The sequence below is a fragment of the Abramis brama genome (genome assembly GCF_963993115.1).
Source record: "Abramis brama genome assembly, chromosome: 20".
NCBI lineage: Eukaryota > Metazoa > Chordata > Actinopteri > Cypriniformes > Leuciscidae > Abramis > Abramis brama.
In genome coordinates, this window is record NC_139982.1 from 12,655,737 (window position 1) to 12,727,825 (window position 72,089).

Consider the following 72,089-nt stretch of genomic DNA (forward strand, 5'->3'; position numbering starts at 1 on the left):
GGCAAAAGAGTCCTCGATCTTGAACCTTTTAAACATACTCATAGACTCTTTCTGGTGTTTCATCAGCCATGCAGTAGTTCTGATTTGACATAATGAACATATTTCCGAAGAGTCCTCGATCTTGAACTTTCTATTCATACTTATAGACTCTTTCAGATAGTACATCGGCCAGACAATTGTAGATATTGACTATTGAAGTAAAAGAGTTCTCGATTTTGAACTTTCTATACATTCTCAGTGATGCCTTATTTTGTTTCTTTAGCCATACAGAAGTCCAGATTTGACATGTTGAACATATTTCTGACTTGAAAATTTTGTACATGCTAATTGACTCCTTTTAGTGTTTCATCAGCCAGACAGTAGTCAATAATGGACCTACTGAAAATATTTCTGGTAAAAGAGTCCTCAATATTGAACTTTCTATACATTCTCAGTGACGCCTTATTTTGTTTCTTTAGCCATAAAGTAGTTCAGATTTAACATGTTGAACATATTTCTGACTGAAGAGTCCTTGATCTTGAACTTTCTATTCACACTTATAGACTCCATCAGATAGTACAATGCTCATTGACTCCTTTTAGTGCTTCATCAGCCAGAGAGTACTCCATAATTTACCTACTGAAAATATTTCTGGTAAAAGAGTCCTCGATTTTGAACTTTCTTTACAAGCTCATTGACTCCTGATGTTTCATCAGCCAGACAATTGTTCATAACTGACCTACTGAACATATTTCTAGTAAAAGAGTCCTCGATCTTGAACATTCTATACATACTCATTGACTCCTTATGCTGTTTCTTTCTATACATACTCGTTTACTCCATGTGATGTTACATCAGCCATAAAGAAGTCCATAATTGACCCAAGGGACATATTTGTGGCCAATCTTGAACTTTCTATACATACTCATAGTCTCCTTCTGATTCTTCATAAGCCATATTTATGTCCATATTTATGACCTATTATTATTTCTGGTCAAAGGTTCCTCAAAAGTTTTTAAACTATGTAAAATTATAGACTCCATCTGATGAAAATTAGACCAAAAGAGGTCAAATTTTGACTCTTGAGTCAATATGTATAGAGAGTTAATGTTCAATTTTACAAAGCAATATAGTATTTCAAAATTTGATCAATTGAACATATTTCTGGCCAAATTTATTCTTATTCTTTCTATACATACTCCTTCTGATGTTTCATCAGCCAGATAATTTTCCACAATTGACCTACTGAACATTTTTCTGCCCGAATAGTCTATGAACTTGAACTTTCTATACATAATCATTTACTTCTGATGTTTCTTCAGCCATACAGAAGTCCAGATTTGACATGTTGAACATATTTCTGACCAAAGAGTCTTTGATCTTGAACTTTCTATTCATAATTATAGACTCTTTCAGAAAGTACATCGGCCAGACAATTGTCCATATTAATTACTAAACATATTTCTGGCCAACAAGTCCATGAACTTGAACATTCTGTACATGCTAATTGACTCCTTTTAGTGTTTCATCAGCCAGACATTAGTCCATAATTGACCTACTGAACATATTGCTGCCCGAAGAGTCTTGAACTTGAACTTTCTATATAGGCTCATTGACTCCTTCTGATGTTTCACAAGAACATATTTGAACACAAGACCCTCTGAACATATTTATAGTAAAAGAGTCCTCTGTCTTGAACTTTCTATAGATTCTCAGTGACTCCATATAGATAATTGACCCACTGAACATATTTCTACTTGAAGAGTCTTTGAACTTGAACTTTCTATTCATAATCTTCTTCCTCAATCTTCATTGACTTCTGATTCATCAGCCAGACAGCAGTCCATATTTGACCCACTAAACATATTTCTGGCAAAAGAGTCCTCGATCTTGAACCTTTTAAACATACTCATAGACTCTTTCTGGTGTTTCATCAGCCATGCAGTAGTTCTGATTTGACATAATGAACATATTTCCGAAGAGTCCTCGATCTTGAACTTTCTATTCATACTTATAGACTCTTTCAGATAGTACATCGGCCAGACAATTGTAGATATTGACTATTGAAGTAAAAGAGTTCTCGATTTTGAACTTTCTATACATTCTCAGTGATGCCTTATTTTGTTTCTTTAGCCATACAGAAGTCCAGATTTGACATGTTGAACATATTTCTGACTTGAAAATTTTGTACATGCTAATTGACTCCTTTTAGTGTTTCATCAGCCAGACAGTAGTCAATAATGGACCTACTGAAAATATTTCTGGTAAAAGAGTCCTCAATATTGAACTTTCTATACATTCTCAGTGACGCCTTATTTTGTTTCTTTAGCCATAAAGTAGTTCAGATTTAACATGTTGAACATATTTCTGACTGAAGAGTCCTTGATCTTGAACTTTCTATTCACACTTATAGACTCCATCAGATAGTACAATGCTCATTGACTCCTTTTAGTGCTTCATCAGCCAGAGAGTACTCCATAATTTACCTACTGAAAATATTTCTGGTAAAAGAGTCCTCGATTTTGAACTTTCTTTACAAGCTCATTGACTCCTGATGTTTCATCAGCCAGACAATTGTTCATAACTGACCTACTGAACATATTTCTAGTAAAAGAGTCCTCGATCTTGAACATTCTATACATACTCATTGACTCCTTATGCTGTTTCTTTCTATACATACTCGTTTACTCCATGTGATGTTACATCAGCCATAAAGAAGTCCATAATTGACCCAAGGGACATATTTGTGGCCAATCTTGAACTTTCTATACATACTCATAGTCTCCTTCTGATTCTTCATAAGCCATATTTATGTCCATATTTATGACCTATTATTATTTCTGGTCAAAGGTTCCTCAAAAGTTTTTAAACTATGTAAAATTATAGACTCCATCTGATGAAAATTAGACCAAAAGAGGTCAAATTTTGACTCTTGAGTCAATATGTATAGAGAGTTAATGTTCAATGATTCTTTGGCCAAAAATATATTCAGAGGGTCACATACCTGTTAAAGTGATGTATCATCAGAAGAAGTCTATGAGTATTTAGTAAGTTAACTTGTGAGGACATTTCTGCCAAAAATATTTTCAATTCGCCAGATATGGACATCTATATAGCTAATGAAGAATCAGAAAGAGTCAATGAGTATATATAGAATGGTCAAGTTTAGACTTTTTGACCAGAAAAAATTTCAGTATGTCAAATATGGACTTTTGTCATGATGATATAACATCCGAAGACATCAATCTGACTGTATAGTGTTAATCTTTAAGGACTCGTTGGCCAGTAATATGTTCGGTAGGTCAAATATGGACTTCTGTATGACTGATTTAACATCAGAAGGAGTCTATAGATTATGATAGACAAAATCCTTTTCAGAACTCTTTGGTCAAATTTTTTTTCAATCAGTCAAATATGGACTACTGTCTGCCTGATTTTACATTTACATTTACATTTGTCTGCCTGATCTTACACGGTCTGACTGACCGAGAAGTCAGTCTATATGTATAGTGAGTTGATGTTCACGGACTCTGGCCAGAAATATGTTCAGTAGGTCAAAAATAGACTACTGGCTGGTTAATATAACATCACAAGAAGTCAGTCTGTAGTATAGCAAGATAATGTTCAAGAACTCTTTGGCCAGAAATATGTACAGAAGGTCAAAAGGTGACCTTTGTATAGCTGATTTATTATCAGTTTTCAAACAAGTCTATATATAGTTTGAAAAATAAGCATCAGAAGGAGTCTATGAGTATGTATAGAAAGCCCAAGATCGAGGACTCTTTGGCCAGATATATGTTCAGGAGGTCATAGGGGACCTCTGTATAGCTGATTTATTATCAGTTTTCAAACAAGTCTATATATAGTTTGAAAAATAAGCATCAGAAGGAGTCTATGAGAATGTATAGAATACACAAGATCAAGGACTCTTTGGCCAGAAATAAGTTCAAAAGGTCAGATATGGACATCTATATGGCTTATGAAGCATCAGAAGGAATCTATGAGTATGTATAGAAAGCCCAATATTGAGGACTCTTTGGCCAGAAACATGTTCAGGAGGTCAAAAGGGGACCTCTGTATAGCTGACTTATCATCAAAATGAGTCTATAACTTTATATAGTTTGAAAAAGTTTGAGGACACTTTGACCACAAATAAGTTCAAAAGGTCAGATATGGAAATCTATATGGCTTATGAAGCATCAGAAGGAGTCTATGAGAATGTATAGAATACACAAGATCAAGGACTCTTTGGCCAGAAATATGTTCCTTGGGTCAAATATGGATTTTTGTATGGCTGACGTAACATCAGAAAGAGTTAACGAGTATATATGGAAAGGTCAAGTTTCAAGTACTCCTTGGCCAGAAAAAAATTCAGTATGTCAAATATGGACTTTTGTCAGGAGGATATAACATCCGAAGATATCAATCTGAATGTATAGGGTTAATCTTTTAGGACTCTTTGGCCAGAATTATGTTAATTAGGTCAAAAGGGGACCTCTGAATAGCTGATTTTTTATTAGAAAGAGTCTATAACTTTATATACTTTAAAAACTTTTGAGGAAATTTTGACCAGAAATAAGTTCAAAAGGTCAGATATGGACATCTACATGGCTTAAGCAGCATTAGAAGGAGTCTATGAGTATGTATAGAAAGTCCGAGATCGAGGACTCTTTGTCCAGAAATATTTTCCTTGGGTCAAATGTGGACTTCTGTAAGGCTGATTTGACATCAAAAGTAGTCGATGACTTATATAGTTTTAAAAATTTTGAGGACACTTTGACCAGAAATAAGTTCAAAAGGTCAGATATGGACAACTATATGGCTTATGAAGCATCAGAAGGAGTCTATGAGTATGTTTAGAAAGCCTAAGATTGAGGACTGTTTGACCAGAAATATGTTCCTTAGGTCAAAAGGGGACCTGTATATAGCTGATTTATCATTAGAAAGAGTCTATAACTTTATATCGTTTAAAAACTTTTGAGGACCCATTGACCAGAAATAAGTTCAAAAGGTCAGATATGGACATCTATATGGCTTATGAAGCATTAGAAGGAGTCTATGAGTATGTTTAGAAAGCCTAAGATCGAGGACTCTTTGACCAGAAATATGTTCTGGAGGTCAAAAGGGGACCTCTGTATAGCTGATTTATCATTAGAAAGAGTCTATAACTTTATATCGTTTAAAAACTTTTGAGGACCCTTTGACCACAAATACGTTCAAAGGGTCAGATATAGATATCTATATGGCTTATGTAGTATTAGAAGGAGTCTATGAGTATGTATAGAAAGCCCAAGATCGAGGACTCTTTGGCCAGAAATATGTTCCTTGGGTCAAATGTGGACTTCTGTAAGGCTGATTTGACATCAGAAGGAGTCGATGACTTTATATTGTTTGAAATCTTTTGATGTTTGATCTTTATATGGTTTGGAATCTTTTTGTTGACCAGAAATAAGTTCAAAAGGTCAGATATAGATATATCTATGGCTTATGTAGCATTAGAAGGAGTCTATGGGTATGTATAGAAAGCCCAAGATCGAGGACTCTTTGGCCAGAAATATGTTCCTTGGGTCAAATGTGGACTTCTGTAAGGCTGATTTGACATCAAAAGGAGTCGATGACTTTATATAGTTTGAAAAATTTTGAGGACACTTTGACCAGAAATGGACATCTATATGGCTTATGAAGCATTAGAAGGAGTCTATGAGTATTCTGTCTATGAGTATGTTTAGAAAGCCTAAGATCGAGGACTCTTTGTCCAGAAATATGTTCCTTGGGTCAAATGTGGACTTCTGTAAGGCTGATTTGACATCAAAAGGAGTCGATGACTTTATATAGATTGAAAAATGTTGAGGACACTTTGACCAGAAATAAGTTCAAAAGGTCAGATATGGACATCTATATGGCTTATGAAGCATCAGAAGGAGTCTATGAGTATGTATAGAAAGCCCAAGATCATCAGAAAGAGTCAAGAAGTATTATATGGAATGGTCAAGTTTCGAGTACTCACTCCTTGGCCAGAAAAAAAATCGGTAGGTCAAATATGGACTTTTGTCAGGATGATATAACATCCGAAGATATCAGTCTGAATGTATAGTGAATCATTTAGTACTCTTTGGCCAGAAATATGTTCAGTAGGTCGAAAGCGTACCTATGTATACGCTTTTCTTATAACATTATGTGCTTTGCACAAACGATCTAACGTTGAGCATCATTAAAGAAACAGGTTATGCACTTCGTGCAGTGCATTGCATTGCACAAAAAAACTAACTCAATGCCATGTTCATTAAAGAGATAACATGTGTGTTGTTGCATTGCATTGCATTGCACACACGATCTAACGTTGTGCATTGAAGAATAACATAGGCTATGCACTTTCTGCATTGCATTGCATTGCACAAACGATCTAACGTTGTGCACTGAAGAATAACTTATAGGTTATGCATATTTCGCATTGCATTGCATTGCACACCAGAACTAAATCATTCCCATGTTCATTATAGAGATGATATTTGTGTTGTTGCATTGCATTGCATTGCATTGCATTACATTGCACGAACGATCTAACGTTGTTCACTGAAGAATAACATATAGGTTATGCACTTTTCGCAGTGCATTGCACACCAGAAACTACCTCATTCCCATGTTGATCCCACTCGTTATGTCTTGCACACCAAGACATAACGAGTGTTTTTGCATTGCATTATATTGCATTATATTGATTTGCATTGCTTTGCACTGCATTGCATTGCATTGCATTGCATTGCACTAACGATCTAACGTTGTGCACCTAAGAATAACATATAGGTTATGCACTTTTCGCATTGCATTGCATTGCACACCAGAAATAAATCATTCCCATGTTCATTATAGAGATGATATTTGTGTTGTTGCATTGCATTGCATTGCATTTAATTGCATTGCACTAACGATCTAACGTTGTGCACTGAAGAATAACATATAGGTTATGCACTTTTCGCATTGCATTGCATTGCACACCAGAACAAAATCATTCCCATGTTCATTATAGAGATGATATGTGTGTTGTTGCATTGCATTGCTTTGCTTTGCCTTTGCCTTTGCATTGCATTGCATTGCATTGCATTGCATTGCATTACATTGCATTGCACTAACGATCTAACGTTGTGCACTGAAGAATAACATATAGGTTATGCACTTTTCGCATTGCTTTGCACACCAGAAACTACCTCATTCCCATGTTGATCCCACTCGTTATGTCTTGCACACCAAGACATAACGAGTGTTTTTGCATTGCATTATATTGCATTATATTGATTTGCATTGCTTTGCATTGCTTTGCACTGCATTGCATTGCATTGCATTGCACTAACGATCTAACGTTGTGCACCTAAGAATAACATATAGGTTATGCACTTATCGCATTGCATTGCATTGCACACCAGAACTAAATCATTCCCATGTTCATTAAAGACATAACGTGTGTTATTGCATTGCATTATTGTATTGCATTTCATTGATTTGCATTGATTTGCTTTGCTTTGCATTGCTTTGCACTGCATTGCATTGCATTGTAAGAACGATCTAACGTTGTGCACTGAAGAATAACATATAGGTTATGCACTTTTCGCATTGCATTGCATTGCACACCAGAACTAAATCATTCCCATGTTAATTAAAGACATAACGTGTGTTGTTGCATTGCATTGTATTGCAATGCATTGCATTGCATTACATTGATTTGCATTGCTTTGCACTGATTTGCATTGCATTGCACTAACGATCTAACTTTGTGCACTGAAGAATAACATATTAGGTTATGCACTTTTTGCATTTCATTGCATTGCACACCAGAACTAAATCATTCCCATGTTCATTAAAGAGATAACGTTTGTTGGTGCATTGCATTGCATTGCACAAACGATCTAACGTTGTGCACTGAAGAATAACATATAGGTTATGCTCTTTTCGCATTGCATTGCACAACAGAAAAAAATCATTCCCAAGTTCATTAAAGACATAACGTGTGTTGTTGCATTGCATTGCATTGCATTGAATTGCATTGGACTAACGATCTAACGTTGTGCACTGAAGAATAACATATAGGTTATGCACATTTTGCATTGCATTTCACACCAGAACTAAATCATTCCCATGTTCATTAAAGACATAACGTGTGTTTGTTGCATTGCATTGCATTGCATTGCTTTGCTTTGCACTGCATTGCATTGCATTGCACTAACGATCTAACGTTGTGCACTGAAGAATAACATATAGGTTATGCACATTTTGCATTGCATTTCACACCAGAACTAAATCATTCCCATGTTCATTAAAGACATAACGTGTGTTTGTTGCATTGATTTGCATTGCTTTGCTTTGCTTTGCTTTGCACTGCATTGCATTGCATTGCACTAACGCTCTAACGTTGTGCACTGAAGAATAACATATATGCACTTTTCGCATTGCATTGCACACCAGAAACTACCTCATTCCCATGTTGATCCCACTTGTTATGTCTTGCACACCAAGACATAACGAGTGTTTTTGCATTGCATTGTATTGCATCATATTGATTTGCATTGCTTTGCACTGCATTGCATTGCATTGCATTGCACTAACGATCTAACGTTTTGCACTGCAGAATAACATATAGGTTATGCACTTGTCGCATTGCATTGCATTGCACACCAGAACTAAATCATTCCCATGTTCATTAAAGACATAAAACGTGTTGTTGCATTGCATTGTATTGCATTGCATTGCATTGCGTTGCATTGCGTTGCATTGCTTTGCATCATTGCTTTGCATTGCTTTGCATTGCTTTGCATTGCTTTGCATTGCTTTGCATTGCTTTGCATTGCTTTGCATTGCTTTGCTTTGCATTGCTTTGCATTGCTTTGCATTGCTTTGCATCATTGCTTTGCATCATTGCTTTGCATTGCTTTGCATTGCTTTGCATTGCTTTGCATTGCTTTGCATTGCTTTGCATTGCTTTGCATTGCTTTGCATTGCTTTGCATCATTGCTTTGCATCATTGCTTTGCATCATTGCTTTGCACTGCATTGCATTGCACTGCATTGCATTGCACTGCATTGCATTGCACTGCACTAACGATCCAACGTTGTGCACTGAAGAATAACATATAGGTTATGCACTTATCGCATTGCATTGCATTGCACACCAGAACTAAATCATTCCCATGTTCATTAAAGACATAACGTGTGTTGTTGCATTGCATTATTGTATTGCATTTCATTGATTTGCATTGATTTGCTTTGCTTTGCATTGCTTTGCACTGCATTGCATTGTAAGAACGATCTAACGTTTGCACTGAAGAATAACATATAGGTTATGCACTTTTCGCATTGCATTGCATTGCACACCAGAACTAAATCATTCCCATGTTAATTAAAGACATAACGTGTGTTGTTGCATTGCATTGTATTGCAATGCATTGCATTGCATTACATTGATTTGCATTGCTTTGCACTGATTTGCCTTGCATTGCACTAACGATCTAACTTTGTGCACTGAAGAATAACATATAGGTTATGCACTTTTTGCATTTCATTGCATTGCACACCAGAACTAAATCATTCCCATGTTCATTAAAGACATAACGTGTGTTGTTGCATTGCATTGCATTGCATTGAATTGCATTGGACTAACGATCTAACGTTGTGCACTGAAGAATAACATATAGGTTATGCACATTTTGCATTGCATTTCACACCAGAACTAAATCATTCCCATGTTCATTAAAGACATAACGTGTGTTTGTTGCATTGCATTGCAATGCAAAAAGTGCATAACCTATATGTTATTCTTCAGTGCACAACGTTAGATCGTTAGTGCAATACAATGCAATGCAGTGCAAAGCAATGCAAATCAATATAATGCAATACAATGCAATGCAAAAACACTCGTTATGTGTTTAATGAACATGGGAATGAAGGTAGTTCTTTTGTGCAATGCAAAGCGAAACGTGCATAACCTATATGTTATTCTTCAGTGCACAAAGTTAGATCGTTAGTGCAATGTAATTCAATGCAATGCAATGCAACAACACACATATCATGTCTATAATGAACTTGGGAATGATTTTTTTCTGGTGTGCAATGCAATGCGAAAAGTGCATAACCTATATGTTATTCTTCAGTGCACAACGTTAGATCGTTAGTGCAGTGCAATGCAATGCAGTGCAAAGCAATGATGCAAAGCAATGATGCAAAGCAATGATGCAAAGCAATGCAAAGCAATGCAAAGCAATGCAAAGCAATGCAAAGCAATGCAAAGCAATGATGCAAAGCAATGATGCAAAGCAATGCAAAGCAATGCAATGCAAAGCAATGCAAAGCAATGCAAAGCAATGATGCAAAGCAATGATGCAAAGCAATGCAAAGCAATGCAAAGCAATGCAATGCAATGCAATGCAATGCAATGCAATGCAATGCAATGCAATACAATGCAATGCAACAACACGTTTTATGTCTTTAATGAACATGGGAATGATTTAGTTCTGGTGTGCAATGCAATGCAATGCGACAAGTGCATAACCTATATGTTATTCTGCAGTGCACAACGTTAGATCGTTAGTGCAATGCAATGCAATGCAATGCAGTGCAAAGCAATGCAAATCAATATGATGCAATACAATGCAATGCAAAAACACTCGTTATGTCTTGGTGTGCAAGACATAACAAGTGGGATCAACATGGGAATGAGGTAGTTTCTGGTGTGCAATGCAATGCGAAAAGTGCATATATGTTATTCTTCAGTGCACAAAGTTAGAGCGTTAGTGCAATGCAATGCAATGCAGTGCAAAGCAAAGCAAAGCAAAGCAATGCAAATCAATGCAACAAACACACGTTATGTCTTTAATGAACATGGGAATGATTTAGTTCTGGTGTGAAATGCAATGCAAAATGTGCATAACCTATATGTTATTCTTCAGTGCACAACGTTAGATCGTTAGTGCAATGCAGTGCAAAGCAAAGCAATGCAATGCAATGCAACAAACACACGTTATGTCTTTAATGAACATGGGAATGATTTAGTTCTGGTGTGAAATGCAATGCAAAATGTGCATAACCTATATGTTATTCTTCAGTGCACAACGTTAGATCGTTAGTCCAATGCAATTCAATGCAATGCAATGCAATGCAACAACACACGTTATGTCTTTAATGAACTTGGGAATGATTTTTTTCTGTTGTGCAATGCGAAAAGAGCATAACCTATATGTTATTCTTCAGTGCACAACGTTAGATCGTTTGTGCAATGCAATGCAATGCACCAACAAACGTTATCTCTTTAATGAACATGGGAATGATTTAGTTCTGGTGTGCAATGCAATGAAATGCAAAAAGTGCATAACCTAAAATGTTATTCTTCAGTGCACAAAGTTAGATCGTTAGTGCAATGCAATGCAAATCAGTGCAAAGCAATGCAAATCAATGTAATGCAATGCAATGCATTGCAATACAATGCAATGCAACAACACACGTTATGTCTTTAATTAACATGGGAATGATTTAGTTCTGGTGTGCAATGCAATGCAATGCGAAAAGTGCATAACCTATATGTTATTCTTCAGTGCACAACGTTAGATCGTTCTTACAATGCAATGCAATGCAATGCAATGCAATGCAGTGCAGTGCAAAGCAATGCAAATCAATATAATGCAATATAATTCAATGCAAAAACACTCGTTATGTCTTGGTGTGAAAGACATAACGAGTGGGATCAACATGGGAATGAGGTAGTTTCTGGTGTGCAATGCAATGCGAAAAGTGCATAACCTATATGTTATTCTTCAGTGCACAACGTTAGATCGTTAGTGCAATGCAATGTAATGCAAAGCAATGCAATGGCAAAGGCAAAGGCAAAGGCAAAGCAAAGCAATGCAATGCAACAACACACATATCATCTCTATAATGAACATGGGAATGATTTTGTTCTGGTGTGCAATGCAATGCAATGCGAAAAGTGCATAACCTATATGTTATTCTTCAGTGCACAACGTTAGATCGTTAGTGCAATGCAATTAAATGCAATGCAATGCAATGCAACAACACAAATATCATCTCTATAATGAACATGGGAATGATTTATTTCTTGTGTGCAATGCAATGCAATGCGAAAAGTGCATAACCTATATGTTATTCTTAGGTGCACAACGTTAGATCGTTAGTGCAATACAATGCAATGCAGTTGCAATGCAATGCAAATCATGTTGATCCCACTCGTTATGTCTTGCACACCAAGACATAACGAGTGTTTTTGCATTGCATTATATTGCATTATATTGATTTGCATTGCTTTGCACTGCATTGCATTGCATTGCACTAACGATCTAACGTTGTGCACCTAAGAATAACATATAGGTTATGCACTTATCGCATTGCATTGCATTGCACACCAGAACTAAATCATTCCCATGTTCATTAAAGACATAACGTGTGTTGTTGCATTGCATTATTGTATTGCATTTCATTGATTTGCATTGATTTGCTTTGCTTTGCATTGCTTTGCACTGCATTGCATTGCATTGTAAGAACGATCTAACGTTGTGCACTGAAGAATAACATATAGGTTATGCACTTTTCGCATTGCATTGCATTGCACACCAGAACTAAATCATTCCCATGTTAATTAAAGACATAACGTGTGTTGTTGCATTGCATTGTATTGCAATGCATTGCATTGCATTACATTGATTTGCATTGCTTTGCACTGATTTGCCTTGCATTGCACTAACGATCTAACTTTGTGCACTGAAGAATAACATATTAGGTTATGCACTTTTTGCATTTCATTGCATTGCACACCAGAACTAAATCATTCCCATGTTCATTAAAGAGATAACGTTTGTTGGTGCATTGCATTGCATTGCACAAACGATCTAACGTTGTGCACTGAAGAATAACATATAGGTTATGCTCTTTTCGCATTGCATTGCACAACAGAAAAAAATCATTCCCAAGTTCATTAAAGACATAACGTGTGTTGTTTCATTGCATTGCATTGCATTGAATTGCATTGGACTAACGATCTAACGTTGTGCACTGAAGAATAACATATAGGTTATGCACATTTTGCATTGCATTTCACACCAGAACTAAATCATTCCCATGTTCATTAAAGACATAACGTGTGTTTGTTGCATTGCATTGCATTGCTTTGCTTTGCACTGCATTGCATTGCATTGCACTAACGATCTAACGTTGTGCACTGAAGAATAACATATAGGTTATGCACATTTTGCATTGCATTTCACACCAGAACTAAATCATTCCCATGTTCATTAAAGACATAACGTGTGTTTGTTGCATTGATTTGCATTGCTTTGCTTTGCTTTGCACTGCATTGCATTGCATTGCACTAACGCTCTAACGTTGTGCACTGAAGAATAACATATATGCACTTTTCGCATTGCATTGGACACCAGAAACTACCTCATTCCCATGTTGATCCCACTTGTTATGTCTTGCACACCAAGACATAACGAGTGTTTTTGCATTGCATTGTATTGCATTATATTGATTTGCATTGCTTTGCACTGCATTGCATTGCATTGCATTGCATTGCACTATAACGATCTAACGTTGTGCACTGCAGAATAACATATAGGTTATGCACTTGTCGCATTGCATTGCATTGCACACCAGAACTAAATCATTCCCATGTTCATTAAAGACATAAAACGTGTTGTTGCATTGCATTGTATTGCATTGCATTGCATTGCATTGCATTGCATTGCATTGCATTGCTTTGCATTGCTTTGCATTGCTTTGCATCATTGCTTTGCATCATTGCTTTGCATCATTGCTTTGCATTGCTTTGCATTGCTTTGCATTGCTTTGCATTGCTTTGCATTGCTTTGCATTGCTTTGCATTACTTTGCATCATTGCTTTGCATCATTGCTTTGCATTACATTGCCTTGCTTTGCATTGCTTTGCATTGCTTTGCATTGCTTTGCATCATTGCTTTGCATCATTGCTTTGCATCATTGCTTTGCATCATTGCTTTGCACTGCATTGCATTGCACTGCACTAACGATCTAACGTTGTGCACTGAAGAATAACATATAGGTTATGCACTTTTCGCATTGCATTGCACACCAGAAAAAAATCATTCCCAAGTTCATTATAGACATGATATGTGTGTTGTTGCATTGCATTGCATTGAATTACATTGCACTAACGATCTAACTTTGTGCACAGAAGAATAACATATAGGTTATGCACGTTTCGCTTTGCATTGCACAAAAGAACTACCTTCATTCCCATGTTCATTAAACACATAACGAGTGTTTTTGCATTGCATTGTATTGCATTATATTGATTTGCATTGCTTTGCACTGCATTGCATTGTATTGCACTAACGATCTAACGTTGTGCACTGAAGAATAACATATAGGTTATGCACTTTTTGCATTGCATTGCATTGCATTGCACACCAGAACTAAATCATTCCCATGTTCATTAAAGACATAACGTTTGTTGTTGCATTGGATTGTATTGCATTGCATTGCACTAGCGATGTAACGTTGTGCACTGAAGAATAACATATAGGTTATGCAGTTTTTGCATTGCATTGCATTGCACACTAGAACTTAACCATTCCCATGTTCATTAAAGAGATGGTATGTGTGTTGTTGCATTGCATTGCACTAACGATCTAACGTTGTGCCCTGAAGAATAACATATAGGTTATGCACTTTTCGCATTGCATTGCATTGCATTGCACACCAGAACTAACTCAATCCCATGGTCATTAAAGAGATAACGTGTGCTGTTGCATTGCATTGCATTGCATTGCATAAACGATCTAACGTTGTGCTCTGAAGAATAACATATAGGTTATGCACTTTTCGCATTGCCTTGCATTGCACACCAGAACTAAATCATTCCCATGTTCATTAAAGAGATGTGTGTTGTTGCATTGCATTGCACAAACGATCTAACGTTGTGCACTGAAGAAAAACATATAGGTTATGCACTTTTCGCATTGCATTGCATTGCATTGCACACCAGAACTAACTCAATCCCATGGTCATTAAAGAGATAACGTGTGCTGTTGCATTGCATTGCACTAACGATCTAACGTTGTGCATTGAAGAATAACATATAGGCTATGCACTTCTTGCATTGCATTACACACCAGAAGTAATTCATTCCCAAACTCCATTGTGTTTTGCTTTGAGGAAATACAATATGTGCTATTGCATTGCATTTCACACAAGATCAAACTTTGTGCATTGAAGAATAACATATAAGCTATGAGTGCATCACAAACATACAATACCTATCTCATTCCGATGTGCATTGAAGAGATACCATTTTTGGAGTTACATTCCACTGCATAAAAGATCTATCTGATATAGTTAGATGTAATATTAATAATACATTATTATTCAACGCTAATTTTTAGATCGTTTGTGCAATGCAACACTCATGTTATGTTTTCATTGCACATGAGGTATGAAGTAGTTTATTCTATACATTGTAACGCAAGAGGTATATGCAATAATTTCCCTTAAAAGAAAAAATGAATAAGTTAGTTATTGTGCAATGCCAATGCACATATGTCATGTGTCAAATCAGGCCTACAGCGGTCCCTCTTTGACCTACAGGACATATTTTCTGTCCAAAGAGATCTTACTGACTTCTTACTGACATCTTGTGATGTTGTATTAGCAAGACAGTAGTCCATGTTTGGTCAGACATATTTCACATATTTCTGACCCAAGAGTAATCGATCTTAAACTTTATATACATTCTCGTAGAATATTTCTGATGTTACATCAGCCATACAGAAGTCCATTTTTGACCTACTGAACACATTTCTGGATAAAGAGTCTTTGAACATTAACTTACTAAACAAACAAGACTGACTTCTTGTGATATTATATAAGCCAGACAGTAGTCCATATTTGACTGATTGAACATATTTTTGGCCAAAGAGTCCTCGATCTTGGGCTTTCTATACATACTCATAGACTCCTTCTGGTGCTTCATAAGCCACATAGATTTCCATATCTGACATTTTGAACTTATTTGTGGTCAAAGTGTCCTAAGAAAAATTCAAACTATATAAAGTTATAGACTCCTTTTGATGATAAGTCAGCTATACAGAGGTCCCCTTTTGACCTCCTGAACATATTTCTGGCCAAAGAGTCCTCGATCTTGGGCTTTCTATACATACTCATAGACTCTTTCTGGTGCTTCATAAGCCATATAGATTTCCATATCTGACATTTTGAATTTATTTGTGGTCAAAGTGTCCTAACATTTTTTCAAACTATATAAAGTTATAGACTCCTTTTAAAGATGAATCAGCTATACAGAGGGCCCCTTTTGAACTACTGAACATATTTCTGGCCAAAGAGTCCTCGATCTTGCCTTTTCTATACATACTCATAGACTCTTTCTGATGCTTCATAAGCCATATAGATGTCCATATCTGACCTTTTGAACTTATTTGTGGTCAAAGTGTCCTAACATTTTTTCAAATTATATAAAGTTATAGACTCCTTTTGATGATAAATCAGCTATACAGAGGTCCCCTTTTGACCTCCTGAACATATTTCTGGCCAAAGAGTCCTCGATCTTGCCTTTTCTATACATACTCATAGACTCCTTCTGATGCTTCATAAGCCATATAGATGTCCATATCTGACCTTTTGAACTTATTTGTGGTCAAAGTGTCCTCAAAAGTTTTCAAACTATATAAAGTTACAGACTCCTTATGATGATAAGTCAGCTATACAGAGGTCCCCTTTTGACCTCCTGAACATATTTCTGGCCAAAGAGTCCTCGATCTTGGGCTTTCTATACATACTCATAGACTCCTTCTGATGCTTCATAAGCCATATAGCTGTCCATATCTGACATTTTGAACTTATTTGTGGTCAAAGTCTTCTAAAAAAATTTCAAACCAAATAAAGTTATAGACTCCTTTTGATGATAAATCAGCTATACAGAGGTCCCCTTTTGACCTCCTGAACATATTTCTGGCTAAAGAGTCCTCGATCTTGGGCTTTCTATACATACTCATAGACTCCTTCTGGTCCTTCATAATCCATATAGATTTCCATATCTGACATTTTAAATTTATTTGTGGTCAAAGTGTCCTAAAAAAAATTCAAACTATATAAAGTTATAGACTCATTTTGATGATAAGTCAGCTATACAGAGGTCCCCTTTTGACCTCCTGAACATATTTCTGGCCAAAGAGTCCTCGATCTTGCCTTTTCTATACATACTCATAGACTCCTTCTGATGCTTCATAAGCCATATAGATGTCCATATCTGACCTTTTGAACTTATTTGTGGTCAAAGTGTCCTCAAAAGTTTTCAAACTATATAAAGTTACAGACTCCTTTTGATGATAAGTCAGCTATACAGAGGTCCCCTTTTGACCTCCTGAACATATTTCTGGCCAAAGAGTCCTCGGTCTTGGGCTTTCTATACATACTCATAGACTACTTCTGATGCTTCATAAGCCATATAGCTGTCCATATCTGACATTTTGAACTTATTTGTGGTCAAAGTCTTCTAAAAAATTTTCAAACCAAATAAAGTTATAGACTCCTTTTGATGATAAATCAGCTATACAGAGGTCCCCTTTTGACCTCCTGAACATATTTCTGGCCAAAGAGTCCTCGATCTTGGGCTTTCTATACATACTCATAGACTCCTTCTGGTCCTTCATAATCCATATAGATTTCCATATCTGACATTTTAAATTTATTTGTGGTCAAAGTGTCCTAAAAAAAATTCAAACTATATAAAGTTATAGACTCCTTTTGATGATAAGTCAGCTATACACAGAGGTCCCCTTTTGACCTCCTGAACATATTTCTGGCCAAAGAGTCCTCGATCTTGGGCTTTTTATACATACTCATAGACTCCTTCTGATGCTTCATAAGCCATATAGATGTCCATATCTGACCTTTTGAACTTATTTGTGGTCAAAGTGTCCGCAAAAGTTTTCAAACTATAGAAAGTTATAGACTCCTTTTGATGATAAATCAGCTATACAGAAGTCCCCTTTTGACCTCCTGAACATATTTCTGGCCAAAGAGTCCTCGATCTTGGGCTTTCTATACATACTCATAGACTCCTTCTGATGCTTCATAAGCCATATAGATGTCCATATCTGACCTTTTGAACTTATTTGTGGTCAAAGTGTCCTAAAATTTTTTCAAACTATAGAAAGTTATAGACTCCTTTTGATGATAAATCAGCTATAAAAAGGTCCCCTTTTGACCTCCTGAACATGTTTCTGGCCAAAGAGTCCTCAATCTTGGGCTTTCCATACATGCTCATAGATTCCTTCTGATGCTTCATAAGCCATATAGATGTCCATATCTGACCCTTTGAACTTATTTGTGGTCAAAGTGTCCTCAAAATGTTTCAAAGTATAGAAAGTTATAGACTCCTTTTAATGATAAATCAGCTATACAGAGGGCCCCTTTTGAACTACTGAACATATTTCTGGCCAAAGCGTCCTCGATCTTGCCTTTTCTATACATACTCATAGACTCTTTCTGATGCTTCATAAGCCATATAGATGTCCATATCTGACCTTTTGAACTTATTTGTGGTCAAAGTGTCCTAACATTTTTTCAAATTATATAAAGTTATAGACTCCTTTTGATGATAAATCAGCTATACAGAGGCCCCTTTTGACCTCCTGAACATATTTCTGGCCAAAGAGTCCTTGATCTTGGGTTTTCTATACATACTCATAGACTCCTTCTGATGCTTCATAAGCCATATAGATGTCCATATCTGACCTTTTGAACTTATTTGTGGTCAAAGTGTCCTAACATTTTTTCAAACTATAGAAAGTTATAGACTCCTTTTGATGATAAATCAGCTATACAGAGGCCCCTTTTGACCTCCTGAACATATTTCTGGCCAAAGAGTCCTCGATCTTGCATTTTCTATACATACTCATAGACTCCTTCTGATGCTTCATAAGCCATATAGATGTCCATATCTGACCTTTTGAACTTATTTGTGGTCAAAGTGTCCTAAAAAAAATTCAAACTATATAAAGTTATAGACTCCTTTTGATGATAAGTCAGCTATACAGAGGTCCCCTTTTGACCTACTGAACATATTTCTGGCCAAAGAGTCCTCGATCTTGCGTTTTCTATACATACTCATAGACTCCTGATGCTTCATAAGCCATATAGATGTCCATATCTGACCTTTTGAACTTATTTGTGGTCAAAGTGTCCTTAAAAAAATTCAAACTATATAAAGTTATAGACTCCTTTTGATAAGTCAGCTATACAGAGGTCCCCTTTTGACCTCCTGAACATATTTCTGGCCAAAGAGTCCTTGATCTTGGGCTTTCTATACATACTCATAGACTCCTTCTGATGCTTCATAAGCCATATAGCTGTCCATATCTGACATTTTGAACTTATTTGTGGTCAAAGTGTCCTCAAAAGTTTTCAAACTATAGAAAGTTATAGACTCCTTTTGATGATAAATCAGCTATACAGAGGTCCCCTTTTGACCTCCTGAACATATTTCTGGCCAAAGAGTCCTCGATCTTGGGCTTTCTATACATACTCATAGACTCCTTCTGGTGCTTCATAAGCCATATAGATTTCCATATCTGACATTTTGAACTTATTTGTGGTCAAAGTGTCCTAAAAAAAATTCAAACTATATAAAGTTATAGACTCCTTTTGATGATAAATCAGCTATACAGAGGTCCCCTTTTGACCTCCTGAACATATTTCTGGCCAAAGAGTCCTCGATCTTGGGCTTTCTATACATACTCATAGACTCCTTCTGGTGCTTCATAAGCCATATAGATTTCCACATCTGACATTTTGAACTTATTTGTGGTCAAAGTGTCCTAAAAAAAATTCAAACTATATAAAGTTATAGACTCCTTTTGATGATAAGTCAGCTATACAGAGGTCCCCTTTTGACCTCCTGAACATATTTCTGGCCAAAGAGTCCTCGATCTTGGGCTTTCTATACATACTCATAGACTCCTTCTGATGCTTCATAAGCCATATAGATGTCCATATCTGATCTTTTGAACTTATTTGTGGTCAAAGTGTCCTCAAAAGTTTTCAAACTATATAAAGTTATAGACTCCTTTTGATGATAAATCAGCTATACAGAGGGCCCCTTTTGACCTACTGAACATATTTCTGGCCAAAGAGTCCTCGATCTTGCGTTTTCTATACATACTCATAGACTCCTGATGCTTCATAAGCCATATAGATGTCCATATCTGACCTTTTGAACTTATTTGTGGTCAAAGTGTCCTCAAAAGTTTTCAAACTATAGAAAGTTATAGACTCCTTTTGATGATAAATCAGCTATACAGAGATCCCCTTTTGACCTCCTGAACATATTTCTGGCCAAAGAGTCCTCGATCTTGGGCTTTCTATACATACTCATAGACTCCTTCTGGTGCTTCATAAGCCATATAAATTGCCATATCTGACATTTTGAACTCATTTGTGGTCAAAGTGTCCTAAAAAAAATTCAAACTATATAAAGTTATAGACTCCTTTTGATGATGAGTCAGCTATACAGAGGTCCCCTTTTGACCTCCTGAACATATTTCTGGCCAAAGAGTCCTCGATCTTGGGCTTTCTATACATACTCATAGACTCCTTCTGGTGCTTCATAAGCCATATAGATGTCCATATCTGACCTTTTGAACTTATTTGTGGTCAAAGTGTCCTCAAAAGTTTTCAAACTATAGAAAGTTATAGACTCCTTTTGATGATAAATCAGCTATACAGAGGTCCCCTTTTGACCTCCTGAACATATTTCTGGCCAAAGAGTCCTCGATCTTGGGCTTTCTATACATACTCATAGACTCCTTCTGATGCTTCATAAGCCATATAGCTGTCCATATCTGACATTTTGAACTTATTTGTGGTCAAAGTGTCCTCAAAAGTTTTCAAACTATAGAAAGTTATAGACTCCTTTTGATGATAAATCAGCTATACAGAGGTCCCCTTTTGACTTCCTGAACATATTTCTGGCCAAAGAGTCCTCGATCTTGGGCTTTCTATACATACTCATAGACTCCTTCTGGTGCTTCATAAGCCATATAGATTTCCATATCTGACATTTTGAACTTATTTGTGGTCAAAGTGTCCTAAAAAAAATTCAAACTATATAAAGTTATAGACTCCTTTTGATGATAAGTCAGCTATACAGAGGTCGCCTTTTGACCTCCTGAACATATTTCTGGCCAAAGAGTCCTCGAGCTTGGGCTTTCTATACATACTCATAGACTCCTTCTGATGCTTCATAAGCCATATAGATTTCCATATCTGACATTTTGAACTTATTTGTGGTCAAAGTGTCCTAAAAAAAATTCAAACTATATAAAGTTATAGACTCCTTTTGATGATAAGTCAGCTATACAGAGGTCGCCTTTTGACCTCCTGAACATATTTCTGGCCAAAGAGTCCTCGAGCTTGGGCTTTCTATACATACTCATAGACTCCTTCTGATGCTTCATAAGCCATATAGATGTCCATATCTGACCTTTTGAACTTATTTGTGGTCAATGTGTCCTAACATTTTTTCAAACTATAGAAAGTTATAGACTCCTTTTGATGATAAATCAGCTATACAGAGGTCCCCTTTTGACCTCCTGAACATATTTCTGGCCAAAGAGTCCTCGATCTTGGGCTTTCTATACATACTCATAGACTCCTTCTGGTGCTTCATAAGCCATATAGATTTCCACATCTGACATTTTGAACTTATTTGTGGTCAAAGTGTCCTAAAAAAAATTCAAACTATATAAAGTTATAGACTCCTTTTGATGATAAGTCAGCTATACAGAGGTCCCCTTTTGACCTCCTGAACATATTTCTGGCCAAAGAGTCCTCGATCTTGGGCTTTCTATACATACTCATAGACTCCTTCTGGTGCTTCATAAGCCATATAAATTGCCATATCTGACATTTTGAACTCATTTGTGGTCAAAGTGTCCTAAAAAAAATTCAAACTATATAAAGTTATAGACTCCTTTTGATGATAAGTCAGCTATACAGAGGTCCCCTTTTGACCTCCTGAACATATTTCTGGCCAAAGAGTCCTCGATCTTGGGCTTTCTATACATACTCATAGACTCCTTCTGATGCTTCATAAGCCATATAGCTGTCCATATCTGACCTTTTGAACTTATTTGTGGTCAAAGTGTCCTAAAAATTTTTCATACCAAATAAAGTTATAGACTCCTTTTAAAGATAAATCAGCTATACAGAGGGCCCCTTTTGACCTACTGAACATATTTCTGGCCAAAGAGTCCTCGATCTTGCGTTTTCTATACATACTCATAGGACTCCTTCTGATGCTTCATAAGCCATATAGATGACCATATCTGACCTTTTGAACTTATTTGTGGTCAAAGTGTCCTAAAAAAAATTCAAACTATATAAAGTTATAGACTCCTTTTGATGATAAGTCAGCTATACAGAGGTCCCCTTTTGACCTCCTGAACATATTTCTGGCCAAAGAGTCCTCGATCTTGGGCTTTCTATACATACTCATAGACTCTTTCTGATGCTTCATAAGCCATATAGCTGTCCATATCTGACCTTTTGAACTTATTTGTGGTCAAAGTGTCCTAAAAATTTTTCATACCAAATAAAGTTATAGACTCCTTTTAAAGATAAATCAGCTATACAGAGGGCCCCTTTTGACCTCCTGAACATATTTCTGGCCAAAGAGTCCTCGATCTTGGGCTTTCTATACATACTCATAGACTCCTTCTGATGCTTCATAAGCCATATAGATGTCCATATCTGACCTTTTGAACTTATTTGTGGTCAAAGTGTCCTCAAAAGTTTTCAAACTATAGAAAGTTATAGACTCCTTTTGATGATAAATCAGCTATACAGAGGTCCCCTTTTGACCTCCTGAACATATTTCTGGCCAAAGAGTCCTCGATCTTGGGCTTTCTATACATACTCATAGACTCCTTCTGGTGCTTCATAAGCCATATAGATGTCCATATCTGACCTTTTGAACTTATTTCTGGTCAAAGTGTCCTCAAAATTTTTCAAACTATATAAAGTCATCGACTCCTTTTGATGTCAAATCAACCTTAAAGAAGTCCACATTTGACCCAAGGAACATATTTCTGGCCAAAGAGTCCTCGATCTTGGGCTTTCTATACATACTCATAGACTCCTTCTAATGCTACATAAGCCATATAGATATTTATATCTGACCCTTTGAACTTATTTCTGGTCAAAGGGTCCTCAAAAGTTTTTAACCAATATAAAGTTATAGGCTCTTTCTAATGATAAATCAGCTATTCACAGGTCCCCATTTGACCTAAGGAACATATTTCTGGTCAAAGAGTCCTCGATCTTAGGCTTTCTAAACATACTCATAGACTCCTTCTGATGCTTCATAAGCCATATAGATGTCCATATCTGACCTTTTGAACTTATTTCTGGTCAAAGTGTCCACAAAATTTTTCAAACTATATAAAGTCATCGACTCCTTTTGGTGTCAAATCAGCCTTACAGAAGTCCACATTTGACCCAAGGAACATATTTCTGGACAAAGAGTCCTCGATCTCGGACTTTCTATACATACTCATAGACTCCTTCTAATGCTGCTTAAGCCATGTAGATGTCCATTTCTGACCTTTTGAACTTATTTCTGGTCAAAATTTCCTCAAAAGTTTTAAAAGTATATAAAGTTATAGACTCTTTCTAATAAAAAATCAGCTATTCAGAGGTCCCCTTTTGACCTATTGAACATAACTCTGGCCAAAGAGTCCTAAAAGATTAACCCTATACATTCAGATTGATATCTTCGGATGTTATATCCTCCTGACAAAAGTCCATTTTTGACATACTGAACTTTTTTCTGGCCAAGGAGTACTTGAAACTTGACCTTTCCATATATACTCGTTGACTTTTTCTGATGTTACGTCAGCCATACAAAGATCCATATTTGACCCAAGGAACATATTTCTGGCCAAAGAGTCCTCGATCTTGTGTATTCTATACATTCTCATAGACTCCTTCTGATGCTACATAAGCCATATAAATATCTATATCTGACCTTTTGAACTTATTTCTGGTCAAAGTGTCCTCAAAATTTTTCAAACTATAAAAAGTCATCGACTCCTTCTGATGTCAAATCAGCCTTACAGAAGTCCATATTTGACCCAAGGAACATATTTCTGGTCAAAGAGTCCTCGGCCTTGGGCTTACTATACATACTCATAGACTCCTTCTAATGCTACATAAGCCATAGAAATATCTATATCTGACCTTTTGAACTTATTTCTGGTCAACCGGTCTTCAAAAGATTTCAAACAATATAAAGTCATCGACTCCTTCTGATAATAAATCAGCTATACAAAGGTCACCTGTTGACCTTCTGAACATATTTCTGGCCAAAGAGTTCTTGAACATTATCTTGCTATACTACAGATTGACTTCTTGTGATGTTATATTAACCAGCCAGTAGTCTATTTTTGACCTACTGAACATATTTCTGGCCAGAGTCCGTGAACATCAACTCACTATACATATAGACTGACTTTTCGTAATGTAAAATCAGGCAGACAGTAGTCCATATTTGACTGATTGAAAAAAAATTTGACCAAAGAGATCTCAAAAGGATTTTGTCTATCATAAATGTATAGACTCCTTCTGACGTTAAATCAGCGATACAGAAGTCCATATTTGACCTTCTGAACATATTTCTGGCCAGAGACCTTGAACATTTACCTTACTATTTATATTTCTCCTACCATAAAGACTTCTCGTGATGTTATGTCAGCCAGACTGTAGCCATATTTGACTGATTTAACATGTTTTTGGCCAAAAAATCCTCAAAATGTTTTTTACTCTTAGAAACTCATAGACTCCTTCTGATGTTAAATCAGCCATACAGAAGTCCATATTTGACCCAAGGAATATATTTATGGCCATAGAGTTCTCGATCTTGACCTTTCTATACATACTCATAGACTCCTTCTAATGTTACATAAGCCATATAGATATGCATATCTGACCTTTTGAACTTATTTCTGGTCATCAAAAGTTTTTAAACTATATAAAGTTATAGACTCTTTCTGATGATAAATCAGCTATTCAGAGGTCCCCTTTTGACCTACTGAACATATTTCTAACCAAAGAGTCCTAAATGATTAACACTATACATTCAGATTGATATCTTCGGATGTTATATCATCCTGACAAAAGTCCATATTTGACATACTGAATTTTTTTCTGGCCAAGGAGTACTCGAAACTTGACCTTTCCATATATACTCGTTGACTTTTTCTGATGTTACGTCATCCATACAGAAGTCCATATTTGACCCAAGGAACATATTTTTGGCCAAAGAGTCCTCGATCTTGGGCTTTCTATACATACTCATAGTCCAACTCCTTCTGATGCTTCATAAGCCATATAGATGTCCATATCTGACCTTTTGAACTTATTTCTGGTCAAAGTGTCCTCAAAATTTGTCAAACTATATAAAGTTATAGTCTCCTTCTGATGATAAATCAGCTATACAGAGGTCCCCTTTTGACCTACTGAACATATTTCTGGCCAAAGAGTCCTAAAAGATTAACACTATACATTCAGACTGATATCCTCGGATGTTATATCATCCTGACAAAAGTCCATATTTGACCTACCAAATTTTTTTCTGGCCAAGGAGTGAGTACTCGAAACTTGACCTTTCCATATTGTTGACTCTTTCTGATGTTACGTCAGACATACAGAATTCCATATTTGACCCAAGGAACATATTTCTTGCCAAAGAGTCCTCGATCTTGGGCTTTCTATACATACTCATAGACTCCTTCTGATGCTTCATAAGCCATATAGATGTCCATATCTGACCTTTTGAACTTATTTCTGGTCAATGTGTCCTCAAAATTTTTCAAACTATATAAAGTTATAGACTCCTTTTGATGATAAATCAGCTATACAGAGGTCCCCTTTTGACCTCCTGAACATATTTCTGGCCAAAGAGTCCTCGATCTTGCGTTTTCTATACATACTCATAGACTCCTTCTGATGCTTCATAAGCCATATATCAGCCAGACTGTAGCCATATTTGGCTGATTTAACATGTTTTTGGCCAAAGAATCCTCAAAATGTTTTTTACTCTTAGAAACTCCTTCTGATGTTAAATCAGCCATACAGAAGTCCATATTTGACCCAAGGAATATATTTATGGCCATAGAGTTCTCGATCTTGACCTTTCTATACATACTCATAGACTCCTTCTAATGTTACATAAGCCATATAGATATGCATATCTGACCTTTTGAACTTATTTCTGGTCATCAAAAGTTTTTAAACTATATAAAGTTATAGACTCTTTCTGATGATAAATCAGCTATTCAGAGGTCCCCTTTTGACCTACTGAACATATTTCTGACCAAAGAGTCCTAAATGATTAACACTATACATTCAGATTGATATCTTCGGATGTTATATCATCCTGACAAAAGTCCATATTTGACATACTGAATTTTTTTCTGGCCAAGGAGTACTCGAAACTTGACCTTTCCATATATACTCGTTGACTTTTTCTGATGTTACGTCATCCATACAGAAGTCCATATTTGACCCAAGGAACATTTTTTTGGCCAAAGAGTCCTCGATCTTGGGCTTTCTATACATACTCATAGTCCAACTCCTTCTGATGCTTCATAAGCCATATAGATGTCCATATCTGACCTTTTGAACTTATTTCTGGTCAAAGTGTCCTCAAAAATTTACAAACTATATAAAGTTATAGACTCCTTCTGATAAAAAAAGAGTCCTCAATCTTGAACTTTGCATTCTCACTCCTAGACTCCTTCTGATGGTTCATAAGCCACATGTAGAATTCCATATTTGACCTATTGAACTTATTTGTGGTCAAATGGTCCTCAAAGGGTTTCTTATTATGTTAATTCAGCCATACAGAGGTTCCTATTTGAACTACTGAACACATTTTTGGCCAAAGAGTCTTTGAACATTAACTTTCTCTGCTTATTGACTTCTCTTAATAACACATTAGCCATACAAAAGTCCATATTTGACCTACTAACATATTTCTGGTCAAAGAGTCAGAAAATAGAAAATAGAAACTTGAACTTTCTAAACATACTTGTATATAGAAAATCTTGACCTTTCTGTACATGCTCATTGACAGCTTCCGATTTTTCATCAGCCTGAAAGATGTCCATACTTGACCCATTGAATATATTTCTGACCATAGAGTCCTCGATCTTGAACTTTCTAAACATACTTGTAGACTTGTTAATTTATGTATCTTCTATCCAATCTGGATCTGCTATCCAATGTATTTGAACAGTAGTTCAAATTTTATATTTTGAACATATTTTGAACATATTTCTAGACATGAGACCTTGAACTTTAAATTTCTAGACTAATTGCTCTTACAATCCTTCTGATGTTTCATCAGCCATACAGTATAGTTCAAATTTGACCTATTGAACATTTCTATAACCAAAGTGTCCTCGATCTTGATCGTTCTATACATAATCATAGGCTTGTTCTGATGTTTCATCATTGAGACAGAAGTTAATTATTGACCTACTGAACATATTTCTGGCAAAAGAATCATCAAAGTTTAACTTACTGTTCCCTCTCCTAGACTATTTTTGATTTTACATCCACCATACAGTAATCCATATTTGACCAAGAGAACATATTTCTGGCCAAAAGAGTCGTCAAAAGGTGTTTATATGCATTCTCATCGACTACTTTTGATGTTAAATCAACCATATTGTTAGTCCAAATTTGACCCATTGAACATATATCTGGCCAAAGAGACCTAGAACTTTAATTATCTATACATAATTACTATCTCCTTCTGATTTTTCATCACCCAGGCTATTATCCATATTTGACAATTGAACATATTTCTGGCTGGAAGAGTCCTTGATCTTTCTATACATACTCATAGACGCTTTCAGATTGTACTTCAGCCAAAAAATGATCCATAATTGACTACTAAACTCATTTCTGAGCGATGGGTTTATAATCTTGATTTCTCTATACATTGACTCCTTCTGATGTTACAATAGCAAAACATTATTGTATTGTATTGTATCAATATGACCTATTAAACCTATTTCTGACCAAAGAGTCTATGAACATTTTTCAATACATACTCAATGACTCCTGATTTTACAACAGCAATATAGTATTTCAAAATTTGATCAATTGAACATATTTCTGGCCAAATTTATTCTTATTCTTTCTATACATACTCCTTCTGATGTTTCATCAGCCAGATAATTGTCCACAATTGACCTACTGAACATTTATCTGCCCGAAGAGTCTATGAACTTGAACTTTCTATACATAATCATTTACTTCTGATGTTTCTCCAGATTTGACATGTTGAACATATTTCTGACCAAAGAGTCTTTGATCTTGAACTTTCTATTAATAATTATAGACTCTTTCAGAAAGTACATCGGACAGACAATTGTCCATATTAATTACTAAACATATTTCTGGCCAACAAGTCCATGAACTTGAACATTCTGTACATGCTAATTGACTCCTTTTAGTGTTTCATCAGCCAGACATTAGTCCATAATTGACCTACTGAACATATTGCTGCCCGAAGAGTCTTGAACTTGAACTTTCTATATAGGCTCATTGACTCCTTCTGATGTTTCACAAGCAGACAATAGTCCATAATTGACCCTCTGAACATATTTATAGTAAAAGAGTCCTCTGTCTTGAACTTTCTATAGATTCTCAGTGACTCCATATAGATAATTGACCCACTGAACATATTTCTACCTGAAGAGTCTTTGAACTTGAACTTTCTATTCATAATCTTCTTCCTCAATCTTCATTGACTTCTGATTCATCAGCCAGACAGCAGTCCATATTTGACCCACTAAACATATTTCTGGCAAAAGAGTCCTCGATCTTGAACCTTTTAAACATACTCATAGACTCTTTCTGGTGTTTCATCAGCCATGCAGTAGTTCTGATTTGACATAATGAACATATTTCTGACCGAAGAGTCCTCGATCTTGAACTTTCTATTCATACTTATAGACTCTTTCAGATAGTACATCGGCCAGACAATTGTAGATATTGACTATTGAAGTAAAAGAGTTCTCGATTTTGAACTTTCTATACATTCTCAGTGATGCCTTATTTTGTTTCTTTAGCCATACAGAAGTCCAGATTTGACATGTTGAACATATTTCTGACTTGAAAATTTTGTACATGCTAATTGACTCCTTTTAGTGTTTCATCAGCCAGACAGTAGTCAATAATGGACCTACTGAAAATATTTCTGGTAAAAGAGTCCTCGATATTGAACTTTCTATACATTCTCAGTGACGCCTTATTTTGTTTCTTTAGCCATAAAGTAGTTCAGATTTAACATGTTGAACATATTTCTGACTGAAGAGTCCTTGATCTTGAACTTTCTATTCACACTTATAGACTCCATCAGATAGTACATCGGCCAGACAACTGTCCATAATTACTTTTTTTTTTTTTTTCTGGCCAACGAGTCTATGTACTTGAACTTTCTATACATGCTCATTGACTCCTTTTAGTGCTTCATCAGCCAGAGAGTACTCCATAATTTACCTACTGAAAATATTTCTGGTAAAAGAGTCCTCGATTTTGAACTTTCTTTACAAGCTCATTGACTCCTTCTGATGTTTCATCAGCCAGACAATTGTTCATAACTGACCTACTGAACATATTTCTAGTAAAAGAGTCCTCGATCTTGAACATTCTATACATACTCATTGACTCCTTATGCTGTTTCTTTCTATACATACTCGTTTACTCCATCTGATGTTACATCAGCCATAAAGAAGTCCATAATTGACCCAAGGGACATATTTGTGGCCAATCTTGAACTTTCTATACATACTCATAGTCTCCTTCTGATTCTTCATAAGCCATATTTATGTCCATATTTATGACCTATTATTATTTCTGGTCAAAGGTTCCTCAAAAGTTTTTAAACTATGTAAAATTATAGACTCCATCTGATGATAAATCAGACCAAAAGAGGTCAAATTTTGACTCTTGAGTCAATATGTATAGAGAGTTAATGTTCAATGATTCTTTGGCCAAAAATATATTCAGAGGGTCACATACCTGTTAAAGTGATGTATCATCAGAAGAAGTCTATGAGTATTTAGTAAGTTAACTTGTGAGGACCTATCTGCCAAAAATATTTTCAATTCGCCAGATATGGACATCTATATAGCTAATGAAGAATCAGAAAGAGTCAATGAGTATATATAGAATGGTCAAGTTTAGACTCTTTGACCAGAAAAAATTTCAGTATGTCAAATATGGACTTTTGTCATGATGATATAACATCCGAAGACATCAATCTGACTCTATAGTGTTAATCTTTAAGGACTCGTTGGCCAGTAATATGTTCGGTAGGTCAAATATGGACTTCTGTATGACTGATTTAACATCAGAAGGAGTCTATAGATTATGATAGACAAAATCCTTTTCAGAACTCTTTGGTCAAATTTTTTTTCAATCAGTCAAATATGGACTACTGTCTGCCTGATTTTACATTACGAGAAGTCAGTCTATATGTATAGTGAGTTGATGTTCACGGACTCTGGCCAGAAATATGTTCAGTAGGTCAAAAATAGACTACTGGCTGGTTAATATAACATCACAAGAAGTCAGTCTGTAGTATAGCAAGATAATGTTCAAGAACTCTTTGGCCAGAAATATGTTCAGAAGGTCAAAAGGTGACCTTTGTATAGCTGATTTATTATCAGTTTTCAAACAAGTCTAGTTAGACTCTTTGACCAGAAATAAGTTCAAAAGGTCAGATATGGACATCTATATGGCTTATGAAGCATCAGAAGGAGTCTATGAGTATGTATAGAAAGCCCAAGATCGAGGACTCTTTGGCCAGAAATATGTTCAGGAGGTCATAGGGGACCTCTGTATAGCTGATTTATCATCAAAAGTAGTCTATAACTTTCTATAGTTTGAAAAAATGTTAGGACACTTTGACCACAAATAAGTTCAAAAGGTCAGATATGGACATCTATATGGCTTATGAAGCATCAGAAGGAGTCTATGAGAATGTATAGAATACACAAGATCGAGGACTCTTTGGCCAGAAATATGTTCCTTGGGTCAAATATGGATTTTTGTATGGCTGACGTAACATCAGAAAGAGTTAACGAGTATATATGAAAAGGTCAAGTTTCAAGTACTCCATGGCCAGAAAAAAATTCAGTATGTCAAATATGGACTTTTGTCAGGAGGCTATAACATCCGAAGATATCAATCTGAATGTATAGGGTTAATCTTTTAGGACTCTTTGGCCAGAATTATGTTAATTAGGTCAAAAGGGGACCTCTGAATAGCTGATTTTTTATTAGAAAGAGTCTATAACTTTATATACTTTAAAAACTTTTGCGGAAATTTTGACCAGAAATAAGTTCAAAAGGTCAGATATGGACATCTACATGGCTTAAGCAGCATTAGAAGGAGTCTATGAGTATGTATAGAAAGTCCGAGATCGAGGACTCTTTGTCCAGAAATATGTTCCTTGGGTCAAATGTGGACTTCTGATTTGACATCAAAAGTAGTCGATGACTTATATAGTTTTAAAAATTTTGAGGACACTTTGACCAGAAAAAAGTTCAAAAGGTCAGATATGGACATCTATATGGCTTATGAAGCATTAGAAGGAGTCTATGAGTATGTTTAGAAAGCCTAAGATCGAGGACTCTTTGACCAGAAATATGTTCTGGAGGTCAAAAGGGGACCTCTTTATAGCTGATTTATCATTAGAAAGAGTCTATAACTTTATATAGTTTAAAAACTTTTGAGGACCCTTTGACCAGAAATAAGTTCAAAAGGTCAGAAATAGATATCTATATGGCTTATGTAGTATTAGAAGGAGTCTATGGGTATGTATAGAAAGCCCAAGATCGAGGACTCTTTTGCCAGAAATATGTTCCTTGGGTCAAATGTGGACTTCTGTAAGGCTGATTTGACATCAGAAGGAGTCGATGACTTTATATTGTTTGAAATCTTTTGATGACCGGTTGACCAGAAATAAGTTCAAAAGGTCAGATATAGATATTTCTATGGCTTATGTAGCATTAGAAGGAGTCTATGAGTATGTATAGTAAGCCCAAGACCGAGGACTCTTTGACCAGAAATATGTTCCTTGGGTCAAATATGGACTTCTGTAAGGCTGATTTGACATCAGAAGGAGTCGATTACTTTATATAGTTTGAAAAATTTTGAGGACACTTTGACCAGAAATAAGTTCAAAAGGTCAGATATGGACATCTATATGGCTTATGAAGCATCAGAAGGAATCTATGAGTATGTATAGAAAGCCCAATATTGAGGACTCTTTGGCCAGAAACATGTTCAGGAGGTCAAAAGGGGACCTCTGTATAGCTGACTTATCATCAAAATGAGGCTATAACTTTATATAGTTTGAAAAATTGTTAGGACACTTTGACCACAAATAAGTTCAAAAGGTCAGATATGGACATCTATATGGCTTATGAAGCATCAGAAAGAGTCTATGAGTATGTATAGAAAGCCCAAGATCGAGGACTCTTTGGCCAGAAATATGTTCAGGAGGTCATAGGGGACCACTGTATAGCTGATTTATCATCAAAAGTAGTCTATAACTTTCTATAGTTTGAAAAAATGTTAGGACATTTTGACCACAAATAAGTTCAAAAGGTCAGATATGGACATCTATATGGCTTATGAAGCATCAGAAGGAGTCTATGAGAATGTATAGAATACACAAGATCGAGGACTCTTTGGCCAGAAATATGTTCCTTGGGTCAAATATGGATTTTTGTATGGCTGACGTAACATCAGAAAGAGTTAACGAGTATATATGGAAAGGTCAAGTTTCAAGTACTCCATGGCCAGAAAAAAATTCAGTATGTCAAATATGGACTTTTGTCAGGAGGCTATAACATCCGAAGATATCAGTCTGAATGTATAGGGTTAATCTTTTAGGACTCTTTGGCCAGAATTATGTTAATTAGGTCAAAAGGGGACCTCTGAATAGCTGATTTTTTATTAGAAAGAGTCTATAACTTTATATACTTTAAAAACTTTTGAGGAAATTTTGACCAGAAATAAGTTCAAAAGGTCAGATATGGACATCTACATGGCTTAAGCAGCATTAGAAGGAGTCTATGAGTATGTATAGAAAGTCCGAGATCGAGGACTCTTTGTCCAGAAATATGTTCCTTGGGTCAAATGTGGACTTCTGATTTGACATCAAAAGTAGTCGATGACTTATATAGTTTTAAAAATTTTGAGGACACTTTGACCAGAAAAAAGTTCAAAAGGTCAGATATGGACATCTATATGGCTTATGAAGCATTAGAAGGAGTCTATGAGTATGTTTAGAAAGCCTAAGATCGAGGACTCTTTGACCAGAAATATGTTCTGGAGGTCAAAAGGGGACCTCTGTATAGCTGATTTATCATTAGAAAGAGTCTATAACTTTATATCGTTTAAAAACTTTTGAGGACCCTTTGACCAGAAATAAGTTCAAAAGGTCAGATATGGACATCTATATGGCTTATGTAGTATTAGAAGGAGTCTATGGGTATGTATAGAAAGCCCAAGATCGAGGACTCTTTGGCCAGAAATATGTTCCTTGGGTCAAATGTGGACTTCTGTAAGGCTGATTTGACATCAGAAGGAGTCGATGACTTTATATTGTTTGAAATCTTTTGATGACCGGTTGACCAGAAATAAGTTCAAAAGGTCAGATATAGATATTTCTATGGCTTATGTAGCATTAGAAGGAGTCTATGAGTATGTATAGTAAGCCCAAGACCGAGGACTCTTTGACCAGAAATATGTTCCTTGGGTCAAATATGGACTTCTGTAAGGCTGATTTGACATCAGAAGGAGTCGATTACTTTATATAGTTTGAAAAATTTTGAGGACACTTTGACCAGAAATAAGTTCAAAAGGTCAGATATGGACATCTCTATATGGCTTATGAAGCATCAGAAGGAATCTATGAGTATGTATAGAAAGCCCAATATTGAGGACTCTTTGGCCAGAAACATGTTCAGGAGGTCAAAAGGGGACCTCTGTATAGCTGACTTATCATCAAAATGAGGCTATAACTTTATATAGTTTGAAAAATTGTTAGGACACTTTGACCACAAATAAGTTCAAAAGGTCAGATATGGACATCTATATGGCTTATGAAGCATCAGAAAGAGTCTATGAGTATGTATAGAAAGCCCAAGATCGAGGACTCTTTGGCCAGAAATATGTTCAGGAGGTCATAGGGGACCTCTGTATAGCTGATTTATCATCAAAAGTAGTCTATAACTTTCTATAGTTTGAAAAAATGTTAGGACACTTTGACCACAAATAAGTTCAAAAGGTCAGATATGGACATCTATATGGCTTATGAAGCATCAGAAGGAGTCTATGAGAATGTATAGAATACACAAGATCGAGGACTCTTTGGCCAGAAATATGTTCCTTGGGTCAAATATGGATTTTTGTATGGCTGACGTAACATCAGAAAGAGTTAACGAGTATATATGGAAAGGTCAAGTTTCAAGTACTCCATGGCCAGAAAAAAATTCAGTATGTCAAATATGGACTTTTGTCAGGAGGCTATAACATCCGAAGATATCAATCTGAATGTATAGGGTTAATCTTTTAGGACTCTTTGGCCAGAATTATGTTAATTAGGTCAAAAGGGGACCTCTGAATAGCTGATTTTTTATTAGAAAGAGTCTATAACTTTATATACTTTAAAAACTTTTGAGGAAATTTTGACCAGAAATAAGTTCAAAAGGTCAGATATGGACATCTACATGGCTTAAGCAGCATTAGAAGGAGTCTATGAGTATGTATAGAAAGTCCGAGATCGAGGACTCTTTGTCCAGAAATATGTTCCTTGGGTCAAATGTGGACTTCTGATTTGACATCAAAAGTAGTCGATGACTTATATAGTTTTAAAAATTTTGAGGACACTTTGACCAGAAAAAAGTTCAAAAGGTCAGATATGGACATCTATATGGCTTATGAAGCATTAGAAGGAGTCTATGAGTATGTTTAGAAAGCCTAAGATCGAGGACTCTTTGACCAGAAATATGTTCTGGAGGTCAAAAGGGGACCTCTGTATAGCTGATTTATCATTAGAAAGAGTCTATAACTTTATATCGTTTAAAAACTTTTGAGGACCCTTTGACCAGAAATAAGTTCAAAAGGTCAGATATGGACATCTATATGGCTTATGAAGCATCAGAAGGAGTCTATGAGTATGTATCGAAAGCCTAAGATCGAGGACTCTTTGACCAGAAATATGTTCTGGAGGTCAAAAGGGGACCTCTGTATAGCTGATTTATCATTAGAAAGAGTCTATAACTTTATATCGTTTAAAAAGTTTTGAGGACCCTTTGACCACAAATAAGTTCAAAGGGTCAGATATAGATATCTATATGGCTTATGTAGTATTAGAAGGAGTCTATGAGTATGTATAGAAAGCCCAAGATCGAGGACTCTTTGGCCAGAAATATGTTCCTTGGGTCAAATGTGGACTTCTGTAAGGCTGATTTGACATCAGAAGGAGTCGATGACTTTATATTGTTTGAAATCTTTTGATGACCGGTTGACCAGAAATAAGTTCAAAAGGTCAGATATAGATATTTCTATGGCTTATGTAGCATTAGAAGGAGTCTATGAGTATGTATAGTAAGCCCAAGACCGAGGACTCTTTGACCAGAAATATGTTCCTTGGGTCAAATATGGACTTCTGTAAGGCTGATTTGACATCAGAAGGAGTCGATTACTTTATATAGTTTGAAAAATTTTGAGGACACTTTGACCAGAAATAAGTTCAAAAGGTCAGATATGGACATCTATATGGCTTATGAAGCATCAGAAGGAATCTATGAGTATGTATAGAAAGCCCAATATTGAGGACTCTTTGGCCAGAAACATGTTCAGGAGGTCAAAAGGGGACCTCTGTATAGCTGACTTATCATCAAAATGAGGCTATAACTTTATATAGTTTGAAAAATTGTTAGGACACTTTGACCACAAATAAGTTCAAAAGGTCAGATATTGACATCTATATGGCTTATGAAGCATCAGAAAGAGTCTATGAGTATGTATAGAAAGCCCAAGATCGAGGACTCTTTGGCCAGAAATATGTTCAGGAGGTCATAGGGGACCTCTGTATAGCTGATTTATCATCAAAAGTAGTCTATAACTTTCTATAGTTTGAAAAAATGTTAGGACACTTTGACCACAAATAAGTTCAAAAGGTCAGATATGGACATCTATATGGCTTATGAAGCATCAGAAGGAGTCTATGAGAATGTATAGAATACACAAGATCGAGGACTCTTTGGCCAGAAATATGTTCCTTGGGTCAAATATGGATTTTTGTATGGCTGACGTAACATCAGAAAGAGTTAACGAGTATATATGGAAAGGTCAAGTTTCAAGTACTCCATGGCCAGAAAAAAATTCAGTATGTCAAATATGGACTTTTGTCAGGAGGCTATAACATCCGAAGATATCAATCTGAATGTATAGGGTTAATCTTTTAGGACTCTTTGGCCAGAATTATGTTAATTAGGTCAAAAGGGGACCTCTGAATAGCTGATTTTTTATTAGAAAGAGTCTATAACTTTATATACTTTAAAAACTTTTGAGGAAATTTTGACCAGAAATAAGTTCAAAAGGTCAGATATGGACATCTACATGGCTTAAGCAGCATTTAGAAGGAGTCTATGAGTATGTATAGAAAGTCCGAGATCGAGGACTCTTTGTCCAGAAATATGTTCCTTGGGTCAAATGTGGACTTCTGATTTGACATCAAAAGTAGTCGATGACTTATATAGTTTTAAAAATTTTGAGGACACTTTGACCAGAAAAAAGTTCAAAAGGTCAGATATGGACATCTATATGGCTTATGAAGCATTAGAAGGAGTCTATGAGTATGTTTAGAAAGCCTAAGATCGAGGACTCTTTGACCAGAAATATGTTCTGGAGGTCAAAAGGGGACCTCTGTATAGCTGATTTATCATTAGAAAGAGTCTATAACTTTATATCGTTTAAAAACTTTTGAGGACCCTTTGACCAGAAATAAGTTCAAAAGGTCAGATATGGACATCTATATGGCTTATGAAGCATCAGAAGGAGTCTATGAGTATGTATCGAAAGCCTAAGATCGAGGACTCTTTGACCAGAAATATGTTCTGGAGGTCAAAAGGGGACCTCTGTATAGCTGATTTATCATTAGAAAGAGTCTATAACTTTATATCGTTTAAAAACTTTTGAGGACCCTTTGACCACAAATAAGTTCAAAGGGTCAGATATAGATATCTTATATCTATCTTAGATATGGACATCTATATGGCTTATGTAGTATTAGAAGGAGTCTATGAGTATGTATAGAAAGCCCAAGATCGAGGACTCTTTGGCCAGAAATATGTTCCTTGGGTCAAATGTGGACTTCTGTAAGGCTGATAAGTAATCGACTTATCAGTAATCGACTTATCGACAAGTAATCGACTTATCGACATCAGAAGGAGTCGATGACTTTATATTGTTTGAAATCTTTTGATGACCGGTTGACCAGAAATAAGTTCAAAAGGTCAGATATAGATATTTCTATGGCTTATGTAGCATTAGAAGGAGTCTATGGGTATGTATAGAAAGCCCAAGATCGAGGACTCTTTGGCCAGAAATATGTTCCTTGGGTCAAATGTGGACTTCTGTAAGGCTGATTTGACATCAAAAGGAGTCGATGACTTTATATAGTTTGAAAAATTTTGAGGACACTTTGATCAGAAATAAGTTCAAAAGGTCAGATATGGACATCTGTATGGCTTATGAAGCATTAGAAGGAGTCTATGAGTATTCTGTCTATGAGTATGTTTAGAAAGCCTAAGATCGAGGACTCTTTGTCCAGAAATATGCTCCTTGGGTCAAATGTGGACTTCTGTAAGGCTGATTTGACATCAAAAGGAGTCGATGACTTTATATAGATTGAAAAATTTTGAGGACACTTTGACCAGAAATAAGTTCAAAAGGTCAGATATGGACATCTATATGGCTTATGAAGCATCAGAAGGAGTCTATGAGTATGTATAGAAAGCCCAAGATCATCAGAAAGAGTCAACAAGTATTATATGGAATGGTCAAGTTTCGAGTACTCACTCCTTGGCCAGAAAAAAAATCGGTAGGTCAAATATGGACTTTTGTCAGGATGATATAACATCCGAAGATATCAGTCTGAATGTATAGTGAATCATTTAGGACTCTTTGGCCATAAATATGTTCAGTAGGTCGAAAGCGTACCTATGTATACGCTTTTCTTATAACATTATGTGCTTTGCACAAACGATCTAACGTTGAGCATCATTAAAGAAACAGGTTATGCACTTCGTGCAGTGCATTGCATTGCACACCAAAACTAACTCAATGCCATGTTCATTAGAGAGATAACATATGTGTTGTTGCTTTGCATATAGTAACAGAACTTACTCGATCCCATGTTCATTAAAGAGATAACATGTATGTTGTTGCATTGCATTGCATTGCACACACGATCTAACGTTGTGCATTGAAGAATAACATATAGGTTATGCACTTTTTGCATTGCATTGTACAACTGAACTACATCATTCCCATGTTGATAAAGACATACCGTGTGTTGTTGTATTACATTGCATTGCATTGCATTGCACTAACGATCTAACGTTGTGCACTGAAGAATAACATATAGGTTATGCACTTTTTGCATTGCATTGCACACCAGAACTAAATCATTCCCATGTTCATTAAAGAGATAACGTGTGTTGGTGCATTGCATTGCATTGTAAGAACGATCTAACGTTGTGCACTGAAGAATAACATTTAGGTTATGCACTTTTCGCATTTGCATTGCATTGCACACCAGAACAAAATCATTCCCATGTTCATTATAGAGATGATATGTGTGTTGTTGCATTGCATTGCTTTGCTTTGCTTTGCCTTTGCATTGCATTGCATTGCATTACATTGCAAGAACGATCTAACGTTGTGCACTGAAGAATAACATTATGCACTTTTCGCATTGCATTGCACACCAGAAACTACCTCATTCCCATGTTGATCGCACTCGTTATGTCTTGCACACCAAGACATAACGAGTGTTTTTGCATTGCATTATATTGCATTATATTGATTTGCATTGCTTTGCACTGCATTGCATTGCATTGCATTGCAGTAACGATCTAACGTTGTGCACCTAAGAATAACATATAGGTTATGCACTTTTCGCATTGCATTGCATTGCACACCAGAACTAAATCATTCCAATGTTCATTAAAGACATAACGTGTGTTGTTGCATTGCATTGTATTGCCTTGCATTGATTTGCATTGATTTGCATTGCTTTGCATTGCTTTGCATTGCTTTGCATTGCTTTGCATTGCTTTGCACTGCTTTGCACTGCATTGCATTGCATTGTAAGAACGATCTAACGTTGTGCACTGAAGAATAACATATAGGTTATGCACTTTTCGCATTGCATTGCATTGCACACCAGAACTAAATCATTCCCATGTTAATTAAAGACATAACGTGTGTTGTTGCATTGCATTGCAATGCATTGCATTGCATTGCATTGCATTACATTGATTTGCATTGCTTTGCACTGAATTGCATTGCATTGCACTAACGATCTAACTTTGTGCACTGAAGAATAACATATTAGGTTATGCACTTTTTGCATTGCATTGCATTGCACACCAGAACTAAATCATTCCCATGTTCATTATAGAGATGATATTTGTGTTGTTGCATTGCATTGCATTGCATTTAATTGCATTGCACTAACGATCTAACGTTGTGCACTGAAGAATAACATATAGGTTATGCACTTTTTGCATTGCATTGTACAACTGAACTACCTCATTCCCATGTTGATAAAGACATAACGTGTGTTGTTGTATTACATTGCATTGCATTGCATTGCATTGCACTAACGATCTAACGTTGTGCACTGAAGAATAACATATAGGTTATGTACTTTTTGCATTGCATTGCACATCAGAACTAAATCATTCCCATGTTCATTAAAGAGATAACGTGTGTTGGTGCATTGCATTGCATTGCACAAATGATCTAACGTTGTGCACTGAAGAATAACATATAGGTTATGCACTTTTCGCATTTGCATTGCATTGCACACCAGAACAAAATCATTCCCATGTTCATTATAGAGATGATATGTGTGTTGTTGCATTGCATTGCTTTGCTTTGCCTTTGCATTGCATTGCATTGCATTGCATTACATTGCACGAACGATCTAACGTTGTGTACTGAAGAATAACATATAGGTTATGCACTTTTCGCATTGCATTGCACACCAGAAACTACCTCATTCCCATGTTGATCCCACTCGTTATGTCTTGCACACCAAGACATAACGAGTGTTTTTGCATAGCATTATATTTGCATTATATTGATTTGCATTGCTTTGCACTGCATTGCATTGCATTGCATTGCATTGCACTAACGATCTAACGTTGTGCACCTAAGAATAACATATAGGTTATGCACTTATCGCATTGCATTGCATTGCACACCAGAACTAAATCATTCCCATGTTAATTAAAGACATAACGTGTGTTGTTGCATTGCATTGTATTGCAATGCATTGCATTGCATTACATTGATTTGCATTGCTTTGCACTGAATTGCATTGCAGTAACGATCTAACGTTGTGCACCTAAGAATAACATATAGGTTATGCACTTATCGCATTGCATTGCATTGCACACCAGAACTAAATCATTCCAATGTTCATTAAAGACATAACGTGTGTTGTTGCATTGCATTATTGTATTGCATTGCATTGATTTGCATTGATTTGCATTGATTTGCTTTGCTTTGCATTGCTTTGCACTGCATTGCATTGCATTGTATGAACGATCTAACGTTGTGCACTGAAGAATAACATATTAGGTTATGCACTTTTTGCATTTCATTGCATTGCACACCAGAACTAAATCATTCCCATGTTCATTAAAGAGATAACGTTTGTTGGTGCATTGCATTGCATTGCACAAACGATCTAACGTTGTGCACTGAAGAATAACATATAGGTTATGCTCTTTTCGCATTGCATTGCACAACAGAAAAAAATCATTCCCAAGTTCATTAAAGACATAACGTGTGTTGTTGCATTGCATTGCATTTAATTGCATTGCACTAACGATCTAACGTTGTGCACTGAAGAATAACATATAGGTTATGCACTTTTTGCATTGCATTGTACAACTGAACTACCTCATTCCCATGTTGATAAAGACATAACGTGTGTTGTTGTATTACATTGCATTGCATTGCATTGCATTGCACTAACGATCTAACGTTGTGCACTGAAGAATAACATATAGGTTATGTACTTTTTGCATTGCATTGCACACCAGAACTAAATCATTCCCATGTTCATTAAAGAGATAACGTGTGTTGGTGCATTGCATTGCATTGTACAAATGATCTAACGTTGTGCACTGAAGAATAACATATAGGTTATGCACTTTTCGCATTTGCATTGCATTGCACACCAGAACAAAATCATTCCCATGTTCATTATAGAGATGATATGTGTGTTGTTGCATTGCATTGCTTTGCTTTGCTTTGCCTTTGCATTGCATTGCATTGCATTGCATTACATTGCACGAACGATCTAACGTTGTGTACTGAAGAATAACATATAGGTTATGCACTTTTCGCATTGCATTGCACACCAGAAACTACCTCATTCCCATGTTGATCCCACTCGTTATGTCTTGCACACCAAGACATAACGAGTGTTTTTGCATTGCATTATATTTGCATTATATTGATTTGCATTGCTTTGCACTGCATTGCATTGCATTGCATTGCATTGCATTGCATTGCACTAACGATCTAACGTTGTGCACCTAAGAATAACATATAGGTTATGCACTTATCGCATTGCATTGCATTGCGCACCAGAACTAAATCATTCCCATGTTAATTAAAGACATAACGTGTGTTGTTGCATTGCATTGTATTGCAATGCATTGCATTGCATTACATTGATTTGCATTGCTTTGCACTGAATTGCATTGCATTGCAGTAACGATCTAACGTTGTGCACATAAGAATAACATATAGGTTATGCACTTATCGCATTGCATTGCATTGCACACCAGAACTAAATCATTCCAATGTTCATTAAAGACATAACGTGTGTTGTTGCATTGCATTATTGTATTGCATTGCATTGATTTGCATTGATTTGCTTTGCTTTGCATTGCTTTGCACTGCATTGCATTGCATTGTATGAACGATCTAACGTTGTGCACTGAAGAATAACATATAGGTTATGCACTTTTCGCATTGCATTGCATTGCACACCAGAACTAAATCATTCCCATGTTCATTAAAGAGATAACGTTTGTTGGTGCATTGCATTGCATTGCACAAACGATCTAATGTTGTGCACTGAAGAATAACATATAGGTTATGCTCTTTTCGCATTGCATTGCACAACAGAAAAAAATCATTCCCAAGTTCATTAAAGACATAACGTGTGTTGTTGCATTGCATTGCATTGCATTGAATTGCATTGGACTAACGATCTAACGTTGTGCACTGAAGAATAACATATAGGTTATGCACATTTTGCATTGCATTTCACACCAGAACTAAATCATTCCCATGTTCATTAAAGACATAACGTGTGTTTGTTGCATTGATTTGCATTGCTTTGCTTTGCACTGCATTGCATTGCATTGCACTAACGATCTAATGTTGTGCACTGAAGAATAACATATAGGTTATGCACTTTTCGCATTGCATTGCACACCAGAAACTACCTCATTCCCATGTTGATCCCACTCGTTATGTCTTGCACACCAAGACATAACGAGTGTTTTTGCATTGCATTGTATTGCATTATATTGATTTGCATTGCTTTGCACTGCATTGCATTGCATTGCACTAACGATCTAACGTTGTGCACTGAAGAATAACATTATTCCCATGTTCATTAAAGAGATAACGCGTGTTGTTGCATTGCATTACATTACACAAACGATCTAACGTTGTGCACTGCAGAATAACATATAGGTTATGCACTTGTCGCATTGCATTGCATTGCACACCAGAACTAAATCATTCCCATGTTCATTAAAGACATAAAACGTGTTGTTGCATTGCATTGTATTGCATTGCATTGCATTGCATTGCATTGCATTGCATTGCATTGCATTAAATTGATTTGCATTGCTTTGCATTGCTTTGCATTGCTTTGCATTGCTTTGCATTGCTTCGCATTGCTTTGCATTGCTTCGCATTGCTTTGCATTGCTTTGCATTGCTTTGCATTGCTTTGCATTGCATCATTGCTTTGCATTGCTTTGCATTGCTTTGCATTGCTTTGCATTGCTTTGCATCATTGCTTTGCATCATTGCTTTGCATCATTGCTTTGCACTGCATTGCATTGCACTGCACTAACGATCTAACGTTGTGCACTGAAGAATAACATATAGGTTATGCACTTTTCGCATTGCATTGCATTGCATACCAGAACTAAATCATTCCAATGTTCATTAAAGAGACAATGTGTGTTGTTGCATTGCATTGCATTGCACTGCACAAACGATCTAACGTTGTGCACTGAAAAAAACATATAGGTTATGCACTTTTTGCATTGCATTTGCATTGCACACCAGAACTAAATCATTCCCATGTTCATTAAAGAGATAATGTGTGTTGTTGCATTGCGTTGTATTGCATTGCTTTGCATTGCTTTGCACTGCTTTGCACTGCTTTGCATTGCATTGCATTGCACTAACGATCTAACGTTTTGCACTGAAGAATATCATATAGGTATGCACTTTTTGCACTGCAATGCATTGCACACCAGAACTACCTCATTCCCATGTTGATTAAAGACATAACGTGTGTTGTTGCATTGCATTGCATTGCACACCAGAACTAAATCATTCCCATGTTCATTAAAGAGATAACGTTTGTTGGTGCCTAGCATTGCATTGCATTGCACAAACGATCTAACGTTGTGCCCTGAAGAATAACATATAGGTTATGCTCTTTTCGCATTGCATTGCACACCAGAAAAAAATCATTCCCAAGTTCATTATAGACATGATATGTGTGTTGTTGCATTGCATTGCATTGAATTGCATTGCACTAACGATCTAACTTTGTGCACTGAAGAATAACATATAGGTTATGCACGTTTCGCTTTGCATTGCACAAAAGAACTACCTTCATTCCCATGTTCATTAAACACATAACGAGTGTTTTTGCATTGCATTGTATTGCATTATATTGATTTGCATTGCTTTGCACTGCATTGCATTGCATTGTATTGCACTAACGATCTAACGTTGTGCACTGAAGAATAACATATAGGTTATGCACTTTTTGCATTGCATTGCATTGCACACCAGAACTAAATCATTCCCATGTTCATTAAAGACATAACGTTTGTTGTTGCATTGGATTGTATTGCATTGCATTGCAACACATTGATTTGCATTGCATTGCAACTGCATTGCATTGTATTGCACTAACGATCTAACGTTGTGCACTGAAGAATAACATATAGGTTATGTACTTTTCGCATTGCATTGCATACCAGAACTAAATCATTCCCATGTTCATTAAAGAGATAACGTGTGTTGTTGCATTGCATTGCATTGATTTGCATTGTAATGCATTGCATTGATTTGCATTGCTTTGCATTGCATTGCACTAACGATCTAACGTTGTGCACTGAAGAATAACATATAGGTTATGCACTTTTCGCATTGCATTGCATTGCATACCAGAACTAAATCATTCTCATGTTCATTAAAGAGATAACGTGTGTTGTTGCAATTGCATTGCACAAACGATCTAACGTTGTGCACTGAAGAATAACATATAGGTTATGCACTTTTCGCATTGCATTGCATTGCATTGCATTGCATTGCGCACCAGAACTAACTCAATCCCATGGTCATTAAAGAGATAACGTGTGCTGTTGCATTGCATTGCATTGCATTGCACAAACGATCTAACGATGTGCTCTCAAGAATAACATATAGGTTATGCACTTTTCGTATTGCCTTGCATTGCACACCAGAACTAAATCATTCCCATGTTCATTAAAGAGATAATGTGTGTTGTTGCATTGCATTGCACAAACGATCTAACGTTGTGCACTGAAGAAAAACATATAGGTTATGCACTTTTCGCTTTGCATTGCATTGCATTGCACACCAGAACTTACTCAATCCCATGGTCATTAAAGAGATAACGTGTGCTGTTGCATTGCATTGCACTAACGATCTAACGTTGTGCATTGAAGAATAACATATAGGCTATGCACTTCTTGCATTGCATTACACACCAGAAGTAATTCATTCCCAAACTCCATTGTGTTTTGCTTTGAGGAAATACAATATGTGCTATTGCATTGCATTTCACACAAGATCAAACTTTGTGCATTGAAGAATAACATATAAGCTATGAGTGCATCACAAACATACAATAACTATCTCATTCCGATGTGCATTGAAGAGATACCATTTTTGGAGTTACATTCCACTGCATAAAAGATCTATCTGATATAGTTAGATATAATATTAATAATACATTATTATTCAACGCTAATTCTTAGATCGTTTGTGCAATGCAACACTCATGTTATGTTTTCATTGCACATGAGGTATGAAGTAGTTTATTCTATACATTGTAACGCAAGAGGTAAATGCAATAATTTCCCTTAAAAGAAAAAATGAATAAGTTAGTTATTGTGCAATGCCAATGCACATATGTCATGTGTCTCTTTGACCTACAGGACATATTTTCTGTCCAAAGAGTTCTTACTGACTTCTTACTTACTGACATCTTGTGATGTTGTATTAGCAAGACAGTATGTTTGGTCAGACATATTTCACATATTTCTGACCCAAGAGTAATCGATCTTAAACTTTATATACATTCTCGTAGAATCTTTCTGATGTTACATCAGCCATACAGAAGTCCATTTTTGACCTACTGAACACATTTCTGGATAAAGAGTCTTTGAACATTAACTTACTAAACATACAAGACTGACTTCTTGTGATATTATATAAGCCAGACAGTAGTCCATATTTGACTGATTGAACATATTTTTGGCCAAAGAGTCCTCGATCTTGGGCTTTCTATACATACACATAGACTCCTTCTGATGCTTCATAAGCCATATAGATGTCCATATCTGACCTTTTGAACTTATTTGTGGTCAAAGTGTCCGCAAAAGTTTTCAAACTATAGAAAGTTATAGACTCCTTTTGATGATAAATCAGCTATACAGAGGTCCCCTTTTGACCTCCTGAACATATTTCTGGCCAAAGAGTCCTCGATCTTGGGCTTTCTATACATACTCATAGACTCCTTCTGATGCTTCATAAGCCATATAGATGTCCATATCTGACCTTTTGAACTTATTTCTGGTCAAAGTGTCCACAAAATTTTTCAAACTATATAAAGTCATCGACTCCTTTTGGTGTCAAATCAGCCTTACAGAAGTCCACATTTGACCCAAGGAACATATTTCTGGACAAAGAGTCCTCGAGATCTCGGACTTTCTATACATACTCATAGACTCCTTCTGATGCTTCATAAGCCATATAGATGTCCATATCTGACCTTTTGAACTTATTTGTGGTCAAAGTGTCCTCAAAAGTTTTCAAACTATATAAAGTTATAGACTCCTTTTGATGATAAATCAGCTGTACAGAGGTCCCCTTTTGACCTCCTGAACATATTTCTGGCCAAAGAGTCCTCGATCTTGGGCTTTCTATACATACTCATAGACTCATTTTGGTGCTTCATAAGCCATATAAATTGCCATATCTGACATTTTGAACTCATTTGTGGTCAAAGTGTCCTAAAAAAAATTCAAACTATATAAAGTTATAGACTCCTTTTGATGATAAGTCAGCTATACAGAGGTCCCCTTTTGACCTCCTGAACATATTTCTGGCCAAAGAGTCCTCGATCTTGGGCTTTCTATACATACTCATAGACTCCTTCTGGTGCTTCATAAGCCATATAGATGTCCATATCTGACCTTTTGAACTTATTTGTGGTCAAAGTGTCCTCAAAAGTTTTCAAACTATAGAAAGTTATAGACTCCTTTTGATGATAAATCAGCTATACAGAGGTCCCCTTTTGACCTCCTGAACATATTTCTGGCCAAAGAGTCCTCGATCTTGGGCTTTCTATACATACTCATAGACTCCTTCTGATGCTTCATAAGCCATATAGATTTCCATATCTGACATTTTGAACTTATTTGTGGTCAAAGTGTCCTAAAATTTTTCAAACTATATAAAGTTATAGACTCCTTTTAAAGATGAATCAGCTATACAGAGGGCCCCTTTTGAACTACTGAACATATTTCTGGCCAAAGAGTCCTCGATCTTGCGTTTTCTATACATACTCATAGACTCTTTCTGATGCTTCATAAGCCATATAGATGTCCATATCTGACCTTTTGAACTTATTTGTGGTCAAAGTGTCCTAACATTTTTTCAAATTATATAAAGTTATAGACTCCTTTTGATGATAAATCAGCTATACAGAGGTCCCCTTTTGACCTCCTGAACATATTTCTGGCCAAAGAGTCCTCGATCTTGGGCTTTCTATACATACTCATAGACTCCTTCTGATGCTTCATAAGCCATATAGCTGTCCATATCTGACATTTTTAACTTATTTGTGGTCAAAGTCTTCTAAAAAATTTTCAAACCAAATAAAGTTATAGACTCCTTTTGATGATAAATCAGCTATACAGAGGTCCCCTTTTGACCTCCTGAACATATTTCTGGCTAAAGAGTCCTCGATCTTGGGCTTTCTATACATACTCATAGACTCCTTCTGGTCCTTCATAATCCATATAGATTTCCATATCTGACATTTTAAATTTATTTGTGGTCAAAGTGTCCTGAAAAAAATTCAAACTATATAAAGTTATAGACTCCTTTTGATGATAAGTCAGCTATACAGAGGTCCCCTTTTGACCTCCTGAACATATTTCTGGCCAAAGAGTCCTCGATCTTGGGCTTTCTATACATACTCATAGACTCCTTCTGGTCCTTCATAATCCATATAGATTTCCATATCTGACATTTTAAATTTATTTGTGGTCAAAGTGTCCTAAAAAAAATTCAAACTATATAAAGTTATAGACTCCTTTTGATGATAAGTCAGCTATACAGAGGTCCCCTTTTGACCTCCTGAACATATTTCTGGCCAAAGAGTCCTCGATCTTGGGCTTTCTATACATACTCATAGACTCCTTCTCATGCTTCATAAGCCATATAGATGTCCATATCTGACCCTTTGAACTTATTTGTGGTCAAAGTGTCCTCAAAATGTTTCAAAGTATAGAAAGTTATAGACTCCTTTTAATGATAAATCAGCTATACAGAGGGCCCCTTTTGACCTCATGAACATATTTCTGGCCAAAGAGTCCTCGATCTTGCGTTTTCTATACATACTCATAGACTCCTGATGCTTCATAAGCCATATAGATGTCCATATCTGACCTTTTGAACTTATTTGTGGTCAAAGTGTCCTCAAAAGTTTTCAAACTATATAAAGTTATAGACTCCTTTTGATGATAAATCAGCTATAAAAAGGTCCCCTTTTGACCTCCTGAACATGTTTCTGGCCAAAGAGTCCTCAATCTTGGGCTTTCCATACATACTCATAGATTCCTTCTGATGCTTCATAAGCCATATAGATGTCCATATCTGACCCTTTGAACTTATTTGTGGTCAAAGTGTCCTCAAAATGTTTCAAAGTATAGAAAGTTATAGACTCCTTTTAATGATAAATCAGCTATACAGAGGGCCCCTTTTGACCTCATGAACATAATTCTGGCCAATGAGTCCTCGATCTTGGGCTTTCTATACATACTCATAGACTCCTTCTGATGCTTCATAAGCCATATAGATTTCCATATCTGACATTTTGAACTTATTTGTGGTCAAAGTGTCCTAAAATTTTTCAAACTATATAAAGTTATAGACTCCTTTTAAAGATGAATCAGCTATACAGATGGCCCCTTTTGAACTACTGAACATATTTCTGGCCAAAGAGTCCTCGATCTTGCCTTTTCTATACATACTCATAGACTCTTTCTGATGCTTCATAAGCCATATAGATGTCCATATCTGACCTTTTGAACTTATTTGTGGTCAAAGTGTCCTAACATTTTTTTCAAATTATATAAAGTTATAGACTCCTTTTGATGATAAATCAGCTATACAGAGGTCCCCTTTTGACCTCCTGAACATATTACTGGCCAAAGAGTCCTTGATCTTGGGTTTTCTATACATACTCATAGACTCCTTCTGATGCTTCATAAGCCATATAGATGTCCATATCTGACCTTTTGAACTTATTTGTGGTCAAAGTGTCCTAACATTTTTTCAAACTATAGAAAGTTATAGACTCCTTTTGATGATAAATCAGCTATACAGAGGCCCCTTTTGACCTCCTGAACATATTTCTGGCCAAAGAGTCCTCGATCTTGCATTTTCTATACATACTCATAGACTCCTTCTGATGCTTCATAAGCCATATAGATGTCCATATCTGACCTTTTGAACTTATTTGTGGTCAAAGTGTCCTAACATTTTTTCAAATTATATAAAGTTATAGACTCCTTTTGATGATAAATCAGCTATACAGAGGTCCCCTTTTGACCTCCTGAACATATTTCTGGCCAAAGAGTCCTCGATCTTGCCTTTTCTATACATACTCATAGACTCCTTCTGATGCTTCATAAGCCATATAGATGTCCATATCTGACCTTTTGAACTTATTTGTGGTCAAAGTGTCCTCAAAAGTTTTCAAACTATATAAAGTTACAGACTCCTTTTGATGATAAGTCAGCTATACAGAGGTCCCCTTTTGACCTCCTGAACATATTTCTGGCCAAAGAGTCCTTGATCTTGCATTTTCTATACATACTCATAGACTCCTTCTGATGCTTCATAAGCCATATAGATGTCCATATCTGACCTTTTGAACTTATTTGTGGTCAAAGTGTCCTAACATTTTTTCAAATTATATAAAGTTATAGACTCCTTTTGATGATAAATCAGCTATACAGAGGTCCCCTTTTGACCTCCTGAACATATTTCTGGCCAAAGAGTCCTCGATCTTGCCTTTTCTATACATACTCATAGACTCCTTCTGATGCTTCATAAGCCATATAGATGTCCATATCTGACCTTTTGAACTTATTTGTGGTCAAAGTGTCCTCAAAAGTTTTCAAACTATATAAAGTTACAGACTCCTTTTGATGATAAGTCAGCTATACAGAGGTCCCCTTTTGACGTCCTGAACATATTTCTGGCCAAAGAGTCCTCGATCTTGGGCTTTCTATACATACTCATAGACTCCTTCTGATGCTTCATAAGCCATATAGCTGTCCATATCTGACATTTTGAACTTATTTGTGGTCAAAGTCTTCTAAAAATTTTTCAAACCAAATAAAGTTATAGACTCCTTTTGATGATAAATCAGCTATACAGAGGTCCCCTTTTGACCTCCTGAACATATTTCTGGCCAAAGAGTCCTCGATCTTGGGCTTTCTATACATACTCATAGACTCCTTCTGGTCCTTCATAATCCATATAGATTTCCATATCTGACATTTTAAATTTATTTGTGGTCAAAGTGTCCTAAAAAAAATTCAAACTATATAAAGTTATAGACTCCTTTTGATGATAAGTCAGCTATACAGAGGTCCCCTTTTGACCTCCTGAACATATTTCTGGCCAAAGAGTCCTCGATCTTGCCTTTTCTATACATACTCATAGACTCCTTCTGATGCTTCATAAGCCATATAGATGTCCATATCTGACCTTTTGAACTTATTTGTGGTCAAAGTGTCCTCAAAAGTTTTCAAACTATATAAAGTTACAGACTCCTTTTGATGATAAGTCAGCTATACAGAGGTCCCCTTTTGACCTCCTGAACATATTTCTGGCCAAAGAGTCCTCGATCTTGGGCTTTCTATACATACTCATAGACTCCTTCTGATGCTTCATAAGCCATATAGCTGTCCATATCTGACATTTTGAACTTATTTGTGGTCAAAGTCTTCTAAAAAATTTTCAAACCAAATAAAGTTATAGACTCCTTTTGATGATAAATCAGCTATACAGAGGTCCCCTTTTGACCTCCTGAACATATTTCTGGCCAAAGAGTCCTCGATCTTGGGCTTTCTATACATACTCATAGACTCCTTCTGGTGCTTCATAAGCCATATAGATTTCCATATCTGACATTTTGAACTTATTTGTGATCAAAGTGTCCTAACATTTTTTCAAACTATATAAAGTTATAGACTCCTTTTGATGATAAATCAGCTATACAGAGGGCCCCTTTTGACCTCCTGAACATATTTCTGGCCAAAGAGTCCTCGATCTTGGGCTTTCTATACATACTCATAGACTCCTTCTGGTGCTTCATAAGCCATATAGATTTCCATATCTGACATTTTGAACTTATTTGTGGTCAAAGTGTCCTAAAAAAAATTCAAACTATATAAAGTTATAGACTCCTTTTGATGATAAGTCAGCTATACAGAGGTCCCCTTTTGACCTCCTGAACATATTTCTGGCCAAAGAGTCCTCGATCTTGGGCTTTCTATACATACTCATAGACTCCTTCTGGTGCTTCATAAGCCATATAGATGACCATATCTGACATTTTGAACTTATTTGTGGTCAAAGTGTCCTAAAAAAAATTCAAACTATATAAAGTAATAGACTCCTTTTGATGATAAGTCAGCTATACAGAGGTCCCCTTTTGACCTCCTGAACAAATTTCTGGCCAAAGAGTCCTCGATCTTGGGCTTTCTATACATACTCATAGACTCCTTCTGATGCTTCATAAGCCATATAGATGTCCATATCTGACCTTTTGAACTTATTTGTGGTCAAAGTGTCCTCAAAAGTTTTCAAACTATAGAAAGTTATAGACTCCTTTTGATGATAAATCAGCTATACAGAGGTCCCCTTTTGACCTCCTGAACATATTTCTGGCCAAAGAGTCCTCGATCTTGGGCTTTCTATACATACTCATAGACTCCTTCTGGTGCTTCATAAGCCATATAGATTTCCATATCTGACATTTTGAACTTATTTGTGGTCAAAGTGTCCTAAAAAAAATTCAAACTATATAAAGTTATAGACTCCTTTTGATGATAAGTCAGCTATACAGAGGTCCCCTTTTGACCTCCTGAACATATTTCTGGCCAAAGAGTCCTCGAGCTTGGGCTTTCTATACATACTCATAGACTCCTTCTGATGCTTCATAAGCCATATAGATGTCCATATCTGACCTTTTGAACTTATTTGTGGTCAAAGTGTCCTCAAAAGTTTTCAAACTATAGAAAGTTATAGACTCCTTTTGATGATAAATCAGCTATACAGAGGTCCCCTTTTGACCTCCTGAACATATTTCTGGCCAAAGAGTCCTTGATCTTGGGCTTTCTATACATACTCATAGACTCCTTCTGATGCTTCATAAGCCATATAGATGTCCATATCTGACCTTTTGAACTTATTTGTGGTCAAAGTGTCCTCAAAAGTTTTCAAACTATATGAAGTTATAGACTCCTTTTGATGATAAGTCAGCTATACAGAGGGCCCCTTTTGACCTACTGAACATATTTCTGGCCAAAGAGTCCTCGATCTTGCGTTTTCTATACATACTCATAGACTCCTGATGCTTCATAAGCCATATAGATGTCCATATCTGACCTTTTGAACTTATTTTTGGTCAAAGTGTCCTCAAAAGTTTTCAAACTATAGAAAGTTATAGACTCCTTTTGATGATAAATCAGCTATACAGAGATCCCCTTTTGACCTCCTGAACATATTTCTGGCCAAAGAGTCCTCGATCTTGGGCTTTCTATACATACTCATAGACTCCTTCTGGTGCTTCATAAGCCATATAAATTGCCATATCTGACATTTTGAACTCATTTGTGGTCAAAGTGTCCTAAAAAAAATTCAAACTATATAAAGTTATAGACTCCTTTTGATGATAAGTCAGCTATACAGAGGTCCCCTTTTGACCTCCTGAACATATTTCTGGCCAAAGAGTCCTCGATCTTGGGCTTTCTATACATACTCATAGACTCCTTCTGATGCTTCATAAGCCATATAGCTGTCCATATCTGACCTTTTGAACTTATTTGTGGTCAAAGTGTCCTAAAAATTTTTCATACCAAATAAAGTTATAGACTCCTTTTAAAGATAAATCAGCTATACAGAGGGCCCCTTTTGACCTACTGAACATATTTCTGGCCAAAGAGTCCTCGATCTTGCGTTTTCTATACATACTCATAGGACTCCTTCTGATGCTTCATAAGCCATATAGATGACCATATCTTACCTTTTGAACTTATTTGTGGTCAAAGTGTCCTAAAAAAAATTCAAACTATATAAAGTAATAGACTCCTTTTGATGATAAGTCAGCTATACAGAGGTCCCCTTTTGACCTCCTGAACAAATTTCTGGCCAAAGAGTCCTCGATCTTGGGCTTTCTATACATACTCATAGACTCCTTCTGATGCTTCACAAGCCATATAGATGTCCATATCTGACCTTTTGAACTTATTTGTGGTCAAAGTGTCCTCAAAAGTTTTCAAACTATAGAAAGTTATAGACTCCTTTTGATGATAAATCAGCTATACAGAGGTCCCCTTTTGACCTCCTGAACATATTTCTGGCCAAAGAGTCCTCGATCTTGGGCTTTCTATACATACTCATAGACTCCTTCTGGTGCTTCATAAGCCATATAGATTTCCATATCTGACATTTTGAACTTATTTCTGGTCAAAGTGTCCTCAAAATTTTTCAAACTATATAAAGTCATCGACTCCTTTTGATGTCAAATCAACCTTACAGAAGTCCACATTTGACCCAAGGAACATATTTCTGGCCAAAGAGTCCTCGATCTTGGGCTTTCTATACATACTCATAGACTCCTTCTAATGCTACATAAGCCATATAGATATCTATATCTGACCCTTTGAACTTATTTCTGGTCAAAGGGTCCTCAAAAGTTTTTAACCAATATAAAGTTATAGGCTCTTTCTAATGATAAATCAGCTATTCACAGGTCCCCATTTGACCTAAGGAACATATTTCTGGTCAAAGAGTCCTCGATCTTAGGCTTTCTAAACATACTCATAGACTCCTTCTGATGCTTCATAAGCCATATAGATGTCCATATCTGACCTTTTGAACTTATTTCTGGTCAAAGTGTCCACAAAATTTTTCAAACTATATAAAGTCATCGACTCCTTTTGGTGTCAAATCAGCCTTACAGAAGTCCACATTTGACCCAAGGAACATATTTCTGGACAAAGAGTCCTCGATCTCGGACTTTCTATACATACTCATAGACTCCTTCTAATGCTGCATAAGCCATGTAGATGTCCATTTCTGACCTTTTGAACTTATTTCTGGTCAAAATTTCCTCAAAAGTTTTAAAAGTATATAAAGTTATAGACTCTTTCTAATAAAAAATCAGCTATTCAGAGGTCCCCTTTTGACCTATTGAACATAACTCTGGCCAAAGAGTCCTAAAAGATTAACCCTATACATTCAGATTGATATCTTCAGATGTTATATCCTCCTGACAAAAGTCCATATTTGACATACTGAATTTTTTTCTGGCCAAGGAGTACTTGAAACTTGACCTTTCCATATATACTCGTTGACTTTTTCTGATGTTACGTCAGCCATACAAAGATCCATATTTGACCCAAGGAACATATTTCTGGCCAAAGAGTCCTCGATCTTGTGTATTCTATACATTCTCATAGACTCCTTCTGATGCTACATAAGCCATATAAATATCTATATCTGACCTTTTGAACTTATTTCTGGTCAAAGTGTCCTCAAAATTTTTCAAACTATAAAAAGTCATCGACTCCTTCTGATGTCAAATCAGCCTTACAGAAGTCCATATTTGACCCAAGGAACATATTTCTGGTCAAAGAGTCCTCGGTCTTGGGCTTACTATACATACTCATAGACTCCTTCTAATGCTACATAAGCCATAGAAATATCTATATCTGACCTTTTGAACTTATTTCTGGTCAACCGGTCCTCAACAGATTTCAAACAATATAAAGTCATCGACTCCTTCTGATGTCAAATCAGCCTTACAGAAGTCCACATTTGACCCAAGGAACATATTTCTGGCCAAAGAGTCCTCGATCTTGGGATTTCTATACATACTCATAGACACCTTCTAATACTACATAATCCATAGATATCTATATCTGACCTTTTGAACTTATTTGTGGTCAAAGGGTCCTCAAAAGTTTTTAAACGATATAAAGTTATAGACTCCTTCTGATAATAAATTAGCTATACAAAGGTCACCTGTTGACCTTCTGAACATATTTCTGGCCAAAGAGTTCTTGAACATTATCTTGCTATACTACAGATTGACTTCTTGTGATGTTATATTAACCAGCCAGTAGTCTATTTTTGACCTACTGAACATATTTCTGGCCAGAGTCCGTGAACATCAACTCACTATACATATAGACTGACTTTTCGTAATGTAAAATCAGGCAGACAGTAGTCCATATTTGACTGATTGAAAAAAAATTTGACCAAAGAGATCTCAAAAGGATTTTGTCTATCATAAATGTATAGACTCCTTCTGACGTTAAATCAGCGATACAGAAGTCCATATTTGACCTTCTGAACATATTTCTGGCCAGAGACCTTGAACATTTACCTTACTATTTATATTTCTCCTACCATAAAGACTTCTCGTGATGTTATGTCAGCCACACTGTAGCCATATTTGACTGATCTAACATGTTTTTGGCCAAAAAATCCTCAAAATGTTTTTTACTCTTAGAAACTCATAGACTCCTTCTGATGTTAAATCAGCCATACAGAAGTCCATATTTGACCCAAGGAATATATTTATGGCCATAGAGTTCTCGATCTTGACCTTTCTATACATACTCATAGACTCCTTCTAATGTTACATAAGCCAGATATCCATATCTGACCTTTTGAACTTATTTCTAGTCATCAAAAGTTTTTAAATTGTATAAAGTTATAGACTCTTTCTGATGATAATTCAGCTATTCAGAGGTCCCCTTTTGACCTACTGAACATATTTCTGGCCAAAGAGTCCTAAATGATTAACACTATACATTCAGATTGATATCTTCGGATGTTATATCATCCTGACAAAAGTCCATATTTGACATACTGATTTTTTTTCTGGCCAAGGAGTACTCGAAACTTGACCTTTCCATATATACTCGTTGACTTTTTCTAATGTTACGTCAGCCATACAGAAGTCCATATTTGACCTAAAGAACATATTTTTGGCCAAAGATTCCTCGATCTTGGGCTTTCTTGGGCAATGAAACAGCATAAGGAGTCAATGAGCATGTATAGAATGTTCAAGATCGAGGACTCTTTTACTAGAAATATGTTCAGTAGGTCAGTTATGAACAATTGTCAATGAGCTTGTAAAGAAAGTTCAAAATCGAGGACTCTTTTACCAGAAATATTTTCAGTAGGTAAATTATGGAGTACTCTCTGGCTGATGAAGCACTAAAAGGAGTCAATGAGCATGTATAGAAAGTTCAAGTACATAAGTTGGCCAGAAAAAAAAAAAAAAGTCATTATGGACAGTTGTCTGGCCGATGTACTATCTGAAGGAGTCTATAAGTGTGAATAGAAAGTTTAACGTTCACAGGTCCCCTTTTGACCTAAGGAACATATTTCTGGTCAAAGAGTCCTCGATCTTAGGCTTTCTATACATACTCATAGACTCCTTCTGATGCTTCATAAGCCATATAGATGTCCATATCTGACCTTTTGAACTTATTTCTGGTCAAAGGGTCCTCAAAAGTTTTTAAACGATATAAAGTTATAGACTCTTTCTAATGATAAATCAGCTATACAGAGGTCCCCTTTTGACCTCCTGAACAAATTTCTGGCCAAAGAGTCCTCGATCTTGGGCTTTCTATACATACTCATAGACTCCTTCTGATGCTTCATAAGCCATATAGATGTCCATATCTGACCCTTTGAACTTATTTGTGGTCAAAGTGTCCTAAAAAAAATTCAAACTATATAAAGTTATAGACTCCTTTTGATGATAAATCAGCTATACAGAGGTCCCCTTTTGACGTCCTGAACATATTTCTGGCCAAAGAGTCCTTGATCTTGGGCTTTCTATACATACTCATAGACTCCTTCTGATACTTCATAAGTCATATAGATGTCCATATCTGACCTTTTGAACTTATTTGTGGTCAAAGTGTCCTAACATTTTTTCAAACTATAGAAAGTTATAGACTCCTTTTGATGATAAATCAGCTATACAGAGGTCCCCTTTTGACCTCCTGAACATATTTCTGGCCAAAGAGTCCTCGATCTTGGGCTTTCTATACATACTCATAGACTCCTTCTGATGCTTCATAAGCCATATAGATGTCCATATCTGACCTTTTGAACTTATTTGTGGTCAAAGTGTCCTCAAAAGTTTTCAAACTATAGAAAGTTATAGACTCCTTTTGATGATAAATCAGCTATACAGAGGTCCCCTTTTGACCTCCTGAACATATTTCTGGCCAAAGAGTCCTTGATCTTGGGCTTTCTATACATACTCATAGACTCCTTCTGATGCTTCATAAGCCATATAGATGTCCATATCTGACCTTTTGAACTTATTTGTGGTCAAAGTGTCCTCAAAAGTTTTCAAACTATATGAAGTTATAGACTCCTTTTGATGATAAGTCAGCTATACAGAGGGCCCCTTTTGACCTACTGAACATATTTCTGGCCAAAGAGTCCTCGATCTTGCGTTTTCTATACATACTCATAGACTCCTGATGCTTCATAAGCCATATAGATGTCCATATCTGACCTTTTGAACTTATTTTTGGTCAAAGTGTCCTCAAAAGTTTTCAAACTATAGAAAGTTATAGACTCCTTTTGATGATAAATCAGCTATACAGAGATCCCCTTTTGACCTCCTGAACATATTTCTGGCCAAAGAGTCCTCGATCTTGGGCTTTCTATACATACTCATAGACTCCTTCTGGTGCTTCATAAGCCATATAAATTGCCATATCTGACATTTTGAACTCATTTGTGGTCAAAGTGTCCTAAAAAAAATTCAAACTATATAAAGTTATAGACTCCTTTTGATGATAAGTCAGCTATACAGAGGTCCCCTTTTGACCTCCTGAACATATTTCTGGCCAAAGAGTCCTCGATCTTGGGCTTTCTATACATACTCATAGACTCCTTCTGATGCTTCATAAGCCATATAGCTGTCCATATCTGACCTTTTGAACTTATTTGTGGTCAAAGTGTCCTAAAAATTTTTCATACCAAATAAAGTTATAGACTCCTTTTAAAGATAAATCAGCTATACAGAGGGCCCCTTTTGACCTACTGAACATATTTCTGGCCAAAGAGTCCTCGATCTTGCGTTTTCTATACATACTCATAGGACTCCTTCTGATGCTTCATAAGCCATATAGATGACCATATCTTACCTTTTGAACTTATTTGTGGTCAAAGTGTCCTAAAAAAAATTCAAACTATATAAAGTAATAGACTCCTTTTGATGATAAGTCAGCTATACAGAGGTCCCCTTTTGACCTCCTGAACAAATTTCTGGCCAAAGAGTCCTCGATCTTGGGCTTTCTATACATACTCATAGACTCCTTCTGATGCTTCACAAGCCATATAGATGTCCATATCTGACCTTTTGAACTTATTTGTGGTCAAAGTGTCCTCAAAAGTTTTCAAACTATAGAAAGTTATAGACTCCTTTTGATGATAAATCAGCTATACAGAGGTCCCCTTTTGACCTCCTGAACATATTTCTGGCCAAAGAGTCCTCGATCTTGGGCTTTCTATACATACTCATAGACTCCTTCTGGTGCTTCATAAGCCATATAGATTTCCATATCTGACATTTTGAACTTATTTCTGGTCAAAGTGTCCTCAAAATTTTTCAAACTATATAAAGTCATCGACTCCTTTTGATGTCAAATCAACCTTACAGAAGTCCACATTTGACCCAAGGAACATATTTCTGGCCAAAGAGTCCTCGATCTTGGGCTTTCTATACATACTCATAGACTCCTTCTAATGCTACATAAGCCATATAGATATCTATATCTGACCCTTTGAACTTATTTCTGGTCAAAGGGTCCTCAAAAGTTTTTAACCAATATAAAGTTATAGGCTCTTTCTAATGATAAATCAGCTATTCACAGGTCCCCATTTGACCTAAGGAACATATTTCTGGTCAAAGAGTCCTCGATCTTAGGCTTTCTAAACATACTCATAGACTCCTTCTGATGCTTCATAAGCCATATAGATGTCCATATCTGACCTTTTGAACTTATTTCTGGTCAAAGTGTCCACAAAATTTTTCAAACTATATAAAGTCATCGACTCCTTTTGGTGTCAAATCAGCCTTACAGAAGTCCACATTTGACCCAAGGAACATATTTCTGGACAAAGAGTCCTCGATCTCGGACTTTCTATACATACTCATAGACTCCTTCTAATGCTGCATAAGCCATGTAGATGTCCATTTCTGACCTTTTGAACTTATTTCTGGTCAAAATTTCCTCAAAAGTTTTAAAAGTATATAAAGTTATAGACTCTTTCTAATAAAAAATCAGCTATTCAGAGGTCCCCTTTTGACCTATTGAACATAACTCTGGCCAAAGAGTCCTAAAAGATTAACCCTATACATTCAGATTGATATCTTCAGATGTTATATCCTCCTGACAAAAGTCCATATTTGACATACTGAATTTTTTTCTGGCCAAGGAGTACTTGAAACTTGACCTTTCCATATATACTCGTTGACTTTTTCTGATGTTACGTCAGCCATACAAAGATCCATATTTGACCCAAGGAACATATTTCTGGCCAAAGAGTCCTCGATCTTGTGTATTCTATACATTCTCATAGACTCCTTCTGATGCTACATAAGCCATATAAATATCTATATCTGACCTTTTGAACTTATTTCTGGTCAAAGTGTCCTCAAAATTTTTCAAACTATAAAAAGTCATCGACTCCTTCTGATGTCAAATCAGCCTTACAGAAGTCCACATTTGACCCAAGGAACATATTTCTGGCCAAAGAGTCCTCGATCTTGGGATTTCTATACATACTCATAGACACCTTCTAATACTACATAATCCATAGATATCTATATCTGACCTTTTGAACTTATTTGTGGTCAAAGGGTCCTCAAAAGTTTTTAAACGATATAAAGTTATAGACTCCTTCTGATAATAAATTAGCTATACAAAGGTCACCTGTTGACCTTCTGAACATATTTCTGGCCAAAGAGTTCTTGAACATTATCTTGCTATACTACAGATTGACTTCTTGTGATGTTATATTAACCAGCCAGTAGTCTATTTTTGACCTACTGAACATATTTCTGGCCAGAGTCCGTGAACATCAACTCACTATACATATAGACTGACTTTTCGTAATGTAAAATCAGGCAGACAGTAGTCCATATTTGACTGATTGAAAAAAAATTTGACCAAAGAGATCTCAAAAGGATTTTGTCTATCATAAATGTATAGACTCCTTCTGACGTTAAATCAGCGATACAGAAGTCCATATTTGACCTTCTGAACATATTTCTGGCCAGAGACCTTGAACATTTACCTTACTATTTATATTTCTCCTACCATAAAGACTTCTCGTGATGTTATGTCAGCCACACTGTAGCCATATTTGACTGATCTAACATGTTTTTGGCCAAAAAATCCTCAAAATGTTTTTTACTCTTAGAAACTCATAGACTCCTTCTGATGTTAAATCAGCCATACAGAAGTCCATATTTGACCCAAGGAATATATTTATGGCCATAGAGTTCTCGATCTTGACCTTTCTATACATACTCATAGACTCCTTCTAATGTTACATAAGCCAGATATCCATATCTGACCTTTTGAACTTATTTCTAGTCATCAAAAGTTTTTAAATTGTATAAAGTTATAGACTCTTTCTGATGATAATTCAGCTATTCAGAGGTCCCCTTTTGACCTACTGAACATATTTCTGGCCAAAGAGTCCTAAATGATTAACACTATACATTCAGATTGATATCTTCGGATGTTATATCATCCTGACAAAAGTCCATATTTGACATACTGATTTTTTTTCTGGCCAAGGAGTACTCGAAACTTGACCTTTCCATATATACTCGTTGACTTTTTCTAATGTTACGTCAGCCATACAGAAGTCCATATTTGACCTAAAGAACATATTTTTGGCCAAAGATTCCTCGATCTTGGGCTTTCTTGGGCAATGAAACAGCATAAGGAGTCAATGAGCATGTATAGAATGTTCAAGATCGAGGACTCTTTTACTAGAAATATGTTCAGTAGGTCAGTTATGAACAATTGTCAATGAGCTTGTAAAGAAAGTTCAAAATCGAGGACTCTTTTACCAGAAATATTTTCAGTAGGTAAATTATGGAGTACTCTCTGGCTGATGAAGCACTAAAAGGAGTCAATGAGCATGTATAGAAAGTTCAAGTACATAAGTTGGCCAGAAAAAAAAAAAAAAGTCATTATGGACAGTTGTCTGGCCGATGTACTATCTGAAGGAGTCTATAAGTGTGAATAGAAAGTTTAACGTTCACAGGTCCCCTTTTGACCTAAGGAACATATTTCTGGTCAAAGAGTCCTCGATCTTAGGCTTTCTATACATACTCATAGACTCCTTCTGATGCTTCATAAGCCATATAGATGTCCATATCTGACCTTTTGAACTTATTTCTGGTCAAAGGGTCCTCAAAAGTTTTTAAACGATATAAAGTTATAGACTCTTTCTAATGATAAATCAGCTATACAGAGGTCCCCTTTTGACCTCCTGAACAAATTTCTGGCCAAAGAGTCCTCGATCTTGGGCTTTCTATACATACTCATAGACTGCTTCTGATGCTTCATAAGCCATATAGATGTCCATATCTGACCCTTTGAACTTATTTGTGGTCAAAGTGTCCTAAAAAAAATTCAAACTATATAAAGTTATAGACTCCTTTTGATGATAAATCAGCTATACAGAGGTCCCCTTTTGACCTCCTGAACATATTTCTGGCCAAAGAGTCCTTGATCTTGGGCTTTCTATACATACTCATAGACTCCTTCTGATACTTCATAAGCCATATAGATGTCCATATCTGACCTTTTGAACTTATTTGTGGTCAAAGTGTCCTAACATTTTTTCAAACTATAGAAAGTTATAGACTCCTTTTGATGATAAATCAGCTATACAGAGGTCCCCTTTTGACCTCCTGAACATATTTCTGGCCAAAGAGTCCTCGATCTTGGGCTTTCTATACATACTCATAGACCTTCTGATGCTTCATAAGCCATATAGATGTCCATATCTGACTCTTTGAACTAATTTGTGGTCAAAGTGTCCTAAAAAAAATTCAAACTATATAAAGTTATAGACTCCTTTTGATGATAAATCAGCTATACAGAGGTCCCCTTTTGACCTCCTGAACATATTTCTGGCCAAAGAGTCCTTGATCTTGGGCCTTCTATACATACTCATAGACTCCTTCTGATGCTTCATAAGCCATATAGATGTCCATATCTGACCTTTTGTACTTATTTGTGGTCAAAGTGTCCTAACATTTTTTCAAACTATAGAAAGTTATAGACTCCTTTTGATGATAAATCAGCTATACAGAGGTCCCCTTTTGACCTCCTGAACATATTTCTGGCCAAAGAGTCCTCGATCTTGGGCTTTCTATACATACTCATAGACCTTCTGATGCTTCATAAGCCATATAGATGTCCATATCTGACCCTTTGAACTTATTTGTGGTCAAAGTGTCCTAAAACAAGTCATAAAAACTCGGTGAGTGTTTTAGCACAATTTTCTCACCTCATGGGATCACAACACTAAGAGATAGTAAATCTTTTCCTGTATTTTTTTTGTGCGTTCCCGAGATTAGACCTTCCTTAACATAATGCCGAAAACACGAAGTCTCTAGGTGTTCTGGTTGAGGAGTAGATAGAAGTGCAAGATTGGTGCGCACAGATGCACAGAACAGAAATCATGAGTTAACAAGCGCAATTTCCGGGGGAAAATTGCGCTAAAAAATTCTAACTATATAAAGTTATAGACTCCTTTTGATGATAAATCAGCTATACAGACGTCCCCTTTTGACCTCCTGAACATATTTCTGGCCAAAGAGTCCTTGATCTTGGGCTTTCTATACATACTCATAGACTCCTTCTGATGCTTCATAAGCCATATAGATGTCCATATCTGACCTTTTGAACTTATTTGTGGTCAAAGTGTCCTAAAAAAAATTCAAACTATATAAAGTTATAGACTCCTTTTGATGATAAATCAGCTTTACTGAGGTCCCCTTTTGACCTCCTGAACATATTTCTGGCCAAAGAGTCCTTGATCTTGGGCTTTCTATACATACTCATAGACTCCTTCTGATGCTTCATAAGCCATATAGATGTCCATATCTGACCTTTTGAACTTATTTGTGGTCAAAGTGTCCTAACATTTTTTCAAACTATAGAAAGTTATAGACTCCTTTTGATGATAAATCAGCTATACAGAGGCCCCCTTTTGACCTACTGAACACATTTCTGGCCAAAGAGTCCTCGATCTTGCGTTTTCTATACATACTCATAGACTCCTTCTGATGCTTCATAAGCCATATAGATGTCCATATCTGACCTTTTGAACTTATTTGTGGTCAAAGTGTCCTCAAAAGTTTTCAAACTATATAAGGTTATAGACTCCTTTTGATGATAAATCAGCTATACAGAGGTCCCCTTTTGACCTCCTGAACATATTTCTGGCCAAAGAGTCCTCGATCTTGCGTTTTCTATACATACTCATAGACTCCTTCTGATGCTTCATAAGCCATATATCAGCCAGACTGTAGCCATATTTGGCTGATTTAACATGTTTTTGGCCAAAGAATCCTCAAAATGTTTTTTACTCTTAGAAACACCTTCTGATGTTAAATCAGCCATACAGAAGTCCATATTTGACCCAAGGAATATATTTATGGCCATAGAGTTCTCGATCTTGACCTTTCTATACATACTCATAGACTCCTTCTAATGTTACATAAGCCATATAGATATGCATATCTGACCTTTTGAACTTATTTCTGGTCATCAAAAGTTTTTAAACTATATAAAGTTATAGACTCTTTCTGATGATAAATCAGCTATTCAGAGGTCCCCTTTTGACCTACTGAACATATTTCTGACCAAAGAGTCCTAAATGATTAACACTATACATTCAGATTGATATCTTCGGATGTTATATCATCCTGACAAAAGTCCATATTTGACATACTGAATTTTTTTCTGGCCAAGGAGTACTCGAAACTTGACCTTTCCATATATACTCGTTGACTTTTTCTGATGTTACGTCATCCATACAGAAGTCCATATTTGACCCAAGGAACATATTTTTGGCCAAAGAGTCCTCGATCTTGGGCTTTCTATACATACTCATAGTCCAACTCCTTCTGATGCTTCATAAGCCATATAGATGTCCATATCTGACCTTTTGAACTTATTTCTGGTCAAAGTGTCCTCAAAATTTGTCAAACTATATAAAGTTATAGTCTCCTTCTGATGATAAATCAGCTATACAGAGGTCCCCTTTTGACCTACTGAACATATTTCTGGCCAAAGAGTCCTAAAAGATTAACACTATACATTCAGACTGATATCCTCGGATGTTATATCATCCTGACAAAAGTCCATATTTGACCTACCGAATTTTTTTCTGGCCAAGGAGTGAGTACTCGAAACTTGACCTTTCCATATTGTTGACTCTTTCTGATGTTACGTCAGACATACAGAATTCCATATTTGACCCAAGGAACATATTTCTTGCCAAAGAGTCCTCGATCTTGGGCTTTCTATACATACTCATAGACTCCTTCTGATGCTTCATAAGCCATATAGATGTCCATATCTGACCTTTTGAACTTATTTCTGGTCAATGTGTCCTCAAAATTTTTCAAACTATATAAAGTTATAGACTCCTTTTGATGATAAATCAGCTATACAGAGGTCCCCTTTTGACCTCCTGAACATATTTCTGGCCAAAGAGTCCTCGATCTTGCGTTTTCTATACATACTCATAGACTCCTTCTGATGCTTCATAAGCCATATATCAGCCAGACTGTAGCCATATTTGGCTGATTTAACATGTTTTTGGCCAAAGAATCCTCAAAATGTTTTTTACTCTTAGAAACTCCTTCTGATGTTAAATCAGCCATACAGAAGTCCATATTTGACCCAAGGAATATATTTATGGCCATAGAGTTCTCGATCTTGACCTTTCTATACATACTCATAGACTCCTTCTAATGTTACATAAGCCATATAGATATGCATATCTGACCTTTTGAACTTATTTCTGGTCATCAAAAGTTTTTAAACTATATAAAGTTATAGACTCTTTCTGATGATAAATCAGCTATTCAGAGGTCCCCTTTTGACCTACTGAACATATTTCTGACCAAAGAGTCCTAAATGATTAACACTATACATTCAGATTGATATCTTCGGATGTTATATCATCCTGACAAAAGTCCATATTTGACATACTGAATTTTTTTCTGGCCAAGGAGTACTCGAAACTTGACCTTTCCATATATACTCGTTGACTTTTTCTGATGTTACGTCATCCATACAGAAGTCCATATTTGACCCAAGGAACATATTTTTGGCCAAAGAGTCCTCGATCTTGGGCTTTCTATACATACTCATAGTCCAACTCCTTCTGATGCTTCATAAGCCATATAGATGTCCATATCTGACCTTTTGAACTTATTTCTGGTCAAAGTGTCCTCAAAAATTTACAAACTATATAAAGTTATAGACTCCTTCTGATAAAAAAAGAGTCCTCAATCTTGAACTTTGCATTCTCACTCCTAGACTCCTTCTGATGGTTCATAAGCCACATGTAGAATTCCATATTTGACCTATTGAACTTATTTGTGGTCAAATGGTCCTCAAAGGGTTTCTTATTATGTTAATTCAGCCATACAGAGGTTCCTATTTGAACTACTGAACACATTTTTGGCCAAAGAGTCTTTGAACATTAACTTTCTCTGCTTATTGACTTCTCTTAATAACACATTAGCCATACAAAAGTCCATATTTGACCTACTAACATATTTCTGGTCAAAGAGTCAGAAAATAGAAAATAGAAACTTGAACTTTCTAAACATACTTGTATATAGAAAATCTTGACCTTTCTGTACATGCTCATTGACAGCTTCCGATTTTTCATCAGCCTGAAAGATGTCCATACTTGACCCATTGAATATATTTCTGACCATAGAGTCCTCGATCTTGAACTTTCTAAACATACTTGTAGACTTGTTAATTTATGTATCTTCTATCCAATCTGGATCTGCTATCCAATGTATTTGAACAGTAGTTCAAATTTTATATTTTGAACATATTTTGAACATATTTCTAGACATGAGACCTTGAACTTTAAATTTCTAGACTAATTGCTCTTACAATCCTTCTGATGTTTCATCAGCCATACAGTATAGTTCAAATTTGACCTATTGAACATTTCTATAACCAAAGTGTCCTCGATCTTGATCGTTCTATACATAATCATAGGCTTGTTCTGATGTTTCATCATTGAGACAGAAGTTAATTATTGACCTACTGAACATATTTCTGGCAAAAGAATCATCAAAGTTTAACTTACTGTTCCCTCTCCTAGACTATTTTTGATTTTACATCCACCATACAGTAATCCATATTTGACCAAGAGAACATATTTCTGGCCAAAAGAGTCGTCAAAAGGTATGTTTATATGCATTCTCATCGACTACTTTTGATGTTAAATCAACCATATTGTTAGTCCAAATTTGACCCATTGAACATATATCTGGCCAAAGAGACCTAGAACTTTAATTATCTATACATAATTACTATCTCCTTCTGATTTTTCATCACCCAGGCTATTATCCATATTTGACAATTGAACATATTTCTGGCTGGAAGAGTCCTTGATCTTTCTATACATACTCATAGACGCTTTCAGATTGTACTTCAGCCAAAAAATGATCCATAATTGACTACTAAACTCATTTCTGAGCGATGGGTTTATAATCTTGATTTCTCTATACATTGACTCCTTCTGATGTTACAATAGCAAAACATTATTGTATTGTATTGTATCAATATGACCTATTAAACCTATTTCTGACCAAAGAGTCTATGAACATTTTTCAATACATACTCAATGACTCCTGATTTTACAACAGCAATATAGTATTTCAAAATTTGATCAATTGAACATATTTCTGGCCAAATTTATTCTTATTCTTTCTATACATACTCCTTCTGATGTTTCATCAGCCAGATAATTGTCCACAATTGACCTACTGAACATTTATCTGCCCGAAGAGTCTATGAACTTGAACTTTCTATACATAATCATTTACTTCTGATGTTTCTCCAGATTTGACATGTTGAACATATTTCTGACCAAAGAGTCTTTGATCTTGAACTTTCTATTCATAATTATAGACTCTTTCAGAAAGTACATCGGACAGACAATTGTCCATATTAATTACTAAACATATTTCTGGCCAACAAGTCCATGAACTTGAACATTCTGTACATGCTAATTGACTCCTTTTAGTGTTTCATCAGCCAGACATTAGTCCATAATTGACCTACTGAACATATTGCTGCCCGAAGAGTCTTGAACTTGAACTTTCTATATAGGCTCATTGACTCCTTCTGATGTTTCACAAGCAGACAATAGTCCATAATTGACCCTCTGAACATATTTATAGTAAAAGAGTCCTCTGTCTTGAACTTTCTATAGATTCTCAGTGACTCCATATAGATAATTGACCCACTGAACATATTTCTACCTGAAGAGTCTTTGAACTTGAACTTTCTATTCATAATCTTCTTCCTCAATCTTCATTGACTTCTGATTCATCAGCCAGACAGCAGTCCATATTTGACCCACTAAACATATTTCTGGCAAAAGAGTCCTCGATCTTGAACCTTTTAAACATACTCATAGACTCTTTCTGGTGTTTCATCAGCCATGCAGTAGTTCTGATTTGACATAATGAACATATTTCTGACCGAAGAGTCCTCGATCTTGAACTTTCTATTCATACTTATAGACTCTTTCAGATAGTACATCGGCCAGACAATTGTAGATATTGACTATTGAAGTAAAAGAGTTCTCGATTTTGAACTTTCTATACATTCTCAGTGATGCCTTATTTTGTTTCTTTAGCCATACAGAAGTCCAGATTTGACATGTTGAACATATTTCTGACTTGAAAATTTTGTACATGCTAACTGACTCCTTTTAGTGTTTCATCAGCCAGACAGTAGTCAATAATGGACCTACTGAAAATATTTCTGGTAAAAGAGTCCTCGATATTGAACTTTCTATACATTCTCAGTGACGCCTTATTTTGTTTCTTTAGCCATAAAGTAGTTCAGATTTAACATGTTGAACATATTTCTGACTGAAGAGTCCTTGATCTTGAACTTTCTATTCACACTTATAGACTCCATCAGATAGTACATCGGCCAGACAACTGTCCATAATGACTTTTTTTTTTTTTTCTGGCCAACGAGTCTATGTACTTGAACTTTCTATACATGCTCATTGACTCCTTTTAGTGCTTCATCAGCCAGAGAGTACTCCATAATTTACCTACTGAAAATATTTCTGGTAAAAGAGTCCTCGATTTTGAACTTTCTTTACAAGCTCATTGACTCCTTCTGATGTTTCATCAGCCAGACAATTGTTCATAACTGACCTACTGAACATATTTCTAGTAAAAGAGTCCTCGATCTTGAACATTCTATACATACTCATTGACTCCTTATGCTGTTTCTTTCTATACATACTCGTTTACTCCATCTGATGTTACATCAGCCATAAAGAAGTCCATAATTGACCCAAGGGACATATTTGTGGCCAATCTTGAACTTTCTATACATACTCATAGTCTCCTTCTGATTCTTCATAAGCCATATTTATGTCCATATTTATGACCTATTATTATTTCTGGTCAAAGGTTCCTCAAAAGTTTTTAAACTATGTAAAATTATAGACTCCATCTGATGATAAATCAGACCAAAAGAGGTAAAATTTTGACTCTTGAGTCAATATGTATAGAGAGTTAATGTTCAATGATTCTTTGGCCAAAAATATATTCAGAGGGTCACATACCTGTTAAAGTGATGTATCATCAGAAGAAGTCTATGAGTATTTAGTAAGTTAACTTGTGAGGACCTATCTGCCAAAAATATTTTCAATTCGCCAGATATGGACATCTATATAGCTAATGAAGAATCAGAAAGAGTCAATGAGTATATATAGAATGGTCAAGTTTAGACTCTTTGACCAGAAAAAATTTCAGTATGTCAAATATGGACTTTTGTCATGATGATATAACATCCGAAGACATCAATCTGACTCTATAGTGTTAATCTTTAAGGACTCGTTGGCCAGTAATATGTTCGGTAGGTCAAATATGGACTTCTGTATGACTGATTTAACATCAGAAGGAGTCTATAGATTATGATAGACAAAATCCTTTTCAGAACTCTTTGGTCAAATTTTTTTTCAATCAGTCAAATATGGACTACTGTCTGCCTGATTTTACATTACGAGAAGTCAGTCTATATGTATAGTGAGTTGATGTTCACGGACTCTGGCCAGAAATATGTTCAGTAGGTCAAAAATAGACTACTGGCTGGTTAATATAACATCACAAGAAGTCAGTCTGTAGTATAGCAAGATAATGTTCAAGAACTCTTTGGCCAGAAATATGTTCAGAAGGTCAAAAGGTGACCTTTGTATAGCTGATTTATTATCAGTTTTCAAACAAGTCTAGTTAGACTCTTTGACCAGAAATAAGTTCAAAAGGTCAGATATGGACATCTATATGGCTTATGAAGCATCAGAAGGAGTCTATGAGTATGTATAGAAAGCCCAAGATCGAGGACTCTTTGGCCAGAAATATGTTCCTTGGGTCAAATATGGATTTTTGTATGGCTGACGTAACATCAGAAAGAGTTAACGAGTATATATGGAAAGGTCAAGTTTCAAGTACTCCATGGCCAGAAAAAAATTCAGTATGTCAAATATGGACTTTTGTCAGGAGGCTATAACATCCGAAGATATCAATCTGAATGTATAGGGTTAATCTTTTAGGACTCTTTGGCCAGAATTATGTTAATTAGGTCAAAAGGGGACCTCTGAATAGCTGATTTTTTATTAGAAAGAGTCTATAACTTTATATACTTTAAAAACTTTTGAGGAAATTTTGACCAGAAATAAGTTCAAAAGGTCAGATATGGACATCTACATGGCTTAAGCAGCATTAGAAGGAGTCTATGAGTATGTATAGAAAGTCCGAGATCGAGGACTCTTTGTCCAGAAATATGTTCCTTGGGTCAAATGTGGACTTCTGATTTGACATCAAAAGTAGTCGATGACTTATATAGTTTTAAAAATTTTGAGGACACTTTGACCAGAAAAAAGTTCAAAAGGTCAGATATGGACATCTATATGGCTTATGAAGCATTAGAAGGAGTCTATGAGTATGTTTAGAAAGCCTAAGATCGAGGACTCTTTGACCAGAAATATGTTCTGGAGGTCAAAAGGGGACCTCTGTATAGCTGATTTATCATTAGAAAGAGTCTATAACTTTATATCGTTTAAAAACTTTTGAGGACCCTTTGACCAGAAATAAGTTCAAAAGGTCAGATATGGACATCTATATGGCTTATGAAGCATCAGAAGGAGTCTATGAGTATGTATCGAAAGCCTAAGATCGAGGACTCTTTGACCAGAAATATGTTCTGGAGGTCAAAAGGGGACCTCTGTATAGCTGATTTATCATTAGAAAGAGTCTATAACTTTATATCGTTTAAAAACTTTTGAGGACCCTTTGACCACAAATAAGTTCAAAGGGTCAGATATAGATATCTATATGGCTTATGTAGTATTAGAAGGAGTCTATGAGTATGTATAGAAAGCCCAAGATTGAGGACTCTTTGGCCAGAAATATGTTCCTTGGGTCAAATGTGGACTTCTGTAAGGCTGATAAGTAATCGACTTATCAGTAATCGACTTATCGACAAGTAATCGACTTATCGACATCAGAAGGAGTCGATGACTTTATATTGTTTGAAATCTTTTGATGACCGGTTGACCAGAAATAAGTTCAAAAGGTCAGATATAGATATTTCTATGGCTTATGTAGCATTAGAAGGAGTCTATGGGTATGTATAGAAAGCCCAAGATCGAGGACTCTTTGGCCAGAAATATGTTCCTTGGGTCAAATGTGGACTTCTGCAAGGCTGATTTGACATCAAAAGGAGTCGATGACTTTATATAGTTTGAAAAATTTTGAGGACACTTTGACCAGAAATAAGTTCAAAAGGTCAGATATGGACATCTATATGGCTTATGAAGCATTAGAAGGAGTCTATGAGTATGTTTAGAAAGCCTAAGATCGAGGACTCTTTGACCAGAAATATGTTCTGGAGGTCAAAAGGGGACCTCTGTATAGCTGATTTATCATTAGAAAGAGTCTATAACTTTATATCGTTTAAAAACTTTTGAGGACCCTTTGACCACAAATAAGTTCAAAAGGTCAGAAATAGATATCTATATGGCTTATGTAGTATTAGAAGGAGTCTATGGGTATGTATAGAAAGCCCAAGATCGAGGACTCTTTGGCCAGAAATATGTTCCTTGGGTCAAATGTGGACTTCTGTAAGGCTGATTTGACATCAGAAGGAGTCGATGACTTTATATTGTTTGAAATCTTTTGATGACCGGTTGACCAGAAATAAGTTCAAAAGGTCAGATATAGATATTTCTATGGCTTATGTAGCATTAGAAGGAGTCT